This window comes from Bos grunniens, chromosome 6 (genome assembly GCF_055505025.1).
Source record: "Bos grunniens cultivar Pamir isolate PY7600 chromosome 6, Bosgru_T2T1.0, whole genome shotgun sequence".
Classification (NCBI taxonomy): Eukaryota; Metazoa; Chordata; class Mammalia; order Artiodactyla; family Bovidae; genus Bos; species Bos grunniens.
The window spans coordinates 30,456,770-30,528,858 of NC_141170.1; the positions used below are offsets into that span (position 1 = coordinate 30,456,770).

Consider the following 72,089-nt stretch of genomic DNA (forward strand, 5'->3'; position numbering starts at 1 on the left):
ATACCAGACTTTTAGGAATTCTATATAAGTTTTAGAATATATGTATCAGTGAAATTTACTTATACCCTAAGAAGATTTATCTTTAATCACTTGACAATGCTTCTCAAGGAATTTTACATACCAAATAAGCCTAATCTCTTCTCTGAGACTTCTAGGGATTTCTTTGAAGTATCCCAGAGTTAGCGGGAGGTCAAAAGAACTTAAGTTAGAATTTGATATTTGGGGAGTTAATAAAAAATATTTTAAAAATTTTTTAATGCTTGATCAAATAAGATCATTAATCACTGTGAAACAACACTTATTTACTTAACCAAATGACAAAAGATTTAAAAAACAAATACATATCAATTAAAGGCAAAGAAACTGACACATCTATTATCAAAATGTAATATTTCAAGAAAACTGTATTCTCTTAACGGAGAGAAGTAACATACACAGTCTTGTACCAGCCTACTTTTAATGAAAAAAATCCATTTACCTAATTAAATTTATTCTAATTCAAGCCTGACCATGTACAAAAGTCTTTTTAAAAAAATATAAATTTATTTATTTTAATTGGAGGCTAATTATTTTACAATATTGTATTGGTTTTGCCATACATCAACATGAATCCGCCACGGGTGTACACGTGTTCCTCATTCTGAACCCCCCCTCCCACTTCCCTCCCTATCCCATCCCTGTGGGTCATCCCAGTGCACCAGCCCCGAGCACCTTGTCTCATGCATCGAACCAGGACTGGCGATTCGTTTCACATATGATAATATACATGTTTCAATGCCATTCTCCCAAATCATCCCACCCTCGCCACAGAGTCCAAAAGACTGTTCTATACATCTGTGTCTCTTTTGCTGTCTCACATATACGGTTATCGTTACCATCTTTCTAAATTCCATATATATGTGTTAGAATACTGTATTGGTGTTTTTCTTTCTGGCTTACTTTACTCTGTATAATAGGCTCCAGTTTCATCCACCTCATTAGAACTGATTCAAATGTATTCTTTTTAATGGAGATTCCTTAAAAAACTGGAAATAGAATTGCCATATGACCCAGCAGTCCCACCACTGGGAATACACACCAAGGAAACCAGAATTGAAAGAGACGCGTGTACCCCAATGTTCATCGCAGCACTATTTATAATAGCCAGGACATGGAAGCAACCTAGATGTCCATCAGCAGACGAATGGATAAGTAAGCTGTGGTACATATATACAACGGAATATTACAAAAGTCTTTTTAATGGTTCCTTTTTTACAAATCTTTCACAACTTTCAGTATTCACATTAGTTTGGTCCCTTATTTTCCCTTCCAGAAACAAGGAGTTCTAGGACAAAATAATTCTTTCCACTTAACAAAATGAATTTCCATTCCTTATACTTTCTTTTATTTTTCTTGCATACTGAATTGTTTTCCTTATCTTTAGTAGTCTTAATTACCTATTATATTTTTAACTCTTTGAAATATAATTTTTATTATATATTAGAGAAAGTTGATTTACAATATGTTAGTTTCAGGTGTAAACCAAAGACATTAAGTTATACATATAACCATTCTTTTCAGATTCTTTTCCCATATAGGCTATTACAAAATATTTAGTAGAGTTCCTTGTGCTTTACAATAGGTCCTTGCTGACTATTTTATATACAGCAGTGTGTATATGTTAATCTCAACTCCTAATTTATCCCTCCCTCCCACCTTTCCCCTTTGATAACCTTAAGTTTGTTTTCTAAGTCTGTGAGTCTGTTTCTGTATTATAAGTTAGTTCATCTGTATCATTTTCTAGATTGCACAAATAAGTGACATGATATTTGGCTTTCTCTGACTCCTGTCACTTAGTATGATAATCTCTAGGTCCATCCATGTTCCTGCAAATGGCATAATCTCATTCTTTTTCATAACTGAATAATATTGCAATGTATATGTGTGCCACATCTTCTTTATCCATTCTTCTGTCAGTGGACACTTAGGTTGCTTCCCTGTCTTGGCTATTGTAAATAGTGCTGAAATGAACATTGGAGTGCAGTATCTTTTCAAATTATGGTTTTCTCCCAGATATATGCCAAGGGACTGCTGGCATATGATTGCTGGATCATATAGTAGTTCTCCTTTTAGTTTTTTAAAGAACATCTATGCTGCTTTCCATAATGGTTGTATCAATTTACATTCCCACCAACAGTGTAAGACAGTTCCTTTGCTCCATGCCCTCTTTAGCATTTATTGTTTGTAGATGTTCTGATGATAGCCATTCTGTCCAGATGAGGTGATACCTCATTATACTTTTGATTTGTTTTTCTCTAATAATTAGTGATGTTGAGCATCTTTTCATATGCTTTTGACCATCTCTATGTCTTCTTTTTTTTATTTCATTTTTTAAAATTTATTATTATTATTATTATTATTTTTTTACTTTACAATATCTGTATGTCTTCTTTGAGGAACTATCTATTTAGAAATTCTGCCCATTTTTTGATTTGGTTGTTTGTTTTTTGACATTGAGCTATAAGAGCTGTTTGTATACTTGGGATATTAATCCCTTGTCAATCACTTTGCAAATATTTTCTTCCATATGTGGCTTTTCTTTTCATTTTGTTTCTGATTTCCTTTGCTGGGAAAAAGTTTTTAAGTTTATTAATAAGGTTCTATTTGTTTATTTTTGGTTTTATTTTCACTTCTCTAGGAAATAGATCCAAAAAATATATTGCTGCAATTTATATCAAAGAGTGTTCTGCCTATATTTTCCTATTAGAGTTTTATAGTATCCAGTCTTATGCTTAGGTCTTTAATCCATTTTGAGTTTATTTTTGTGTATGGTATTGGAGAACATTCTAGTTTCCTTCTTTTACACATAGCTCTCTGGTTTTCCCAGCATCATTTATTGAAGAGACTGTCTTTTCTCCACTGTATACTTACCTCCTTTGTCATAGATTAATTGATCATATAAGTGTAGGTTCATTTCTGGGGGCTCTGTTCTCTTCCATTAACCTGTGTGGCTGTTTTTATGCCAGTACCACACTATTTTACTTACTGTAGCCTTGTGGAATAGTCTGAAGATAGAGAACCTGATTCCTCTAGCTCTGTTTTTCAGGATTGCTTTGCAAATCTATTTAGGGTCTTTTGTGTTTACATTAAAATTTTTAAAAAATTGTTCTAGTTCTGTGAAAATTGCCATTCATAATTTAATAGAGATGGCATTGAATCTGTAGATTTCTGTGGATAGCATACTCATTGTGACAATACTGATTCTTCCAATCCAAGAACATGGTATATCTTTCCATCTGTTTGTGTCATCTTCAATGTTTTTATTAGCATTTTATAGTTTTTAGAGAACAGATCTTTTGCTTGCTTAGATAGGTTTTTTACTAGGTATTTTATAATTTTTGATGTGATGGTAAATGGGAGCATTTCCTTAATTTATCTTTCTGACCTTCCATTGTTAGTGTATAGGAATGCAAGAGATTTCTGTGTATCAGTTTTGTATCCTGTAATTTACCAAATTCATTGATCAGTTCTAATAGTCTTCTGACAGCATCTTTAGGACTTTTATAGAGTATTATGTCACCTGAAAACAGTGACAATTTTACTTTTTCTTTGCCAATTGGATTCCTTGTATTTCTCTTTCTTATTTGATTGCCATGTCTAAGACTTCCAAAGCTATGCTGAAAAAAAGTGGTGAGAGTCGACCACTTTATCTTCTTCCTGACCTTAGAGGAAATGCTTTTAACGTTTCACCATTGAGAATGACATTAGCTATTGGTTTTTCATATATGAACTTTATTATGTTGAGGTAGGTTCCCTCTATGTCTACTTTCTGGAGAGCTTTTCTACATCTATTGGTATGATCATATGGTTTTTATTCTTTAATTTGTTAATATGGTACATCAAACTGATTGATTTGCAGATATTGAAAATCCTTGCATCTCTGGGGTAAATCCTGGTCCTTTAAAAGTATGTAAGCTTAGTTTTAACAATATTTTAAATTGTTTAAAATATTTAACAATTAAATTAACAATTTAGTATTTCAAAATATTATAGTTCTAACCCTTAAAACTCTAACCCTTAAACTGAGAAGGCAATGGCACCCCACTCCAGTACTCTTGCCTGGAGAGTCCCATGTACGGAGGAGCCTGGTGGGCTGCAGTCCATGGGGTCGCTAAGAGTCGGACACGACTGAACGACTTCACTTTCCCTTTTCACTTTCATGCATTGGAGAAGGAAATGGCAACCCACTCCAGTGTTCTTGCCTGGAGAATCCCAGGGACAGAGGAGCCTGGTAGGAGGCCATCTATGGGATCGCACAGAGTCAGACAGGACTGAAGCGACTTAGCAGCAGCAGCAGCAGCAACCCTTAAAAACCTTAATCTGTAGTGAAAACAGACAAGCAGCAATCAATTTTGAAATGTTTGTCACACCCATATTTTCTAATTAGAATATTCCATAACATCTAGAAACATGAAACCTCTAGAAAACATGTGAAAGTGCTGCACTCAATATGCCAGCAAGTTTGGAAAACTCAGCAGTGGCCACAGGACTGGAAAAGGTCAGTTTTCATTTCAATCCCAAAGAAAAGCAATGCCAAAGAATGCTCAAACTACCGCGCAATTGCACTCATCTCACACGCTAGTAAAGTAATGCTCAAAATTCTCCAAGCCAGGCTTCAGCAATATGTGAACCGTGAACTTCCTGATGTTCAAGCTGGTTTTAGAAAAGGCAGAGGAACCAGAGATCAAATTGCCAACATCTGCTGAATCATCAAAAAAGCAAGAGAGTTCTAGAAAAACATCTATTTCTGCTTTATTGACTATGTCAAAGCCTTTGACTGTGTGGATCACAATAAACTGTGGAAAATTCTGAAGGATATGGGAATACCAGACCACCTGACCTGACTCTTGAGAAACCTGTATGCAGGTCAGGAAGCAACAGTTAGTTAGGAGTGGACGTGGAATAACAGACTGGTTCCAAATAGGAAAAGGAATACGTCAAGGTTGTATATTGTCACTCTGCTTATTTAACTTATATTCAGAGTACATCATGAGAAACACTAGGCTGGAGGAAGCACAAGCTGGAATCAAGATTGCCGGGAGAAATATCAATAACCTCAGATATGCAGATGACACAACCCTTATGGCAGAAAGTGAAGAAGTACTAAAGAGCCTCTTGATGAAAGTGAAAGAGGAGAGTGAAAAAGTTGGCTTAAAGCTCAACATTCAGAAAACTAAGATCATGGCATCCAGTCCCATCACTTCATGGGAAATAGATGGGGAAACAGTGTCAGACTTTATTTTTGGGGGCTTCAAAATTACTGTAGATGGTGATTGCAGCCATGAAATTTAAAGACACTTACTCCTTGGAAGGAAAGTTATGACGAACCTAGACAGCATATTAAAAAGCGGAGACATTACTTTGCCAACAAAGGTCCTTCTAGTCAAGGCTATGGTTTTTCCAGTGGTCATGTACGGATGTGAGAGTTAGACTATAAAGAAAGCTGAGCGCTGAAGAATTGATGATTTTGAACCATGGTGTTGGAGAAGACTCTTGAGAGTCCCTTGACTTGCAAGGAGATCCAACCAGTCTATCCTAAAGGAGATCAGTCCTGGGTGTTCATTGGTAGGACTGATGTTGAAGCTGAAGTTCCAATACTTTGGCCACCGGATGCAAAGAGCTGACTCATCTGAAAAGACCCTGATGCTGGGAAAGATTAAGGGCAGGAGGAGAAGGGGATGACAGAGCATGAGATGGTTGGTTGGCATCACCAACTCAATGGACATGGGTTTGGGTGAACTCCAGGAGTTGGTGATGGACAGGAAGGCCTGGCATGCTGCAGTTCAAAGAGCCACAAAAAATCAGACACGACTGATCAACTGAACTGAAGTAGAAACATACCATTGCCTCATAGCAAAATTTCTTTTCTTAATATAGTATAAGATGTGTGTCTAATTAACCCAATATCTTTGGTTTCTCTCTTGGTGTGTTAGTCGCTCAATCCTGTTTGACTCTTTGCAAGTCCATGTATTGTAGCCTGCCAAGCTCCTCTGTCCAAGGAATTCTCCAGGCAAAAATACTGGAATGGGTAGCCATTCCCTTCTCCAGAGGATCTTCATGACCCAGGGATTGAACCTGGAACTCTTGTACTGCAAGCAGATACTTTACCATCTGAGCCACCAGGGAAACCCAAAGTACTTGAAATACAAAGCAATTTAAAAAATAATGTCATTTACATTAAAAACTTTGTGTCACTCACCTTCTCCTGGTAGACATGTAGAGACAGAAGAAAGCAGATATTATAAAAAGGTTAATGTTAATTCACATATATTCTCTAAATTCTCTTGGGGCTACTTATGCTTATATCCTCCTGTAACCATCTAATTTAAATTTTAAAAAAGACTGAAGAGATTTGGAGTCTTCAGGTAGGCGTTACTTCTGTCTTTGAGGAGAAGGAAGGTAGACTTATCCCAGGAGGTGAGAACTCTGTGATCTTTGTGGAAGAATTTCAAGTTCCAGGCTGGAAGAGAGAGTGATTGGCTCAGTTAGCAATTGCTGGTCCCCTCCTGTGTTCCAGGCAGCACCAAGCAAATGTAAAAGAATTCCAAGGTGAAGTTATATTGTTGCAGGAAAGAGTAGGGTGCCAGAGGAGGGTCATGTCCCTGGTCTTGGGAGAGTCCCTCGGACGGGACAGGCTACCAAGTGGGGGTCCTTGATTTCTTTCTTGGAAGGAAGACAAAAGTAGGTAATATTAGACCCATGTTGCAGTTAATGTTTCAGTATTTTATATTATTTGAAATTACCTGGATATTCAATGAATTTCCATCATTTAACTTCATTCAGCAAAATTCAAGTTAACCAAAAATCTGGAGAAACTATTTAGACAGACATACCCAAGACATAATTTTTCCTAAAGAGTTCACCTGAAAATTAATATCATTTACCTTTATTTTATAACGTATGGAAATCATACCAAGTTAATTCTCTTTTTCTTGCTGACAAGCTCTCCAACAAATATTTCTTTCTTTAATACTGACTCTTTTCTGCATCACATGAACTTGAAATTCATTCTGCCCAATTTACTTTTTAGAAATATTTAATTTGCAAGTGCTTACTTTTAAGTCAACTAAATAAAACTCTTTTTATAAATTTAATTTTGATAACATTATCTGGAGGTAGAGATGTGTCCTATATAATGTTTTAACTTGATTAATTGATCTGTTGCTGGTCTAATATCTCAGTGCAATTTTTTATAACCTTTTAGATATTTACCCTAGCTCTGTATATAAATGTAGAGTAGATTTGTTTGGGCCCCTTTCATGTTGGCCCATCTAATCTTAGGTAGTATTGTATCAAAACCTGTTGTTTTAATCCTATTAATGTCTGTTTCACTTATTCCATTTCTTTAATAAATATCTATAGATTTATCTTTTGGGAATGAGTCCCTTTAAATTTCTACCTTATTGGGAAGAAGTCTCAACTTTCTCTTCAGCTTTTTTTTTAATTCCGTGTTAATCAACCTAAGTAAGGTTAATTACCCTTAAACATGTATTAGCATTTGTAAGGCCCATTGAAGGGAAACAGAGACCACAAGTAAGCCTTCCAAAACCATTTTTTTGTTTGTTTGTTTGCTTATTTTAAACTAAGGGAGTTCCTAAGGTTTTCCCAGGTGGCACAGTGGTAAAGAGTCAGCCTGCCAATGCAGGAGATGTGGGTTCAATCCCTGGGTTGAGATTTAGGAAATGGCAACCCACTCCAGTATTCTTGCCTGGAAAATTCCATGGACAGAGGAGCCTGGTGGGCTACAGTCCATGGGGTTGTGAAGAGTCAGACACAACTGAGCAACTAAGCACACACAAGGGAGTTCCTAGCTTAACCATTATGCATATATTTTTCCCACCTTTGTTCCCCCCTCTATAAGTACCAATAAGCTGTTTATAATGAGAGCTCCCTAAAATTTTACCAATTTAGAAGTTCTTCTAACTGAAAAGATTCATCATCTGGGCATTAATAAGACATCTAAACAGTGACTCAATAAGATGCAAGAGGTATTCCCACAAGAGAGTGAGAATACCTGCCTCCTAAACAGGATCCACGAAGAAGGCAATGGCACCCCACTCCAGTACTCCTGCCTGGAAAATCCCATGGATGGAGGAGCCTGGTAGGCGGCAGTCCATGGGGTGGCTGAGGGTCGGACACGACTGAGCGACTTCACTTCACTTTTCACTTTCATGCATTGGAGAAGGAAATGGCAACCCACTCCAGTGTTCTTGCCTGGAGAATCCCAGGGACGGGGGAGCCTAGTGGGCTGCCGTCTATAGGGTCACACAGAGTCGGACATGACTGAAGTGACTTAGCAGTAGCAGCAGCAGCAAACAGGACCCAGAAAGGTTATTCTGAAAAATGGTCTAAGACAGTAAAGGCCATTGTTGCACAGGTTGACTCAATGAAGGTTAAGATGGCAAAAAGCCCCTGAGAATTGGCACAGACAAAAGACTGCTAAGAATATCAGTCTATTAGATTGACAGCAAAATGTACACCATGTGTATACCTTCCAAATGGCAGAGATCAAGTTGTCAACACACACACACACACACACACACACACACACCGTTCAGGTAAAGCATTTACATCTCAAAGGCACAGGGAGAGAAATGCAAGTTCCTCCTAGAACAACTTTTGTTTAAGGTCAGAATTCTTAAAAGGTGTTTTATCAAGTCAGCTTTCTCTAACTTAACTATGTACACAATTATTTACTGATATGGCAGGTGACTTTATCCACTATATGTATGATCTTTTACAAAAGTATGATTATTTTCAGAAATTCAAACCAGTTACAAAAGATTACAATTTACTAAAATAAAACCCCCTTACTCCCATCCCTCAGAGAAAATCATTGTTGATAAATATTTTGTTGAATATATAATGCACAGATGTATATATTTATATCTACAAATATTAAAACAAATCACACTGTGTATACAGCTATGTATATAATTTTACAAATAAATTTACCACATTGAGTGAAATTTTATTTTGCTGACATAGATTGACCCAATTCCATACTGATTAGATCTACATAGGTCTTTTAGCCGATTTTCACCAATACCAATACCAATAGTACTTGAATGGTTCTACTTGCATGTTTGTATATTTGTCTGATTTTCCTCTTCTCCTCATGCTGCTGCTGCTGCTAAGTTGCTTCAGTCGTGTCTGACTCTGTGCGACCCCAGAGACGGCAGCCCACCAGGCTCCCCCATTCTCCAGGCAAGAACACTGGAGTGGGTTGCCATTTCCTTCTCCAGTGCATGAAAGTGAAAAGTGAAAGTGAAGTCGCTGAGTCGTGTCCGACTCTTAGCGACCCCATGGACTGCAGCCCACCAGGCTCCTCCATCCATGGGATTTTTGAGGCAAGAGTACTAGAGTAGGGTGCCATTGCCTTCTCCGCTTCTCCTCATACCTACATGTAATTTTTTGTAAAACCAGCAGTTTCTAACTTCAAAATATATTTATTTTCACCATGTTTCATCATATTCACGTTCATTCTTGTCACCTGAAGTCCAAGCTGCTCTCCTACAGACCTCCCAACCATTCACCCACCTTTGTTTCCTTTCTTTAGTTTCACTTGCAGCACCAGGACCACAGAAGAGCCTGAGAGACCTCTGTCTTCTGTTCCTCAAAGTTTCTCTATCTCAGCACTATTGCCATTACAAACTGGATGATTCTTGGCTACTATTCCAAACCTTGTAGGATATTTGGCAGTATCCCTGGCTTCTATCCTCCAACACCAATACTGGGACACCCGTTGTGATACCATAACTTACTCCAGACATATTGTCTCTGATTGAAAACCACTACTAAGCGTACTCCTTCACATTCTGATAAAATGTCAGTTCTTTACTAACCTGCCTCGATTACATATCCCTTCATTCTGCCTTTGTTCATTCTGGTTTGGCACCCTGGCCTCCTTGCTTTTCTACATCAATCTCTCTTTCCCTTTGTACTTGCTTTTCCATCCATCTGTCTTAAATGCTGTCCCCCAGTCAATTCTTGATTACTTTCTCACTTCATTGGTGTCTGCTAAAATGTCATTAGAAGAGACTTCCCTGGTCACCCAGTATAAAGTATTCTTTAAATTTCAATCATTCTCTCTTTATCCCCACTTTTTAAAATGTAATTGTTCCTATCTGATATTTTTAAGTATAAATATCTGCTTTAAATTTATCTCTTTCATATGCATTAAAATCAAGGAAGAGGTAGACTCGCAATAGAACTAGATGGGTTTCCTTTGTAGCTCAGCGATAAAGAATCTGCCTGCAATGCAGGAGATCCCAGTTCAATTCCTGGGTAGGGAAGATCCCCTGGAGAAGGGATAGGCTACCTACACTATATTCTTGGGCTTCTCTGGTGGCTCAGCTAGTATAATAGTATTTAATATTGCTGAAAATGAATTGTCATGATGAACATGAGCTCAAGTTCAAAGGATTCAACCAAAAACTAAGATAAGAGATGTGTGTTGGGGAAAGAGAGAGAGAGGGCACACAAGAATATGTCAAAATTGGTAAACTGAGTGCATTTACATGAAATATATGGAGCTATTCTTTGTATCAGTCTTTCAGTTTCTCTGTAGATGTAAAAATTTAACAAAAAATTTTGGAGAGCAATAAGCTATCATTTAAATATTTATTTTTGTATGTCCTCCCATCTACTGTATAGTACATCTTTTTCTTTAAAAGTTACCTTGACAGAGGGATGGGATGGGGAGGAGGTGGGGTGGGGAGGGAGGTGGGAGGGAGGTTCAGGATGGGGAACACGTGTACACCCATGGCAGATTCATGTTGACGTATGGCAAAACCAATACAATATTGTAAAGTAATTAGCCTCCAATTAAAATAAATAAATTTATATTAAAAAATAAACAACTTGTAAATAAAAATAAATAAATAAAAGTTACCTTGACTCCTTTTCATTCTCTTCCAAAGACAGAACAATAGTCTTAACTTTTTTTAGTTTGACCCAATTCATATGACAACTGAACCAGAACAATTTGTAATTCTGATTACCTATGCATGTGATTAACAGAAGTACCTAAAGAAGCTCTATAGAGAATGTTCTTCTGAATTTTGAAGAAACAGAGACTCCATTTTTGAAGAGTGCACACAAGTGTTCAGGTATACTGGGACCTAGAGCAAAGCAGTAACTCCACTCAAACCTGGAACAGACCTACCTGCAGGTCTGGGGAAGTGAAGGTCCACTGTGGCTCACAGTTGGAGCAAGAAGATTAGTAGCAGACACCCCAGGGAATATTCATCAGAATGAGGTCTTCCAAGGATTGCCATTTTGGCACCAAGACTTAGCTCCACCCAGCAGTCTTCAGTGTTGGAATGCCTCAGGCCAAACAACCTACAGGGTGGGAACAAGCCATCAGCAGACAGACAAAGTCCTCCTATAAACACACCCCTTGCCATGACCCTGCCCACCAGAGGGAAAAGACCCAGGTCTACCCACCATGAGCAGGCACCCATCCCTCCCATTAGGAAGCCTGCACAATCCCCTGAACCAACCTCACCCACCAGGGGCAGACACCAGAATCAAGAAGAATTACAATCCTGCAAACTGGAGAAAGGTGATCACAGACTTAGAAAGTTAGGCAACATGAGATGACAGAGAAATATTAATATATGTCAGATGACAGAACAAGGTAAAACCCCAAAAGAACAACTAAAGGAAGAGGAGATACCTGAAAAAAATTCAGAGAAATTATAGTAAAGGTAGTCTAAGAAATGTTTAATAAAGAACTAGAATCTTTGAAGAACAAACAGATGAATTATAGAATAACTGAAATGAAAAATATACTAGAAGGTGTCAGTAGCAGAATAAATGAGGAAGAAGAATAAATAGGTGAGCTAGAAGGCAGAGTAGTAGAAATCACTGTTGCAGAGCAGAATACAGAATGAATGAAATGATGAGAGTCTAAGAGACTTCTGGTACAACATTAAATGCACCAACATTTGCATTATAGAGATCCCAGAAGGAGAAGAGAGAAAGAGCCTGAGAAAAAATTTCAAGAGCTAATAGACAAAAGCTTCCATAAAATGGGAAACACTCACTCAAGTTCAGGAAGCGTAGAGAGTCTCATATAGGATAAACCCAAGAAGAACACACAGAGAAACATATTAAACTGGTAAAAATTAAAGACAACGAGAAAATACTGAAAGCAAGAAAGGAAAAGTAACAGCATACAAGGAAATCCCCATAAGGTTATCAGTGTATTTTTAAACAGAAACTCTAAAGGGAGTGGCATGATATATTTAAAGTACTGAAAGGGAAAAACTGAAACCAAGAATATTCTACTCAGAAAGGCTCTTATTCATATTCAACAAAAAAAAATCAAAAGATTTTTAGACAAGCAAAAGCTAAGAGAATTCAGCACTAACAAACCAGCTTTACAACTAATGCTAAAGGAACTTCTCTAGACATAAATAAAAAGGCCATAACTAGAAATGAGAAAATTATGAATGCAAAAGCTCACTGGTAAAGGCAAACACACAGTATATGTAGAAAATCATCTATAAACAAGTATGATATCAAAACTAGCAATTAGAGGAGAGTACAAAAGCAGGATATTGGAAATACATTTGAAATTAAGAGACCAACAATTTAAAACAATCTTGTATAAAAGAGAATGCTATATCAAAACCTAATGGTAACTTCCCTGGTGGCTCAGAGGTTAAAGCGTCTGCCTGGAACGCAGGAGACCCGGGTTCGATCCCTGGGTCGGGAAGATCCCCTGGAGAAGGAAATGGCAACCCACTCCAGTATTCTTGCTTGGAGAATCCTCCTCCTTCCGTGGAGGGAGGAGCCTGGTGGGCTACAGTCCATGGGGTCGCAAAGAGTCGAACATGACTGAGCGACTTCACTCACTCACTCAATGGTAACTGCAAATGAAATCTACAGTAGATACACAAAAAGGACAAAGCAATTCAACTACACTAATGGTATTCATCAAATCACACAAGAAGAGAATAAAATATGAAGGATAGAAAAACAACCTACAAAAACAAATCAAAGACAATTAACAAGATGGTAATAAGAACATACATATTGATAATTACCTTAAATATGAATGGATTAAGTCTAAAAGACATAGACTGGCTGAATGGATACAAAACAAGACCTGGATATGCTGTCTTCAAGAGACCCACTTCAGATCTAGGGACAGACTGAAACTGAGAGGATGGAAAAAGGTATATCATGCAAACAGAAATCAAAAGAAATCTAGGGTAGCAATACTCATATAAGACAAAATAGACTTTAAAATAAAGTCTGTTACAAGAGACAGAGACAAACACTACCTAATGATCAAGAGATCAATCCAAGAAGAATGTATCACAATTTGTAAATACATATGTACCCAACAAAGGTGTACCTCAATATATAAGGCAAAAGAAGAAAGATTATTGCGACAGTATCACAATAATAGTTGGGGACTTTAACATCCCACTTTCATCATTAGACAGATTGTCCAGATAGAAGATCAATAAGGAAACATGTCTTAAATGATACATTGGATCAGATGGACTTAATTTATAGAACATTCCATCTGAAAAGAGCAGAATACACCTTCTTCTCAAGTATACATGGAACATTCTCCAGGAGAGGTTATGCTGGACATCAAAGCAACTCTTGGTAATATATGAAAATTGAAATCATATCAAGCATCTTCTCTGACTACAATGCTATGAGATTAGAAATCAACTACAAAAAAAAAAAAATCTGTAAAAAGTACAGACGCATGGAGGCTAAACAATATGTTCCTAAACAACCAATGGATCACTGATGAAAATAAAGAGGAATAAAAAAATACCTAGAGACAAATGAAAACAAAAAAGTGACAATCCAAAACCTATGGGACTCAGTAAAAGCAATGCTAAAAGGGAAGTTTAAAGCAATATCATCTTACCTTGGGGAACAAGGAAAATCTCAAAAAACTTAACATTATGCCTAAAGCAACTAGAGAAAGAAGGAAAAACAAAACCCAAAGCTAGCAGAAGGAACAAAATCATAAACATCAGAGCAGAAATAAATGAAATAGAGATCAAGTAAACAATAAAAAAAGAGCAATGAAACTAAAACCTGGTTCTTTGAATAGAAAAACAAACAAACAAAAAAAACAGTACAACTAGAAATGAAAAAGGAGAAATATAACTGGCAGCAGAGGAATACAAAGGATCATTAGATACTACTGCAAGCAACTATATGCCAACCTGGAGGACAACCTGGAAGAAATGGACAAATTCTTAGAAAAGTATAATCTTCCAAGACTGAACCAGAAAGAAGTAGAAACTATGAACAATGTATCACAAATACTGAAATTGAAACTGTGATTGAAAAACTCCCCCAAAACAAAAGTCCAGGTCCAGATGGCTTCATACAAGGATTCTGTTAAATGTGGTAAAGAATCCGCCTGCCAATGCAGGATATGAGGTTTCAGTCTCTAGGTTGGAAAGATCCCCTGGAGAAGGAAATGGCAACACATTCCAGTATTCTTGCCTGGAAAATCCCATGGACTGAAGAGCTTGGTGGGCTACAGTCCATGAGGTCGCAGAATCAGACATGACTTAGCAACAAAACAACAAAACAATTAAACACGTAGAGAAGAGTTAACAACTATATTTTTGAAACTATCTGAAGAAAATGCAGAGAAACTCATTCTATGAGGCCATAATACTTTGATACCAAAATCAGACAAAAATATTGCAAAAACAGAAAATTATAAGCCAATATTACTAGTGAACCCAAATGCAGAAATCCTCCACAAAATACTAGCAAACTGAATCTAACAATAAATTAAAAGGATCATTTACCATGATCAAGTAGGATTTATCCCAAGGATGCAATGATTTTAAAGCATCTGTAAATCAGTGTGATATACCACATTAACAAATTGAATCATATTATCATCTCAATAGATACAGAAAAAGCTTTTGACAATATTCAACACCCATTTATGATAACTCTCCAAGAAGTGGGCCTAGAGAGAACCTACCTGGTGTTGAGTTGATTAGTAGCTGACACTTCCTCCTTCTGGATCCACACAAAATATAGTTGTTTTTCCATTTTCTAATGCTTCATCACTGACCAAACCTTTCTGTACTTTATCTTTTATCGAGATAATTATGATACCATTGGTGAGTTTACACCCCCCTAACTCACCAGGAAATCATTTGGGATGATATTGTGTGTTTTCCTAACTCTGAGAGCTATTTAATTCCTTTTGTTCCTAAGATTCTCTTCTCAGCTTATTGTCTGTCAAGTGTCTCTGAAAATATCACTAGTTGAGAGACATTTAGGAGAAAATGAGAAGAAATACATAACATAAGCACCCATTTGAATTGATTGATTTAAATTGGCCATAAAAAGCTCTGATTAATTAATTTAATGAATGCAGTAAATGCCATGTCTATTTTTCTTCTTAATTCTCTAAATCTATTAACTGTGTAAAAAAGGAGAGTAGCAACTTTAAAGATATTTTCTCTGTGGAAGTTGCCTTTGAGTCCTTATCACAGGGACTATCTTCTCATCTATTTCTCTTTTTTCTGTTGGTAGTTCAGTAAAAAAATGTTTGTCAGCTACAGAAATTTTTTAAAAATTCTGCTTGCAGCAGCAAAATTGTTTATTTTAGCAGCAACATAACCTGATACTACTTCAGGGGAGATTAAGCACACTGGAAAACCTAAGTGTATTTCAGGCCCAAGCACAATCAATCCTTTTCTAAAAGCCATATAAAGCCAACATTTTTATGTGGGTAAAAAATGATGTAACATTTTCTACTTCCAAAAAATTTCTAAACTGTTTATAGAAACTGAATTACTGTCAGTATAAAGACTTCAAGAAGAAAGTGATCAACTCACTATCAATTTTTTTCCATTGCCTTTACTGTGTGAAGGTAAACTGGTTATTTCTGCCAAAATAACTAACAAGCTTAAATTAGTCACAGGGAAATGAAGAATATACAGGCTATGTTTTAAATCAGAAGAATTGGATTCAAATGTCTGGTGAATGACATTGATTATTAAATGATCTGAATCTCAGTTTCAGTTCAGTTCAGTCGCTCAGTCGTGTCCAACTCTTTGCGACCCCATGAATTGCAGCACGCCAGGCCTCCCCGTCCATCACCAACTCCCAGAGTTCACTCAGACTCACATCCAGTGATGCCATCCAGCCATCTCATCCTCTGTCGTCCCCTTCTCCTCCTGGCCCCAATCCCTCCCAGCATCAGAGTCTTTTCCAATGAGTCTACTCTTCGCATGAGGTGGCCAAAGTACTGGAGTTTCAGCTTTAGCATCATTCCTTCCAAAGAACACCCAGGACTGATTTCCTTTATAATGGACTGGGTGGATCTCCTTGCAGTCCAAGGGACTCTCAAGAGTCTTCTCCAACACCACAGTTCAAAAGCATCAATTCTTCGGCACTCTGCTTGCTTCACAGTCCAACTCTCACGTCCATACATGGCCACTGGAAAAACCATAGCCTTGACTAGACAGACCTTTGTTGGCTAAGTAATGTCTCTGCTTTTGAATATGCTATCTAGGTTGGTCATAACTTTCCTTCCAAGGAGTAAGCATCTTTTAATTTCATGGCTGCGATCACCATCTGCCGTGATTTTGGAGCCAAAAAAAAATAAATTCTGACACTGTTTCCACTGTTTCCCCATCTATTTGCCATGAAGTGATGGGACCAGATGCCATGATCTTAGTTTTCTGAATGTTGAGCTTTAAGCCAACTTTTCACTCTCATCTTTCATTTTCATCAAGAGGCTTTTGAGTTCCTTTTCACTTTCTGCCATAAGGGTGGTGTCATCTGCATATCTGAGGTTATTGATATTTCTCCTGGCAATCTTGATTCCAGCTTGTGCTTCTTCCAGCCCAGCGTTTCTCATGATGTACTCTGCATAGAAGTTAAATAAGCAGGGTGACAATATACAGCCTTGACGTACTCCTTTTCCTATTTGGAACCAGTCTGTTGTTCCATGTCCAGTTCTAACTGTTGCTTCCTGACCTGCATATAGGTTTCTCAAGAGGCAAGTCAGGTGGTCTGGTATTCCCATCTCTTTCAGAATTTCCCACAGTTTATGGTGATCCACACAGTCAAAGGCTTTGGCATAGTCAATAAAGCAGAAGTAGATGTTTTTCTGGAACTCTCTTGCTTTTTCTATAAAATGGGGGAAGGTTATTATAAGGTTAAAGACAATGTATAAGAATTAAATGTGATAGTCTTGGTGGCATGTAAGAATATTCAACATGATGCTTGTCTCATAGTCAACACTCACTAAAGGTTCATGTGCTCACACATATTTCTTCAAAGGTTTATTAATTTTTTCTACTTTCATGCATATTAGCAACTTGCTTGGATTTGGAACTTAGTAATAACTTCACAGCAATAGTGATTTTCATGGCTATGGCAGGACATATAATAGCAGTAGAAATTAGCTAATTTTCTGACTAGCAATGCAGAGCATTTAAAACTAATATCACTAATGAGATTAGTCAAAAGTGTAATTGAGTTTTTCCTTTTCCCTTTTTTAAAAAAGAATAAGTTCCCTTATCAAATGTTTGCTTATTATTACTGATATTTTAAGAATTGTATTATCTTTGGGGAGAAGAGGTATGAGGGGATGACTATTAATGATTCTTTCTGTCTCAAAATATGCTGTGTCACTGAATCAGTTAAGTTTATGATATGAACGGCATCTTGCGCTTCCTGACTCTTATGCTTTTGACAGTACCTATAAAAATTTCAGTTTCCTCAACCTCACAGAATATGGTAAGCATTATACACCTCATTTGTGTGTGTGTCTATATGTTCAGGTTCATGGTAAAATGCACCAAAATGTTTCATAATCAGAATTATGTAATCTGGATTTCCTAGAATCTCACTTTTAAATAAGTTTACATGGCTACTATAATAAATCTCACTCTATTTACAGTGAAATTTGACATGCAAATCAAACAATAAAACACATACTTATATTTGTTTATGTTATTTTTTTTAAAAACTACGAATGATTTTCACTCTTTCTTCAGGAAAGAAAGAAAAAAACTATAGGATTTATTTATATGTGAGACTGTGAGTTAACTATTGTTTTTGCCACTGTGTGCTGTGTATTGCATTCTCTCCAACTCCTCCAGAAAATGGAGGAGGAAAATATTGTTGGATTGCCTCTTTATTTCTCCCTATATATAATAAAGCAAATCATGAAAAATTTTTATAATAACAGGAAGAGAACAACAAGGGTACAAAGTTATAATGAAAATATGACCAAGAATAGAAATTAATTTGATAGCAATTTTTAGTTCTATTTCACATTAATTTTGATGTAAAGCAATTAGAGATTTCATATATATTTTAACATATATTTTTAAAATATATATTTTAACATATAATATCTCCATTATTAAAAATTTCTTAGACTCAGTGTTAAAATATTAAGTTTATAATACAAACTCAAATTACTAGGTCTAATATTAATGGCAAGAGGGATAGTATCTGGAAGCCTATTTTGACAAAAAGATGTTGGATTTAAAGTATTCCCCTTTCTGCTCAACTTAAGCTGTATATTGATAACGTCTCCTTATATAGGAATGCTCTAGTTTTTCCCATATCAAAAATCTCTTTCCTAACACAGTATCAACTTGATACTACTCAAGTTCAGAATTTACGACATTACTGATGAGCCTATCTGCAGGGCAGCAATAGAGACAGAGACAAAGAGAACAGACCCATGGACACAGCAGAAAGGGTGGCATGAATTAAGAGAGTAGCATTGAAACATATACATTACCATATGCAAAACAGGTAACCAGTGGGAATTTGCTCTGTGACAATAGGGAGTTCAGCCTGGTGCTCTGTGACGACCTAGAAGGGCAGGATGGGGTGGGAGGTGAGTGAAGGTTCACGAGGGAGGGTACATGCCTATACCTATGGCTGATTCATGTTGATGTATGGCAGAAACCAGCACAATATTGTAAAGCAATTATCCTCCAGTTAAAAATATTAAAAAAAAAAAGATTTATTACAAAGCTACAGTAATCAGAACAGCAGAGTTTTGGTGAAAGAATAGACAAATACATCAGTGAAACAGAATAGAGAACCCAGAAATAGACCCACATAAATACAGTCCACTCTTTTGATAAAGGAGGAAAGGCAAGACAATGAGGAAGACAGTCCATTCAACAAATGCTGTTGGAACAACTGGACATCCACATGCCAAAAAAAAAAGACAAATACCAAGCTTAAAGCTGTCACAAAAAATTAAAGTGTAGCAGAGATCTATATATAAACACAAAACTATCAAGCTTTTAGAAAATAACAGAAGAAAAAGTCTAGAAGAACTTAAGTATGGTGATAACTTTATAGACAAAGTATCAAAGGCACAATTTGTGAAAGAAATAATTAATATGCTATACTTTATTAAAATTAAATACACGTCACTCTGCAAAAGACAATGTCAAGAGAATAATAAGACAATCAATGTACTGCGGGAAAATATTTCTAAAAGACCAATTTGATAATGGCTTATCAAAAATACATAAGAATGCTTAAAACTCAACAATAAGAAAACAACTCATTTAAATCTTAAGGATAATTCAACAAAGAAAATATATAGATGAGAGATGACCATGTAAAAAGATGTTCCACATCATATATCATTAGGAATTTCAAGTTAAAACAATAATTAGATATCACTACACACCTATTTGGAGAAGGAAATGGCAACCCACTCCAGTGTTCTTGCCTGGAGAATCCCAGGGACAGGGGAGCCTGGTGGGCTCCCGTCTATGGGGTTGCATAGAGTCGGACACGACTGAAATGACTTAGCAGCAACACACCTATGAGAATGGGCAAAATCCAAAACATTGACATCAAATACTTTGAGGATGTGGTGCAACAGAAGTCTTATTCATTGCTAGTGGTAATGGCAAAATGATGATAGACACGTTGCAAGATACCTTGATATTTTCTTACAAAACTAAATACAATCTTACTATATGAACCAGCAATCATGCTCCTTGGTTTTTACCCAAAGGAATTAAAAGCTTGCTGCTGCTGCTAAGTCGCCTCAGTCGTGTCTGACTCTGTGTGACCCCATAGATGGCAGCCCACCAGGCTCCTGCGTCCATGGGATTCTCCAGGCAAGAGTACTGGAGTGGGCTGCCATTTCCTTCTCCAATGCATGAAAGTGAAAAGTCAAAGTGAAGTCACTCAGTCATGTCTGACTCTTAGCGACCCCATGGACTGCACCCTACCAGGCTCCTGCGTCCATGGGATTCTCCAGGCAAGAGTACTGGAGTGGGTTGCCATTGCCTTCTCCATTAAAAGCTTATATCTACACAAAAACCTGTATGGTGGTGTTTATAGCAGCTTAATTCAAATTGCCAAAACTTGGAAACAATACTTCAGTAGACGAATGGATAAATAAACTGTAGTACATCCAGACAATGGGATATTATTAAGCACTAAAAAGAAATGAACTATCAGGCCATGGGAGAAAGTTGTGTGGGTGTGTGCTCAGTCGTATCTGGCTCTTTGTGACCCCATGGCCTGTAACCTGCCAGGCTTCTCTTTCTATAGAATTTTCCAGGCAAGAATACAGGAGTGAGTTGCCATGCCCTCCTCTAGGGGATTTTCCCAACCCAGAAATAGAACTTGTGCCTCTTGTGTCTCCTGCATTGACAGACAGATTTTTTTGGCTTTTTTTTTTACCACTTCCCACCTGGGAAGCCTCGGAGGAAACTTAAATGCATATAATTAAATAAAAGAAGCCAATATGAAAAGACTCTGTAATACCTGATTCTAACTACATAACATTCTGGATAAGGCAAAACCACGGAGACAATAAAAAGATCAGTGATTTCCAGTCATTAGTGGTGAGAGAGGTAGAATTGATTGGAAACAGAGGATTTTTTAGGGCAGTGAAATTCTTCCATATGTTACTATAATGATGGTTACATGTCATTACACACTTGTCCGAACTCTGTGCAACATGGGACATGGTTCTTGAGATGGTCATGAGAACCCTCCTGCCCTGTCACTACAGCCAGTGTCAATTACCAGCCTTATTTCATTTGACGTATCAAAAGCATTCCTCTCCTTGAAAGACCTCTTCCCTTGGCACCCTCAATACCCTTGGCTTGCACTCTACTTCTAGGATTCCTTCTTGGACTTCTATTCCCTTGCCTGCCTCTTTCATTTACCTGTTCTCCAAACACCTCTTTTCTGCTCTCTTGTCAATATGCACAGCCTCCTGTCTGATTTAACAATCCCTAAAACTTCAATTTCCATCTTAATTATAATGAATCTCAAGGATATATTTTCAGAGTATATCACCATTTTTCCTAATGTATCATATTATTCTCATTTCTAGCGGCCTCATGACTCTTTCGGTGTCCTGTAGAATCCCAAATTTAGTGTGTCCAAATTTGAGCTTATCAGTTTCATCCAGGAAGAGAAACTCCTCTGTTTCCTGAATGAAGGACATTATATCTAAACCAACAACCTGTGTTTACCCTCTACTTCATTTTCTTACCACCAACATCCAATCTGATCCTGTGGATTCTTTCTCATAGGTATGACATGTTTGCTAATTACTCTTTTCTCCATATCCAAGATGTGGAGAAACCATCATCATCTTTAATCTGGAGCATGGAAATAGCCTCCTTACACTTCTGCTGCTGCCTGTAGCCAATTCTTCATGCTACCTCAGAGTGGTCACTCTAAAATTTGAATCCTGTGTGAGTCATGCCATTTCACAGTGTGGGGGGTGCATTTCAGTGGAAGACAGAATTTATTTATCACTCCTATGGTTGCCATGTAAAAGAATTATTCCAAGTCAACACTGAACTCAAGAGTTACAGTGTGGTTATCACTTACCCCAAAATGGATACAGTGAATTTCATTGTGACTTTGGAAGAATTACTGCTCATTGTGACTCAGATGCTTCCTTTCTAGTCCTCTTGAGGTTCATACTCCTATCAAACACAACTTTGATGTTTTGATAGACCAGAGGTGCATTTGATAGGAATCTCTACCCTTGCCCTCTACAAAGACTGTGATTTTCTAGCACAGCCTTGGGTCTGGGATTCTGAACAGGGAAGCATATTATGTCTGTGTGTATACCGAAGCACCATATGTCAGTCTAGCCATTCAGTAATAAGGGGGATAATTTATTTTTGATTTGTCTTAATCCATATTCTATATCTCAGGGAGTTCAGAGTTCCAGTGGGATAAGTTTAGCTATTTATTGGTCTCCTCAAGCTCCAACATCTGCTGTCTTAGTCAGTAAAATTAAGACACTGGCCATGAATGCATTGAGAGAAAATAACAGATTGGGATCCCTGACAGGGCCCTATTGTTTTCTGTGGTGATTTTAAGACAAGCTGGGAACTGGGCCCCTTTGCCGCAGTCTTGCAATGCTTGCACCTGGACACACCTCTCCTCAAGCAACAAAATATAAAGAAACTGCATGGGATTAAAAATCACTGCATGCATACTCAGTTAGGACAACTTCTGGACAAAAGACACAAAGAGACCAAAAAACCCAATGGCCACTTTGGAAAGGCCTAGAGCAAAACCAGGGGGTTGGGTGCAAAAGCTGGGTACTGCACATACCTCCTGCATGCAAACCACTTAAGCCACCCCTCAGGCCCAGCCCCTGGACATAACCATACCCTCACCCCATGTAAAGAATAAACTTGCCCCACCTTAGTAAGTGAGTGAGCAAAGGCATCTGTTGTTTGTTATCACTACCCCGTAAAAAAGCAGGGTCCCAACCAAACCCTTGCCTGAATTTCTTGTCTGGCCTATGATCAATTTTTATTGATTAAGAAGGCCAACAATCCTGGTGGGTAACAGTTTAACAAGTGGGACAGATTTTCACTTGCGCTGTTTGCAAAGGCTTATAGTTTCTGGTGCCTGTTTTTCACAGATGTGACCCTGGCTTTTATTTGTTGTGTCTTTATCAGGAAGCTTTAAATAGCCCACCGACAGCTGTTTTTCTGAGAACTGAACATGCTAGTCTTTGAAAAATAGGTCTATTGAAACTTTAGCAAATATGAGCCTTACTATGATATACCTTGGCAGCAGGTACAGACAAGCTGCTCAAATTCTCTTTGTAAATATTTTGAAAGTATATTCTGGTCTGAAGCAGGAGACAATAGAATGTCTAACCATATAGATTTCAGTGATTTAAGAGGTATTGCCTATCGCATAGCTTCACACTGGCTCTTGGCTTACTAATTAGAAAATTTCTGAACATGACTCTAGGATTCTGAGAGTGAAGTCCCTTGTTTTGAAAACAGCATGTAGTTTCCTTATAAATAGAGAAGCTAAGGAGGCAGTTTACAAAACCTTTCCTTAAAAGGACTTCTCTTTGACAGTTTTTAAAAACATGCTTCTGTTTTACTATCAGAATATTAGAATAAGAAAAGTGAAATAAAAAAATTAAAGGAGGAAAAAACTCTTCAGGAGAAAGGTTGAAATCTTAGGGGACAAATAAGACTAAAGGCAATGACGTTGTGGAATGCCAGGGTAAACCTGAGGCAAATATAACAGGGAAGAGGAAACGCACTAGAAAGAAGCAGGTGTTAAAGAAGCTTTTAGAAAAGGAGAATATTTCTTCCTACATCTAGATCAGTAATGAGTTTGAAGACTAAATAAATCTTAACAGAAGAAGCAAAATCTCTAAGAGCAGCAGCCTGGAACACCTCTCCCAGTGCAGTAAGAATCAAGAACACAATGGAAAGTGCGCTGTTAAAAGTTACAAGTAAAGCTCACAGTAATAGTTTTTGGAGAAACCACCCTTCAAAAACTGAGGCTGTTATAACAAGTGGTTAAGAAACATCAGGCAAATTTGTGAGTGGAAGACAAAACCAACATAACATTCTCAAAGTATTACTAGGTAAGTTTTCAAAGTAATACGATCATTGTAAGTAGAATTTATGTATTTAGTCTGAATCTCTTCCTTGAAATCTGGATTCTTATCAAAGGAACAGCTGACATTTCCCTTTGACATCAAATAGGCACCCCAAACTTAACACACCCTAAATAGAACATCTGATCATACGTGCCATACCTATGATCTCATCCTCAGTCTTCATTGCTTTTAGTTCATCAGAAGCAATAAATTTACAATAAATAAATTTAGACTTAGCTCTTTCTTTTATACCCCATATCCAATCTGAGAGCAGGACCTATCAACTATGTCTTTAAAAATGTGTCCAGAATCTAACCACTCTTCACCTAGATAACTACAGCTATTTTCCCTTACACCCACATAATTCATCCTCATAGAGTAGCCAGCATGTAACTTTCAAAACAGAATATCCTGTGCTCAAAACCCTCCAACTAGTACTGTAACTCTTGTATATATGTAGGAGGAAGTGTGAGTTTAGCAATATCTGCAAAAGATAAAACATCTTCGACCCAACTGTTCCACTTCTAGGTGTATTACGAACAACAAAAATGTGTACAGAAATGTGTAAGAATATCCAGAGCATCACTAATAGCCCTAAACAGGAAAAAGACACAAATATCCATCTATACTAGTATTAGAAAATTCTTCGGCACTCAGCTTTCTTTATAGTCCAATTCTCACATCCATATATGACCACTGGAAAAACTATAGCCTTGACTCGATGAACCTTTGTTGACAAAGTAATGTCTCTGCTTTTGAATATGCTGTCTAAGTTGGTCATAACTTTCCTTCCAAGGAGTAAGATTCTTTTAATTTCATGGCTGCAATCACCATCTGCAGTGATTTTGGAGCCCAAAAAATTAAAGTCTGACACTATTTCCACTGTTTCCCCATCTATTTCCCATGAAGTGGTGGGACCAGATGCCATGATCTTCTTTTTCTGAATGTTGAGCTTTAAGCCAACTTTTTCACTCTCCACTTTCACTTTCATCAAGAGACTTTTCAGTTCCTTTTCACTTTCTGCCATAAGGGTGGTGTCATCTGCATATCTGAGGTTATTGATATTTCTCCCGGCAATCTCAACTCCAGTTTGTGCTTCTTCCGGTCCAGTGTTTCTCATGATGTACTCTGCATATAAGTTAAATAAGCAGGGTGACAATATACAGCCTTGACGTACTCCTTTTCCTATTTGGAACCAATCTGTTGTTCCATGTCCAGTTCTAACTGTTGCTTCCTGACCTGCATACAGATTTCTCAAGAGGCAGGTCAGGTGGTCTGGTATTCCCATCTCTTTCAGAATTTTCCACAGTTTATTGTGATCCACACAGTCAAAGGCTTTGGCATAGTCAATAAAGCAGAAATAGATGTTTTTCTGGAACTCTCATGCTTTTTCCATGATCCAGCAGATGTTGGCAATTTGATCTCTGGTTCCTCTGCCTTTTCTAAAGCCAGCTTGAACATCAGGAAGTTCACGGTTCACGTATTGCTGGAGCCTGGCTTGGAGAATTTTGAGCATTACTTTACTAGTGTGTGAGATGAGTGCAATTGTGCGGTAGTTTGAGCATTCTTTGGCATTGCCTTTCTTTGGGATTGGAATGAAAACTGACCTTTTCCAGTCCTGTGGCCACTGCTGAGTTTTCCAAATTTGCTGGCATATTGAGTGCAGCACTTTCACAGCATCATCTTTCAGGATTTGAAATCGCTCCACTGGAATTCCATCACCTCCACTAGCTTTGTTCGTAGTGATGCTTTCTAAGGCCCACTTGACTTCACATTCCAGGATGTCTGGCTCTGGGTCAGTGATCACACCATCATGATTATCTGGGTCGTAGATTTTTTTTTTCCCCCTTGGGAACTGTTAAACTTGTGATACAAACTTAGCTTCTTGATGAGCTATGTCCCTCTTACTAAGTATACGCTCACTGGGCACAGAGTCCATTTACCAAGGTTGAACAGAAATTTCCTCATTTATTCCAAAATTCTCCTCACTTGCATATATTTAAAATCATCAACTAAAAATGCAACATAGTTGTTGTCATGATGCCAAGGAACAGAGGATGAAGTTAGATGGAAGAGTAAATACTCTTCAGGCATAATCAGTAAGCCATAACATATTATTTTAACCAGAAATAGTGGAAGCAATGAAAACATTGTAGTGGCTGAGTTTCATTATACATCAGTACTCATCTGCCATACAGAAGGGAACATGTGTATTTTGTAAGCTAAATAACTCTGAACTGTGATTGTAATAAACCCATAGTCTGTTGTCAGAGTGATATCACACAATTGCCAAGCACTATTTCCTTTTGTCTTTGACTTTTAAACATGTGGTTTTACCATATTCAGAACACACGACTACCCTAATGAACACGTTAACTTTAGCTGACAATTTGAAAGTCTAAGAATCCTCCTGCAATGCAGAAGACCTGGGTTAGATTCTTTGGAGGGAAAGATCTCCTGGAGAAGGAAATGGCAACCCACTCCAGTATTCTTGCTGGGAAATCCCATGGACAGAGGAGCCTGGTGGGCTACAGTCCATGGGGTCACAAAGAATCAGACACAGCTGAGAGACTAACACTTTGACTTTGAAAACTATGTAACAATAAAATAAAATCTGATTTTCCTCTAATCAGTCTGCAAATACATAAAACTTTACATTACAGACTTCAGTCATTAAGAGATTAGGAATTTTCATATTCTTATTTAAGCACTAATTTGCATATAGTGATAGTGGGCTGCCATTTCTTTATCCAGGGGATCTTCCCAACCCAGGGATCGAACCCGGTCTCCTGCATTGCAGACATGCATTTTACCATCTGCGCCACCAGGGAAGTCCAGTATGTTACACAGATACCTAATTTAGGTTACACTGATATGTTTATATACATTATTATTGATAAAAATTAATATCTTCATGATATTCTAATATTAAATGGTTTTATGACCACTGTTTGAAAGCTTATAGGAATGAGATGCTTGCTAGTTTTTCCACTCAGGTCATTGCATTCTCTGACAATTCTTATAATGAAAAAAATTCCTTAAATAGAAACTGTTTCTGGTAAACATCCACTTAGTGGCCTGACACCTGTTATCTATAAAACAGATGTTAAATCTCCTTTGTCTATCACAAATTTAATAAAGGCAAATAATTTAATCCCAACATTCTAAGACATCATTTAGTTTTCCAGAGTCCCTCTTAAATTGGAAGCATAACTAGATATAATTCTTCATGTGTATTCTCAACAATGCAGAGTTCAACAGAACTATTCTCATCATCCCTTGAGCCAAAATATAAACTTTAAAAAACTCTGCTACAATAATAAATGAATTTAGCAAAATTAAAGGATAAAAAATCAACACAATGATCAGTAGAGTTTCTATTACAGTAGTAACAAACAGACCAAAAAGGAAATTAAGAAAACAATACCATTTACAGTATCATTATAAAGAATGAAATACTTATGAATAAACCTAACCAAGGAGCTGAAAGACTTGTACATTCATTGACAAAAAAAGTTAAGAACAAAAATAATTCAACAGTCATCCTGTGATCACTGGTTGGACAATTTAATATTGTTAAAATGCCAATATACCCAAAGTGATCTATCCCTATTAAAATCCCAATGGCATTTTTTGCAGAAATAGAAAAATCCATTCTAAAATCCATATGGAATTTCAAGGGGCCATGAGTAACCAAAATAAGCTCTAAAAAGAACAAAGTTAGAGGTCTCACATTTCTTGGTTTCAAACAAAACAGTGTGATACTGGCATAAAAACAGACATACAGACTAATGGAATAGAATAGAGAGCCAAGAAAACAAATCCTTATGTCAGTTGATCTCTGGATAATGTGCCAAGATCATTAAATGGGAAAAAGAGTGTCTCCTCAACAAATGATGCTGGGAAACTGTATATCCACATGCCAAAGGATGAGATTGGACTCTTATTTTAGAATATGTACAAAGTTATCTCAAAATGGATTAAAGACCAAAATAAAAGACCCCAAAACATAAAACTCCTAGAAGAAAACATAAGAGAAAAGCTTCACAACACTAGATGTGGGAATTTATTGAATATGACTATAAAAGCACAAGAGACCAAAGCAAAAAATAGATAAATCAGACTACATCAAACTGTTTTTCTGTGCATCGGAGGACACAGTCAGTAGAGTGGAAGGCAATATATGGAGTGGGAGAAGATATTTGCAAATTATATATCTGATAAGGTGTTAATATCCAGAATAGAAAAGAACTACAACAATAACAAAAATAAATTGAGTAAAAAGTGGGCCAAGGACTTGAATAAACATTTCTCCATAGATGATATACAAAAGACAAACAAGCATATGAAAAGGTGCTCAACATCACTAGTAAGCAGAGAAGTGCATATCAGAACAATGAGATGTCACCAGATACCCATTAGGGTGACTACTGTCAAAACAGAAAATAAGAAACTCTGGTGGTAAGAATGTGGAGAATTTGGAACACTTGTGAACTTTTAGTGGAACTGTAAAATGACGAAGCTTCTATGGAAACAGTATAGAAGTTCCTTAAAAATCAAAACTGCCATATGATCCAACAGTCCCACTTCTCTCTGTATATATATCCAAAATAATTGAAAGCAGAGTCTGGAAAAGATAGCAGCATGCTCATAGCATTATTCATGGTAGCCAAGAAGTGCAAGCAACCCAAGTGTCCACTACAAAATGAATAAACAAAATGTAGTATATATCTATGCTGGAGTATTATTTAATATTAAGAGGAATAAAAATCTTTCCACATGCTACAACATAAATGAACTTAAGGGCATTATGCTAAGTGAAATAAGTCAGTGACAAAAAGAAATCCTGTATGATTCTACTTATATTAGGTACCTAAAGTACTCAAATTCATAGAAACAAAAAACAAAATGGTAGTTACCAGAGATTAAGAGAGAGGAAATGGGGAGTCATTGTTCAGTGGGTATAGAGTTTCACTTTGCAAGAGGAGAAAGAAAAGCTCTGGAAATTGGTTGTACAGCAACATGAATACACCCTACACTTCTGAACTGGACACTTATAAATGATTAAAATGGTAAAGTTTACTCATCATTATTCATTATTAATATTATTAATACTCACTTGTATTCATTATGAAATGCTACTCTATTATGCATGAAATTCTATGCAGTTTTCCAATACTGAATTTATACTTTTTATCCAGACTGGGTAAGGGCAGTACCTCCAATGCAAATTTTAAGGAGGTGCCAAAAAACTTAATAGTCAAGATAAATAATATTTTAATGCATTATTTTTAAAAATCAAAATTCCATGAGGAGCAAAATATCAAAATTTAAATACAGACTGGATCAGTAAAAGGGCCATGTCAAGCTATACTGGGGCCTAGGGCAAATGGAAAAATCAGTAATACTGATTCAGGGTTAAACCTTTTTATTCCCCACCCACTGTCAGAGGATCTTGCCATAATCTTATCAGTAAGACTGAATTCATCTGATCTAACCTCCATCGCATTTCCTCCTCTTTGAGCTGTCAGAATTTCACTTTTCCTTTACTCCTGTCTCTGAGATGTTCTCCCTGTTGGTATTTGGTATATTTGGACTCATCTTATTTCCACACTATGTTCCCTGATTATGTTTTTTTATTGATAGTACAACCACACTCCCAGATACTCAAGATTCAATCTGTTACTTTAACTCTACCTTCTCTGTCAACAGTTTTATCCATTAAATTGTAAATTCTAATTGTGGATTCTAACTCAGTCCCTCATTTCCATTTCTGCTGCCACTATCTTTATTTGACACAAGTTGTGTTTGCTACTACAATTTGTACCAGTTAAATATCATTGAGAGACTTCTCTGGTGGCTCAGACAGTAAAAAGCGTCTGCCTACAATGTGGGAGACCCAGGTTCACTCCCTGGGTCGGGAAGATCTCCTGGAGAAGGAAATGGCAACCCACTCCAGTATTCTTGCCTGGAAAATCCCATGGACGGAGGAACCTGGTAGGCTACAGTCCGTGGGGTCACAGAGTTGGACACGACTGACTGAGGGACTTCACTTTCACTTTCTTTCACTTTCTCAATACCACGGAAGCGTCTGTTTACTATGTCATGCCTTTGTGCAGTTCAAGCTCTGAAAGAAGCATTCTTTTTCTCTACACTTACGAACATTTTAGCCAGTTCCCAAGAGCCAGTTGTTTTCAGTGATAAATAAAGCTAGAAATAATCACAACGTCGATGGAATTTTTATATCAGTCAATTCAGTTTAGTTCCGTCACTCAGTCGTGTCCAACTCTTTGCGACCCCATGGACTGTGGCATGCTAGGCCTCACTGTCCATCACCAACTCCCGGATTTTACTCAAACTCATGTCCATTGAGTCAGTGATGCCATCCAACCATCATCCTCAGCTGGTAAAGAATCCGCCTGCAATGCGGGAGACCTGGGTTCGATCCCTGGGTTGGGAAGATCCCCTGTGAAAAGAAAAGCTACCCACTTCAGTATTTGGCCTGCTATCAGTCCCACGTGATTTAAATCCCTAGTTTTGATCTTATTAATGAAATGTCTCTCATCTGTTACAGTTGTTAGCTCCCAGAAAGTAAGTTCAGTGTATGTACTTTCAACACCAAGTGTGAAATTGTGTGAGTGTGCAATGATTGAATGAATAATTACTTTGAATCTCCTTATCTAGTAATTTCCCCATATTATACATTATATAAAACTAGCCACTTAAGTGCTGTTGGCCTGGAGGAGAAAGCAGAAGTTCATGAGCTGTCGCAAACAAAATGTCTCCCTAGGGAACTGAACGTTTTTTATTTGTTCACAGGTTAGGAAGTTAAAATGTTTAAAATGTTCAACATGTTCTCAGCCCTTAGGAAACCACTAGAGTGCGACCAAATACATTAACATTGTCATCCTGAAATAGAGTATATATTTTTCAAGCTTAGGATAACTATTATCTCAAATGTGCTTCTGAGAAGTCCAGATAATTTATACATTAATTAAACGCAATAATACTCTTACTGAAATTGTCATTTGGAAAGAATGGTACCACATAATACCCACCAGTATATCCACACAAAACGAAAATATCTTTACATTCTAAAGTAATAACTGGGCTTATATTACAGTTGATGAAATAGCTTTTCTAATTTACCAGATATTCCAGGGGGGGAAATTGCTCCTAAAAAAAGAGACATCCAAAAAATGGCTAACAGACTTCTGAATGCAGTTGTAAGGAACAGTCATTTGACAAGTGTTTATTGCATACCTACTCTGCTGAACACTTGGAAAGTATTAGCAAAAAGTATTAAAGAGCATCATTGATCTTTATTGGAACAAAACTAGAGAATAGAATTCTAGGAGAAAATAGAGAGTAAACCAAAGCATAGACGTGCTCTTGAACAGAGCATCACTATGAAGGAAAACAAGTGAATTTAGGAATTCACATACAATGGATCAATTCAGGTACTAGGTCACAATAGAAGTAAGCTGACAGATACTTAGGATTTCCACATTGTATATACATTTCTTCATTTAAAAGGAATTTACTCATGGATCTGAAATTTTGTGAAAAATTATAAAGCTTTAATTATTAAGATAATATGATATTGGCAGGCAGATGGCAAGGTGACAATGGAGTCACCTGTCTATTCTGGACAATAGAGTCCAGAAATTCGCATACATATTTATGGTCAATTGGATTTTTTTTAATTGAAGTACATTTTACAATATTAAATTAGTTTTAGGTATACAACATAGTGATGCAAATTTTTTATTGAGTATACATTTAAAATTATTATGAAATACAGTCTGTATTCCCTATGCTGTATGATATATCCTTGTAGCCTATTCATTTTAAATATCGTAGATATTAGTTTGCACCTCTCGGTAAACCTATAGGTTTAATCCCTTATATATTGCACATCCCCCTACAGTCTCTCTAATGGTACCACTAATTTGTTCTCTATATCTATGAGTCTGTTTCTGTTTTGTTGTATTCATTCATTTTACTTTTTAGATTCTATATATAAGTGATACCATACAGTATTTGTCTTTCTCTGTCTGATTTCACCCTCCAAGTACATCCATGCTCTTGCAAATAGCGAAGTTCTATTTTGTATGACCAAGTAGTGTTCCATTGTGTATATATCCCACTACTTCTTTATGCATTCATCTGTTGATGGACACTTAGGTCACTTCTATCTTGGCTACAGTGAATAATGCTGCCATGTGTTTGGTTTTTTTGTTTGGTTGGTTGTTATTTTTTTTACCAGTATCACACTGTGTTGATTACTGTAGCTTTCTAATACAGTCTGAGGCCAGGGAGGGTGATTTCTCTTGCTCTGTTCTTCCTTCTCAAGACTGTTTTGGCCATTCTGGGTCTTTTTGTTTCCATAACAATTTAAAACTTATTCTAGATCTGTGAAAGGTGCCCTTGATTTGCTTTATAGGAATTTGTATTGAACCTATAGATTGCCTTGGGTAGTAAGGCTGTTTTAGCCACATCAGTTCAGTTTAGCCACATGATTACCAAAGTTCAGGGTCACTTAATGCAAAACTCATGAATAAGGAAGACAGTATATTTACTTAAAAATATCTGTAAGTAGACCTGTGCAGTTCAAATCATATCATTCTAAGGTCAAATGTACATGTGAGAGTGACTTTAAGCAGTAGTAGAAGAGCTAACTGCCTGAGCAGACAGCCCAGACTCTACTTTGCTCCCTAGAGTTGCACCAGAGTCCTGCATTTAGCTCCTGTCTATAGTTATACGGGTAGGAGTTTTATATAGGTAAGTAGTCCCAATCCCCATCATTCCAATGACTCACTGAGGAAATTTATGCCCCTCATCCATGAAACTTTAGGTTCTGTAGGATTAGAGGTCCTAATCCCAAAGTGAGGTGCACTCTTGCCAGGAGATATAGTGAGGGTCTTTTTGAACTATAAGGTAAGGCTGTCTGGAAACCAGTAAGTGAGGAGTCAGAATCTAGATATGGATAATATACTCTGATCACTGAAAGGTCATAGGACTGCTTTTATCAAAGTAGGAGAATATAATTCAGGTGCTCCAGTTGGGATTCTCTTATGACTTCCTATCTCAATTATAACTGCGAATGAACACAAGCCTTAAATATGTATGACTTTACACTTTCCTTGTGGCACAGTGGATAAGAATGTGCCTGCCACTGCAGGGGATACAAGTTCCATTCCTGGTCCTGGAAGATTCTGCATGCACCACAACTCCTGAGCCCACACTCTTGAGCCTGTGAGCAGCAACTACTGAAGCCCCTGTACCCTAGATCCTGCATGCTGCAACTACTGAAGCCCACATGACTAGAGCCTATGCTGTGCAACAAGAGAAGCCACTGCAATGAGAAATTCATGCACCGCAACAAAGAGTAACCCCCACTTGCTCCAATTAGAGAAAACCCATGCAAAGCAATGAAGACCCAGCGCAGTAAAAAACAAAAATAAATAAATAATATTTTTTTTAAATGTATGGTTTCAAAGGGCTCAGATGCTTCAGGAATGACTGTTTGGATCACATCACTAGGTAAGTTAACAAGACATACAAAGGTAAAAGCGTAAGATGAGGAAGAATCAGATGCTAATGGAAGGAAAACTAGTATCAGGTCCAAAGCTAACTGCAATGACTGTATCCACAGTTAGTTCACTAAGGCTTCTAAGTTCACTCACTTTTCTAAATTTTCCCTCAAGAATAAAGATCCATGAAGATCTGCTCCATTTGAAAAGTGGAATTATGCTGCATAAGTTATGGACTATGCTAGCCATGGAGGTGTGCCACTCACACATCTTTTCAAGACAGCACTTTCTGTGATGAGCATAGTTATTCTCCAGCTGTAGCACCTTCCATATCCTCTCAGCTATAGATCACAAATTGCCTCTAGCCAGTAAGTATAAAACTGCCTTCATTCATTCCCCTTCTTTCAGTGATTCCAGTCTTGCATTACTTGATGACCAATGTCTGCAAATAGCTGTTTCATGTATTTTGCTCAGTTTTTCAGTTGTTTTACGTGGAAGAATAATTTCCATTCCAGTTATTGCTACTAGGTTGTAAACAGAAATCCAGTGAACTTTAAATAATGTATTTAATGTTTCCTCAAAAATCATTTATGCCTAATGCACTCAAATTATAGTACAGAGTGAAATACCCAATTAAGTCTAACTTTGGTTGCTTTGATTCAAAGGAAAAGGCAAAGAAACTCTAAAACATTTCTTATCCATAAGCTTAGAGTCAGATAAACATTATAATAAATTAGGACACACAAATCATTTTGTTATTGAAAGTTGTTTGGGTGTATCCTGTTATTTAGTTAATGTATCTGATAATATCCACAGGCTTAAAAGACACATAAATGCCTAAAATCATACATATATATTGCTACCTTTTAAAGATATATATTAGACTTTTTAAGACAACAACCTAATCAAATGGATATATAAGTCAACAAAATATGAGCCCCTGAAATTTTTTAGATGGATCACAATGGAACAAATGTTAAATGCAGCCCTAGGAAACTGCAATGTCATTGATCATTAATATTTATATGAGAAAAATTGCTTTGAAAGAAATCTAAATATCAACAATCTAAACACTATTTTTCAATGTTATGAGGTTTTCTGGTTTTAACTTTGTAAATATTTAATGGGGCTAATAACTAGACAAATTTTGTATGAAAACTCTAATAATATAAAGATTAAATAAACAAAATCCCAGAGTCTTTCCAGTGATTTTTCTAATTTGGCAAGTCTAGTTAGTAACCCAACTATAAGCTTTGATCCCTTGTCTAGTGGCCTTTCTACAATTATTATGCTGCCAAAAACATAAATAGCCAGTGTCATATATAACAAACATTCCCTTCTTGCCTTAATAGTTCTTATGACCAGTACTGTAACTTAAGGCATCTGTTTCTCATGACTTATCTCAAAGCAAATATTGTCTCAGCACAGTGTTAAGACATTAAACTTCCCCTTTCTCCTTACACCCAAGTTTTATTTCCAGTGACAGATTGTAATAAGCAAAGAGAATGTAGTTGAATTCTGGGAGAAAGGTCAGAAAAAATGAAGTTAAAGATAAACCCGTATCATAGTGTTGAAGTGAAGTGAAGTGAAAGTCGCTCAGTAGTGTCTGACTCTTTGCAACCCCATAGACTATACAGTCCATAGAATTCTCCAGTCCAGAATACTGGAGTGGGTAACTGGTCCCTTCTCCAGGGAATCTTCGCAACCCAGGGATTGAACCCAGGTCTCCCACATTGCAGGTGGATTCTGTCCTAGCTGAGCTACCAGAGAAGCCCAACTAAGGGATAATCTTGCTTCCCTGAGTGGCTCAGTGGTAAAGAATCTACTACCAATTGACTCAGTGCCAGGGTCCAGCCCTGGTGGATCCAGGGAATTCGAAGCGGGGACTGCGTCGGCGAGGATCAGGAAACAATTGCTTAATTAAACGTTAATTAAGGATATAAAGAGTAATAGAATAGGGATAACTCAGTGAGAAAATTTAGTGGAGAAAAGAGGCTGAATAATTCAGCCAGAAGGTGAGAGAAAGAATGACATGGGGAGACCAAGCTTCAGTGAACAAGGCCCGCACTTTATTTTCCAAAGTAGTTTTTATACCTTAAGTTATGCATGGAGGATAATGGGGGAAGGGGTAGAGTCATGCAGTAAGCCAGGCTTTCTTCCTGCAAACTTAACATATGCAAAAGTTTAGGTGATTTGCATCATCTTTTGGCCCGGAGGCCTGTTAACATTTTAAGAACCTTTCTTCAGAAAACTTATTTTTCTCTAAAGGTGATTAGTCAGGCGCCACCCTCCAAAAGCATTAGATAAAGTTGCATTCCTATAGGGCAAAGGTGTGGTGGGCTATAACAAGAAAAAGAATTAACTCAAGGGTCCAAGGTTACAAACATTAAAGCTACTACTTACACGAATTATATTAATCAATACACTGCCAGGGACACAGCAGGTAAGGGATATGGAAACTTAGCAGCAAACATCGGCCCAATAAGTGAAAAACCCTTCACCAATACAATTTCTAATCAATCTTTCAACTGCTCAAAGGAATCTGTATTCAGACAGTTTAGAACATCTCATGCCTCTCACGGTTGTGAACTAAAACACTCTTGTCACGCCCAGGACAGCCCCCCGTAAAGTCAGAGGTGTAGGTGAGAGCACAAAGGAGTAAAGTAGGCAGACTCTGGTTTTGGGGGTAGATGCTCGAGAATTTCCAGGGGGACTCCTGAGGCTCGATCCCGCCTTTGCGTATGCCGAGCCTCCTTCCTCATGAACTTTGCCACGGGTGGAGTTCCTCACGCTGGCTCCCAGCAACCCAGGGTTCAATCTCTGGGTCAGAAAGATCCTCTGGAGAAGGAAATGGCAACCCACTCCAATATTCTTGCCTGGAAAATCCCATGGACAGAAAAACCCATGGTGAGTTATAGTCCATGGGATTCTAGAATCAGACGTCTTAGTGACTAAACAACAACAAGAACAAAAGAATAATCTTGCTATTACAAGGTATGGATAGAAGGAATCCAAATTAAAAGCTTGCAATCAAAGGGCACTTTTACACAAATAATAATGATAATTGCATTTTTTAAATTGGCATTAAAACCTTCTGACACTGTTGTTGTTCAGTCACTAAGTTATGTCCGACTCTTTGCAACCCCATGAACTGCAACATGTCAGGCTTCCCTGTCCACTATCTAGGTTACACTAAACTAAATTTCATTTTGAATTTGACTTCATATTTAAAGCATTCTTATATTTGCCCATGATTAGATCCGTCGATATAGATGAAGACAGAAAGCTCAGTTCAATGAGCTCATTTATTCAGCCTATTTCCTTATAGTACTGTTGAAACAGCTCTTGAGCCATTCTGGATTAAAAATTACCTAAGATGATCAAATGATCTAGTGATGCAATATGTTTGTACAACAAATTTTATGAAGTCTATATACAAGTTTCTTGGGTTTAATATTAAATTTTCTGTATTTTTATCAACCTCTATGATTCCATTTTTCTTTACCTGACCAAAACAAGCAGGTAACAATGTGATTTTATCATAATTTTTAAATTATGGTTTCTTTGGAAGAAACAAGTATCAAACACATGTTAAAAAGAAAAAGCTATTCTGTCAGTGGAATTAAACTATGCTTCAGTTAATATTCCCAAATAATTTAGATATATCCTTTATTACAACTTGTCTATACTGTTATTTGAAAAATAATTTTCTCCCTCAATTAAAATACATAAATTTATATTTTAAAAAATAAATAAAATATAAACCACCTGAAAAATAAATTTCTTTACAAACATCAACTTCATATATTAAATGTGAAAGTAATATTTAATATAAAGATAAATTCAGGAGTAGGTTTTCTCAAAAGCTTTTGGTTTGGAGAACTATTCGTTGTGATTGCATTTAATATTTTTCTTATTTTAAAATAGAGGAAATACGTTTAATAAAATCTCAATAGGATATTTAGTTAAGGCCAAAATGTGATTCAGTTATAAACAATGAAAACTCAAATTGCTTTAAAATATGATCATTTGAAATAGCTTTTACTTCATATTCACGCAGGCGTGCTAAGTTGCTTCAATCATGTCCAACACTGTGTGACCCCATGGACCGTAGCCCTCCAGGTTCCTCTGTCCATGGGATTCTCTATGCAAGAATACTGGAGTGGGATGCTGTGGCCTCCTCCAGGGGTTCTTCCAGACCCAGGGATCAAACTTATGTCTCTTACATCTAATCTATACTCTTGGGAGAAGGACATTTTTTGGTGATTTTTACCTTCAGAAATCCCAACAGCTTCTCACAGTGAATAGACAGGTTGATCTTATGTGTCTGGCAAGGGGAGAAAAAATGTAATCATTTTTAAATATACCCAGGCCTTATTCATAATAAACCCCTCCTCTCTCGGAGGAGAGGGGTCACTGTAACATTATCTTCTAATTCCTGCAAGTTTTAGCACTCTTTCTCACTCTCTTTCTACCCACTCTGAGCTGTTAGTCTCAACTGTACTTTCAGGCAGACTGAAGATGAATTCCATTACACTTCTCTATGTACTCATGTCTGTGGCTCCCTCAACTCAGTTTATTTAATTTGTGAAATAAATTTTCATGTTTTCCACCTTTCAAAAATTGGTTAAAATTCCTTAAAAACTTAAAGGCTTTATCCCATTTTTACCATGGGTTTATTCTTCAATGTGTTTTCAAAATGGTTACATGAATATTTAGAATGAGACTGATTTTTATATTGGTATTTAACAAATGACTACCTAATTGCCTATATCTGCTTCCCTAAATAGTCATATGCTGTAAAAATAGTTTTCAAAGTCTCTTATTTTTCTTGTAATATTGAAAAGACAATATTTTCAAACTATAAAAACTTATGATAAAAGCAGAGACTCAAGTATTTTTATTAACTTTAATGGGAAGGTCTTTTTATTTTAATATATTCATAAGGCTAAATTTTACTTTGAAATGGTGCTTTTGTCATATAAAGTATCTGACTTCTATTCCAGATAACCAAGTGTTGTTGTTTTTTAACAAATGGATGCTTAATATTGTCTAACATTGTTAACTGGATCCAATATGTTTAAATATATTTTTCTACTTTTAAATATTTTTTTGATGTAAACTTATTTGCTTACATGTCCTAATTTCAAAGTGTTTTCATTCCCTATGTCATACAATTTTTGAATTTCAACATATTGCTGTTTTTATAGTCTCATTTTAAAAGAAACTCAATGTTCAAGAATAATACAAAGAATATCACCCAAATTCCACACTTGTTAACATTTACTGTATTTATTTTCTTTTTCTCTTTCCAATACGGTAATTTTCAAATTCCATTATTCCCTTTACACTATACTAGCTGATATTCTACCATTTGTTCAATTACTGATAGAAGAATAATTTCACAACTTTTATTTCACTCAATGGATTTGAATCCAGTACTATCAATCTTTACTTCAAAGCTAAATTTGCTCCAGCTTTGGCCAGTGTGAGTCTCTTTAAGCTGTCTTACCTGTCCTATGTAAAAGTCTCCAATTTTTGAGCACCCACTTATTGTGTGGCACAAACTACCCCAAATACAAAACAATGACAGATATGCCTAATTTTTTTTTTTTAATCTCTACATTCAAATCAAGAGAAACATCTCTTTGGACTAGACATACAGAGCAATAAATTAAGGCTGATGTCAAAGCCTTGATGGACTTGAACCAGAAAACCAGTAGAGGGAGATATGAGTTTGTACAGCATAATAGAGACTATCACAGCAGTTAAATTAGCTGTCACTCCATGAGTGTAAGGATTGTAGCAGAATTTCCCCACTCATACATATAATAAGTGAAGAATGTTTGATACCTACTCAAGGCTGAGTTGTATATCATCTAACAAAGGTAATGTCAATTAGGGCTGGGTGTAAAAGTCCACTGACTCAGTTCCTGGATCTAGAAGATAACTGTGGGATAGAAGTGCTGAGCCACTACTGTAAGACCTGCTTCCAGACCAGGACCTCAGAGGCTTGGGGAAAATAGCCACAGAACTGCCAGACAAGGAAGGGTGAACATAAAGTCAAATAGGTAAGCAGACAACTTCCCACTCAAGTGTGTGTGTGTGTGCTCAGTCGTGTCCAACTCTTTGTGACCCCATGGACTATAGCCCACCCAGATTCTCTGTCCATGGAATTTTCCAGGCAAGAATACCGGAGTGGGTTACCACTTCCTACTCCAGGGGACTCTTCCAGACCCGGGAATTGAACCCACATCTCTTGTGTCTCCTGCATTGGCAGTCAGGTTCCGCTCAAGACCAAACTACAATTCTAAATCATATAAAGAAATCCGATGACAAGGCTTTAAATATACTGGAGCTAATACATTTAAAATAATAGAAAAGTAAAAAGAACTTTAAAATAGGTATTCCAAAGATCCTCAGAGAGAGCAATGTGGAGTTTGGGGGTTTTGCTTCAAAAACCTGTTCTAAAGAAATGAAAATGTTGGCTAAATGGGATAAAAAAGAAAACCATAGCAGCATTGCTTGGCAAGAGCTCATCTGTGGGTTTCTTAGAATGTCTGTATGTCTCCTAGAGTGTTCATACAGAAGCAGGCAGTAAGGAATTTGATTCCCAGACGGGAAAGGGGAACAGAATGGTACGGCAGATCTGAGAAAGATCACTACTTGAAGCTGGAGCTATCAAGCTACCAGACTTGTGAAAGACAGTTGAAAAACCTCTGCAAATCTCTGGGGCTAGACTGGCAGAAAACAATCTCACTTCTAGGAACTGAGCCAAACCCCCTGCTGTCTCCACGACTGCCTTTGTAAGAGGCTTAGAGCCAGAACTCTAAGACATGATGGTCTGGCCTGATTATGTCCCCTAAAGATGAGTTTATTAATAAATGTCTTAATAGGATATTTTACTTAACATTTTTAGTTAATTGATTGATAAGGTAGCAATAAATCAGTAATGACACACAAACAAGGGCAAATGACCAGATGGCAGACACATAAGGTTTGCCATTGCATTCATTGGGAGAAAACTCAGGAAGGCAGGATCAGTAGCAGGCTTGCATGGCCCTCATTGCCTGTCACACGATGATGGCACAGAGCAACCTGACAGATATTAGACTCCAGCAGAGGGATCCTGATGATTTGGCCTCGGGGCTTCAAGCTAGCTCCTTAAAGAAGCCTTAATTATTCCTTTGATATAAATGCGGGGTGGATATAACAGCGATACAGTGGGAGAAGATGTGGATCTGGCTGTTCCTCCTGACATCCCGCATAAGCAGTTGAGAGGAAAATCAGCACACCCTTGGTATGATCAGAGGCTAGCATCCAAGACCAGCAGACAGAGCTCTATGTAATGGAAGCAAGTTGCTGGATTCAGCACGCTAGTGTTCATGGTTAGGCATGTACGAGTCTCCTTCTTGGCATTAACAGGGAGCTGGGCTCCATGTTTTGTGGTTAGCTGGAATCTGTTGCCTTAAGCAGTTGGCTTTACTTGGTTTATGAGAAGCTTTGCAAGAGACAAAGTCCTCTGTAGTTGGTCAGCTGAAGGGAATCAGTCTGGGAAAATCTCTCACTTCTTAGAAAGGATAGAGAAAATTTGAACAATACTATTTGTAAGTTTGATCTAATGAACAACTGTAAAATACTACTCCAAAGAATCAGAATATACATGGTATTTTTTAAAATGCGAGAAATGTTTTCTAAATGAACAAACTTTTACATGTTACACACAACTCATTTTCTGCTCAAGTGCAACTGACTTTAGAAGTCCTAACAAAATACTTTAAAAGCCATAGCTGCAGAAATTTTGAAAATATTCTTATAAAATTAAAAATAAAGTTAAATCATAATGAAAGAAGTGAATTTGAAATGAAAAGATGAAACAAATGGATCAGTGTGCCTAGTTGATAGCATAACGACAGAGAGAAATATCTCAAGTTAGTTTAAAACTGTGTATCTCCACTGTGATATATTTTGTGGACAATGAAATCTTCAAGAAAATCTTAAGTTGTGTTCAATAATCATATTGCTAAAAGCAAAAGTGGTACTATTTTCCTGAAAATATTGTGTGTGTGTGTTCCAACGTAGGAGCTTCTCCTAGACAAAGATGAGACAATTTAAATATCAAAAAGAATAAAACTGATATGACTATTCTGGAAAACTGCAATAGATACTGTGACTAAAATATATATAAATATATGTACATATGCATACATATCTATTATACTATTCACACACATATATATATACACACATATCCTATAAATCAGAAAATCCACTCATAGGTATGTCTCCAATAAGTACATATGCTCATTAAGACTTGTACAAGAATGTCCATAGAAACACTATTCTTATAACCAAAACCTGAGAATAACCCAAAACTCATCAAGATAGAATGGGTAAATAAAAAGTGGCTTAATCCATACAAGGAATATTATACAAAAATAAGGATGAACAAACTTTTTATGTAAAGTAACAGAGATGAAATTCACAAAATTAATGTAGAATAAAGGAAGTACAAAGGGTACATACTATATGCAGCCATTTATAATAATGTAAGAAATTCTCAAAAGTAAGCTATGGTGTTAGAAGGCAGGACAAGTTCCCCTGGAAATACTACTACCAAATGTAAGAGATTCTGCTTGAAATAACTAAATTATATACTTATGATTTGTAGACTTATATGCATATGTTATTTTTCAAAGTAGAGTTTACATTAAAAAAGAATCAGAACTTCCACTGCTAGGTGAAATGAGGCAGCTTGCAACAGAGCAGCTGCTGCTGCTAAGTCACTTCAGTCGTGTCCAACTCTGTGCGACCCCATAGACAGCAGCCAGCAGACTCCCCCATCCCTGGGATTCTCCAGGCAAGAACACTGGAGTGGGTTGCCATTTCCTTCTCCAATGCAGGAAAGTGAAAAGTGAAAGTGAAGTCGCTCAGTCGTGTCCGACTCTTCGCGACCCCATGGACTGCAGCCCACCAGGCTCCTCCATCCATGGGATTTTCCAGGCAAGAGTACTGGAGTGGGGTGCCATTGATCAGCTAGGGAAAAAAAGAATAGCTACAGTGAATTGTAGCACATCAGATATATTAAAATTCACAAGTTCAAAATGATCCATTTTTAAAGTTTATCATTCACCTTTGGGGATGATAAGGAATCAAATTATTATTCTAAAACTGATAAATAAAAGGAAAATATTAAGCATTTATGGTGTCTATCTTACAAATTGTAACAGGGTCACCAAATAATTGATAGAATTAGAATATAAAAGGTGCTAGAAGGCTAGAAGGAGTGCTAGAAAGTGCTAAAAGAAGTGTTATAATTAGACAACTACCATTTTGTAAGATCTAGTGAAATATGAGACCTATGTAATGATGGTCAGTGGCTGCTAAAAACCATTGAAAAGCAGATAAAGATGACTTTATGAAAATGACTGAATTCTTTGATCACTTTAATGTTTTCAAGAGACAATCACGCTTTATGTACTTTCTGATGTGACGAAACATGAAATACACACCATAGTTGATGTACTCTGAAGTAAATCAAATCTTATAAAGCCTCCAGAACTAATTACCAGTTTATTGGAAATATTAATACCAGACACAGATTTTGCAGTTAGCAAAATACAGAACATGGGGATTTACACTGGACAAATACCTATTTCTTTTTACAAATGTGTTGAAAGGAAGAAAAAGGGGAGAGAACAAATAGATTAAGAGATATGAGTCTCATCAACCAAACACAGTGTGTGAACTATGGTTGAATATTGATTTAAGCAAGGCAATTTGTAAGGGAAAATGTGAGACAATAAGGAAGATTCAGCACTATTTGATAATTTAAGGTACTTTGGTTAAACTTTTAGCTGTGATAATAACATTCTGATTGTTATTTAAAAAGAATCTGTATCTTTTGAATTTCAGACAGAAGTATTTAAGAATGAAGTGAGTTCAAATCTTATGTTTGCTTCAAAATAATCCAGTGAAAGTGAAAAACTAAGGGGTATTTGAACATGATTGACAAAGTTGATAATTACTGAATCTGGGTGATGGTCCATGGGGATTCACTATACTACTCTATTTCATGTATGTTACAAGTATGTGTGTTAGTCACTCAGTCATGTCTGACTTTGAGACCCCATGGACTATAGCAATATGTTACAAAGATACTGCTAAATAAAACCATGCCACTAAATAAATCTTAAGAGAACTATGATTTTTTAGAACTGAATGATAAAATAAATCATTTATAAACTAATGGCTTTAAAGCAACTAAAGCAACAAATTATTACTTTAAATTCATAAATTAGAAAAGGCTAAATAATTTGAAAGTAAATCTCTAAAATATATAAATTAAGAAACTATGGATAACAGCAGTTATTGGTGCAATAGAAAATAAAGGTGCAATGGATTCAATAAGCAATGGATTCAGTCCATTCAACAATACAATGGATTCAATGCCAAGATTCAATAAACACAAAAATTGAAACAATAAAATTGGCAAACATTAAAAAATTGATCAAAAACATTTTAATTGATGTAACACATAGCTAGAGTTGTTAGAACCAAGATAAAGATTCTAACATCAATGAATTAAAGAAAAGATATTAATAATTTAAATTCCCTTTCTGTTAAACAGTATAAGAAATACATCCTCTCCAATTGTTAACAAGATTGCAAGCAATCAAGAAGCTAAAATCTTAAAAGAGAATAGATTCAGAAAGGTAAACATGGCTTCAAACTTCATTTGTCCTGACAGTATTTGCATATCCAGAAGAAATTGCTATACAACTGAGCCAGATTTTAGTCAGTCTCAGGAGGATAGGGGAATCCATCAAAGTCCAGTATCAAGTTAAAAGGGAGATTTTGATAAACCATGAGCCACTTTAGATAACACTCTGAACACCAGAGGGTGATGATAATCTGAAAGTCAAACAGTCTCTTAAGGACTTTCAGTCCATTTGTAATTATTGTGTGGTCCAAGGAACCTCAAGCCTAAAATGTTATTTAAAGATGATATGATGGATATGAATATAAAGCCTCTTCAGTACCTGGCAATAGCCAATAAAAATCCTAAGTTTTACTGATTCTTCCAAAAAACGCAAAGTTTTACAAACAAAGATATATTGAAATGCAAGGAAACAAGACATGATAAGAAAATAACAGCATAGACATCAGAAAAGAAACCAGAGACAACAAAAAAAGAACCAGAGACATAAAAGTTTGGCAGGAAAGTATAAAAAGTGACGTAAAATTTTTTTAATTATATAAATAATAACACTGAGGAATATAGTGATTGAAATTAATTACTCAATGCAAGGTTTAACAACTAAAGAGAATTTTTGGCACTTGCACAGAAACAGATTTATAGATCAATGAATGGAACAGAATAGACAGCACAGAAATTATAAACCTACACTCATACCGTCAATTAATCTTTAACAAATAAAGCAAAAATATGCAATGGAGAAAAGACAGTCTCTTCAGCTAGTGGTACCGGGAAAGCTCAGTCAGATCAGATCAGATCAGTCGCTCAGTCGTGTCCAACTCTTTGCGACCCCATGAATCGCAGCACGCCAGGCCTCCCTGTCCATCACCAGCTCCCGGAGTTCACTCAGACTCACGTCCATCGAGTCAGTGATGCCATCCAGCCATCTCATCCTCTGTCGTCCCCTTCTCCTCCTGCCCCCAATCCCTCCCAGCATCAGAGTCTTTTCCAATGAGTCAAATCTTCGCATGAGGTGACCAAAGTACTGGAGTTTCAGCTTTAGCATCATTCCTTCCAAAGAAATCCCAGGGCTGATCTCCTTCAGAATGGACTGGTTGGATCTCCTTGCAGTCCAAGGGACTCTCAAGAGTCTTCTCCAACACCACAGTTCAAAGGCATCAATTCTTCGGTGCTCAGCCTTCTTCACAGTCCAACTCACATCCGTACATGACCACAGGAAAAACCATAGCCTTGACTAGACGGACCTTTGTTGGCAAAGTAATGTCTCTGCTTTTGAATATGCTATCTAGGTTGGTCATAACTTTCCTTCAAAGGAGTAAGCGTCTTTTAACTTCATGGCTGCAGTCACCATCTGTAGTGATTTTGGAGCCCAGAAAAATAAAGTCTGACACTGTTTCCACTGTTTCCCCATCTGTTTCCCATGAAGTGGTGGGACCGGATGCCATGATCTTCGTTTTCTGAATGTTGAGCTTGAAGCCAACTTTTTCACTCTCCACTTTCACTTTCATCAAGAGGCTTTTTAGTTCCTCTTCAACTTTCTGCCATAAGGTTGGTGTCATCTGCATATCTGAGGTTATTGATATTTCTCCCGGCAATCTTGATTCCAGCTTGTGTTTCTTCCAGTCCAGCGTTTCTCATGATGTCCATGATTATAAGTTAAATAAACAGGGGGGAAAGCTCAATAGACACATGTAAATCAATGAAATTAGAGTACTCCCTCACACCATATACAAAAATAAACTCAAGGTAGTTTAAAGACTTAAAAATATAAGATTTGACGCCATAAAACTCCTAGAAGATAACGTAAAACATTCTTGGACATAAATCATAGCAATATATTCTTAATCTTCCAAAGTAAAAGAAAAGCAAAACTAAACAAATGGGACCTAATCAAGCTTAAAGCTTTTGCACAGGAAAGGAAACTATCACCAAAATGAAAAGAGCTTCTAAGGAATGGGAGAAAATATGCAAATGATGCAATGATAAATGGTAATATCCAAAATATATATACAGCTCATACAACTTAATATCAAAAAGAAACAAACAACCCAATCAAAAAATAGGCAGAAGACCTAAATAGACACTTGTCCAAAGAACCTACAAATGGCCAATAGGCGCATGAAACAATGCTTGGCACCACTAATTATTAGAGAAATGCAAGTCAAAACTACAATGAGGTATCACCTCACACCTGTCAGGATGGCTATCATCAAAAAGTTTGTAAATAATAAATGCTGGAGAGGATGTGGAAAAAAGGGAATTCTTGTACACTGTTGGTGGGAATGTAAATTGGTGCCCCTACTATGAAGAACAGTATGGAGGTTCCTTAAAAACCTAAAAATAGAACTACTATATGACCCACCAATTCCACTCCTGGGTATATATCCAGAAAAAATGAAAACAGTAATGCAAAAAGATGCATGCACCCCAATGTTCATAGCAGCAATATTTTATAATAGCCAAGACAAGAAGCAACCTAAGTGTCCATAAACAGACCAATAAAGAAAATGTGATATTTAAATACAATGGAATGTTATTCAGCCATAAAAAAGAATGAAATATTGCCATCTGCAGCAACATGGATGGATACAGAGAATATCATACTAAGTCAAGTAAGTCAAAGAAAGACAAATATTACATGATATCACTTAAATATGGCATCTAAAAAATAATACAAATGATTCTCTATGCAAAACAGAAACAGACTCACAGACAGAACACACACACTAGTGGTTACTGAAGGGAAGAAGAAGGGAGCTGGGATAAATTAGAAGTATGGGTTAACAGATACAAACTACTACATATAAAACAGATAAACAACAAGGATTTACTGTATAGCACAGGGAGCTATATTCAATATCTTTTAACTACTTATAATGGAAAATAATTTGAAAAAAATATATATATATAACTGAATCACTTTTCTGTATAGCTGAAACTAACAAATATTATAAATTAACTATTCTTTAATATTTTAAGTGACAAATATTAAGAAAAATAATATAAATTGTAAGACTGAGAATATGATTGAAATTAATTACTCATGCAAGGCTAAACCAATACAATATTGTAAAGTTAAAAAATAAAAAAAATAAAATATAAAAAAATATAAAAAAACAACTGAAGAGAATTAGTGAACATGAAATTAAGAACTACAAAAATAGAAAATGCAAAAAGCTAAGTTAAAATGACATAAAATTAAACAGAAGTTCTATAATGTTTTAACTTAAATCCTACTTTAAAAAAGAAAAATAGAGCATATTTGGTAATAAAAATTTTGAAAAATATTTTAGAGTGGTGAAAAATGTCAGTACAGAATTCTAGAACTTGCAGCATAAATAACAAGAAATTTAAGCATAGAAGCATCACAGTGAAACTACAAGAAATCAAAGATGAAGCAGAAGAAAAAGCTGCAAGACTAACAGAAAAACTAATTTTAAAAAACTGTGACATATTGACAGTTGACTTCTCAACTGAAACAAAAGAAACCAGCAAATAGTGAAATTATATCATCAAATGTTCTGCAGCGAAACAAAATTCTAACAACCTAGAATTATATGAATTGCAAAAAATATCCTTTAATGACTAAGTAAAATAAACTTTTTTATAAGAAAATTTGGATTTGCCATCAGCAAACACAGTCTAGAGAAATTCACAAAGGATACCACAGCCAAGGGGAAAAAAATCAACTGGAAATTCAGAGATTCAGGAAAAAACAAAAAGCCTCCAACATTGTTGTATATGTGGCTAAACTAAAAGGACATGAACCTTAAACAGCGATGATGAATGACATATTTGAAAGTTTATAAAATACAGGTTGAAAATGTCATGCAAGTCAGTAGAGGAATAAATGTAATTAATGTGCTATGATCTTTTTGTTCTTTAATAAGACTAAAATTATTAATATTATATTTTAATAAGTAAAGGTGGCTTTTTTAAAAAAAGCTGTCTTAAAACTTAATATTCAGTAAACTAAGATCATGGCATCCAATCCCATCGCTTCATGGCAAATAGATGGGGAAAAAAATGGAAACAGTGGCAGATTTTATTTTCTTAGGCTCCAAAATACTGCAGATGGTGACTGCAGTCATGAAATTAAAAGACATTTGCATCTTGAAAGAAAACCTAGACCATGTATTAAAAAGCAGAGACATCACTTTGCAAACAAAAGTCCATATACTCAAAGCTATGGCTTTTCCAGTAGTCATGTATGGATGTCAGAGTTAGACCATAAAGAAGGCTGATCGCTAAAGAATTGGTTTTTCAACTATGGTGCTGGAGATCACTCTTGAGAGTCCCTTGGATAGCAAGGAGATTAAACCAGTCAATCCTAAAGGAAATCAACCCTGAACATTCATTGGAAGGACTGATACTGAAACTGAAGCTCCAATCTTTGGCCACCTGATGCAAAGAGCCAACTCATTGGAAAAGACCCTGCTGCTGGGAAATATCGAAGGTAGGAGGAGAAGTGGGTGACAGAGGATGAGATGGGTGGATGGATGGAATCACCAAATTAATGGACATGAGCTTAGGCAAATTCCAGAAGATAGTGAAGGACAGAAAAGCTTGGCCTTCTGCAGTCCAAGAGGTCACGAAGAGTCAGACAAGGCTGAATGACTGAACAACAAGTAGAGGATGTACCTTAGAATTTCTAGGTAAGCCTAATAATGAATAGAAAGAGGACATAATGTTCAAAAGAGTAATAGTGAAAAAATTGATAAATGGTAATATATATAAGTTATCAATACAATTGATAAATGGTAATATATACAATTTAAGATGGCAAGAGTGAACATCGACATTCTAGGAATCAGCGAACTAAAATGGACTGGAATGGGTGAATTTAACTCAGATGACCATTATATCTACTACTGTGGGCAGGAATCCCTCAGAAGAAATGGAGTAGGCATCATGGTCAACAAAAGAGTCCGAAATGCAGTACTTGGAAGCAATCTCAAAAATGACACAATGATCTCTGTTCGTTTCCAAGGCAAACCATTCAATATCACAGTAATCCAAGTGTATGCCCCAACCAGCAATGCTGAAGAAGATGAAGTTGAACGGTTCTATGAAGACCTACAAGACTTTTTAGAACTAACACCCCAAAAGATGTCCTTTTCATTATAGGGGACTGGAATGCAAAAGTAGGAAGTCAAGAAACACCTGGAGTAATAGGCAAATCTGGCCTTGGGATATGGAATGAAGCAGGGCAAAGACTAATAGAGTTTTGCCAAGAAAATGCACTGGTCATAGCAAATACTCTCTTCCAACAACACAAGAGAAGACTCCACACGGACATCACCAGATGGTCAACACTGAAATCAGATTGATTATATTATTTGCAGCCAAAGATGGAGAAGCTCTATACAGTCAACAAAAAGAAGACCAGGAGGTGACTGTGGCTCAGATCATGAACTCCTTATTTCCAATTTCAGACTTAAATTTAAGAAAGTAAGGAAAACCACTAGACCATTCAGGTATGACCTAAATAAAATCCCTTAAGATTATACAGTGGAACTGATAAATAGATTTAAGGGACTAGATCTCATAGATAGAGTGCGTGATGAACTATGGATGGAGGTTTGTGACATTGCATAGGAGACAGGGATCAAGACCATCTCCATGGAAAAGAAATGCAAAAAAAGCAAAATGGCTGTCTGGGGAGGCCTTACAAATAGCTGTGAAAAGAAGAGAAGTGAAAAGCAAAGGAGAAAAGGAAAGATATAAGCATCTGAATGCAGAGTTCCAAAGAATAGCAAGAGGAGATAAGAAAGCCTTCCTTAGTGATCAATGCAAAGAAATAGAGGAAAACAACAGAATGGGAAAGACTAGAGATCTCTTCAAGAAAATTAGTGATACCAAGGGAACATTTCATGCAAAGATGGGCTCAATAAAGGACAGAAATGGTATGGACCTAACAGAAGCAGAAGATATTAAGAAGAGATGGCAAGAATACACAGAAGAACTGTACAAAAAAGATCTTCATGACCCAGATAATCACAATGGTGTGATCACTCACCTAGAGCCAGATATCCAGGAATGTGAAGTCAAGTGGGCCTTAGAAAGCATCACTACAAACAAAGCTAGTGGAGGTGATAGAATTCTAGTTGAGCTATTTCAAATCCTGAAAGATAATGCTGTGAAAGTGTTGTACTCAATACGCCAGCAAATTTGGAAAACTCAGCAGTGGCCACAGGACTGGAAAAGGTCAGTTTTCATTCCAATCCCAAAGAAAGGCAATGCCAAAGAATGCTCAAACTACTGAACAATTGCACTCATCTCACATGCTAGTAAAGTAATGCTCAAAATTCTCCAAGCCAGGCTTCAGCAATACGTGAACCGTGAACTTCCAGATGTTCAAGCTGGTTTTAGAAAAGGCAGAGGAACCAAAGATCAAATTGCCAATATCCGCTCGATCATCGAGAAAGCAAGAGAATTCCAGAAAAACATCTATTTCTGCTTTATTGACTATGCCAAAGCCTTCGACTGTGTGGATTACAATAAACTGTAGAAAATTCTGAAAGAGATGGGAATACCAGACCACCTGACCTGCCTCTTGAGAAACCTGTATGCAGGTCAGGAAGCAACAGTTAGAACTGGACATGGAACAACAGACTGGTTCCAAATAGGAAAAGGAGTACATCAAGGCTGTATATTATCACCCTGCTTATTTAACTTCTATGCAGAGTATATCATGAGAAACGCTGGGCTGGAAGAAGCACAAGCTGGAATCAAGATTGCCGGGAGAAATATCAATAACCTCAGATATGCAGATGACACCACTCTTGTGGCAGAAAGTGAAGAGGAACTAAAAAGACTCTTGATGAAAGTGAAAGTGGAGAGTGAAAAAGTTGACTTAAAGCTCAACATTCAGAAAACAAAGATCATGGCATCTGGTCCCATCACTTCATGGCAAATAGATGGGGAAACAGTGGAAACAGTGGCAGACTTTATTTTTTTGGGCTCCAAAATCACTGCAGATGGTGACTGCAGCCATGAAATTAAAAGATGCTTACTCCTTGGAAGAAAAGTTATGACCAACTTAGACAGCATATTCTAAAGCAGAGACATTACTTTGCCAACAAAGGTCCGTCTAGTCAAGGCTGTGGTTTTTCCAGTGGTCATGTATGGATGTGAGAGTTGGACTGTGAAGAAAGCTGAGCGCCGAAGAATTGATGCCTTTGAACTGTGGTGTTGGAGAAGACTCTTGAGAGTCCCTTGGACTGCAAGGAGATCCAACCAGTTCATTCTAAAGGAGTTCATCCCTGGGATTTCTTTGGAAGGAATGATGCTAAAGCTGAAACTCCAGTACTTTGGCCACCTCATGCGAAGAGTTCACTCATTGGAAAAGACTCTGATGCTGGGAGGGATTGGGGGCAAGAGGAGAAGGGGATGACAGAGGATGAGATGGCTAGATAGCATCATCGACTCGATGGACGTGAGTTTGAGTGATCTTCGGGAGTTGGTGATAGACAGGGAGGCCTGGCGTGCTGCGATTCATTGGGTCGCAAAGAGTCAGACATGACTGCGTGACTGAACTGAACTGAACTGCAGGATAAATGTTAGTATGAGAGATGTCTGAAGGAAGCAGTCTCATCTAAAAGCTGAAAAATAAGAAATATGAACATGTAGCAGTGGGCAGGAATCAGAGAAACACAGTACACCTCTGTGAACAAAACAGGCAGGGAGAAAGCAATTATAAGGGCTTTGACCTAGAAAAGTATTCTCTGCAATAAATAAGGAGCTTGTGGTGTTTATCCTTATAGTTAATATTTTTCTCAATGTTTTGATTATGTATTCCCTTAAGGCAAGCTTTCTTGAGCTAGGTATTCAGAATATAGTACATAGAACTCAAAATGATTTGTAGAATAGCCAGAGACCAGAAGAATTGAAGACTGTTAGTAAAAAAGTCAAGATCTGGATATTCAACTAACATATGGAATTAAGTGGGCAAAGAGATAAATAGGGGGAAAAAATCATGATATTAGAAAATGGTAGCCACAATTTATATTTTATTATTTTGTTTGGTTTCTTCAATAATTGATAAAATCTCATTTCTCATTCTAATTTTCTACCTCTCAAGGGAAAGCAAATCAGGTATCACAATCAATTTGACTTTTTTTTAATACCTTTAAAATGCAGCAAAGGATTCAGTTAACAGTGGTGGGTAAAATCTATTTTTACTCCACTCCATTATGAAATCAAACGGAATCAATGCAAAGACTGAAAAACAGAAAAAAAAATTTTTCCATTGCAAAAGTCAAGAATCTTGAATTGAATTGTGATGAATATTTGGCAAATAAAATAGAAATCTTTTCTTTAAATATAAGCCCGCAGCATTTCCTTAAGCTTAACTCTGGCGATCCATGTTGATGCGTCTATATTGAATAATTTAACTTTGCAATATATTGTCTATAATCTCAAATTTCATTTTTTTAAGTGGAGCAACAAATTGATGACACTTATAAAAAAACCTGAGTTCAGAATCCCCTTAATTTCTTTGGCTTCTTACACCTAATTTAGAGTAATTGTCAGTGATTTCCCCCTTATCACTTCTTCCAAAAACATTCAATTGAGTTTCAATAAACAACCTTTTTAAATATTATTTTACATAGGATTTTAACTAAATTACCAGATAAATAAAAATATAAGCTACATAAACAGATCTGCATACAAACACACTGACTTTAGTGAACACACAAAGCAGCTTAGGAGAGCAGGAGAGCAAAGAGACACTAGAACAGTACCCTTTAGCCATTAGCCCTAAAATCAGACCAGCCTAGATCATGAAGTCACTACATGGAAAAGAGCTACACTGAGTTATCACATTTTGTGTAGGCACCAAGTAAATTTATATTATATCAAGCCATTGAGAGGTTGGAATTATATGCTAATTCAGCATAACCTAATTATTATACCAATCCTGAAAACTCTTATGTCTGCCATATATTAGAGTTTTCATCTACTCTTGCAGCTAACTCTGTCATGTTTCGAGCTTTGTCCAATGAGAGTCAAGATGATTCTGTAGGAGTATTCTGAAAAAAAAAAAAAAATTTCACTTTCCTCATTAAAAGGACAAATGCAATTGACTCTGTATTTTACTTACTTGACTGTAAACATCTTATGATCATAGATGACAATATGAGGACAGAAGGTCCACATGCTAAGGATGATAAAGAAGAAAAAAACAGCTTGGATTTGTTGAGTAGTTTCATTGATACCAATACCGCAAGCAATTATCTACCTACTGCTGGATTTCTTGTTATGTGCAGAAAGGATATTTTTTGAACAGACTATTTGATAAGTTAAAGTTGAGTAATATATATTATAATATATAAATATACATGTCATGTCTTCTTTATCCATTCCTCTATTGATGGTACATATGTTGCTTCCATATCTTAGCTATTGTAAATAATGCTACAATCAACAGAGGTCCATGTGTCTTTTCTTTTTTATTGGAATATAATTGTTTACAATGTTACATTAGTTTCTGTAGTATATCGTCATAATTCAGCCATATGTATACATATATCTGCTCCCTCTTGAGTCTCCCTCCCACCTTCACCCCCATTGCATCCATCTAGGTCATGACAGAGCACCAAGCTGAGCTTCCTGTGCTATACAACAGTATCCTGTTAGCTATCTGTTTTACACATGGTAGTGTATTCATGTCAGTGCTAATCTCTCAATCCATACCCCACTTTCCTCCCCACGCTGTGTCCACAAGTCTAAACCATAACTCAAAAAGACACAAGAACCCCGATGTTCACTGAAGCATTAATTACAATAATGAGGACATGGAAGCAGCCCAGATGTCCACTGACAGATAAGTGGATAAAGAAGATGGAATATACACAATGGAGTATTACTCAGCCTTAAAAAGGAACAAATGTGAGTCAGTTTTAGTGAGGTGGATGAACCTGGAGCCTGTCATATAGAGCGAAGTAAGTCAGAGAGAGGAAAACAAATATCGTATATTAACACCTATGGATGAAATCTAGAAAAATGGTACTGATGAACCTATTTGCAGGGAAGGAATAGAGGTATAGACATATATCTTTTCTAATTAGGGTTTTTGTTTTTTTAGGTAAATATCCAGGAATGGAATTGCAGGGTCATATGGTAGATGGACAGGGAGGCCTGGTGTGCTGTAAATTCATGGGGTCGCAAAGAGTCGGACACGACTGAGCGACTGAACTGAACTGAACTGAATACTTTTTTCTATAGTGGCTGTACCAAATTGCATTCCCACCCACAGTGTGTGAGAGTCCCCTTTGCTCCACAACTGCATCAACATTTGTTATATGCTGTCATTTTTTATAACAGTTCTGACAGGTGTGAGGTGATATATGAGCGCGCTCTTTGATTAGTGTGCTCTTTGATTGTGCTATATGATTAGTGCCACTGAGCATCTTTTCATGTGCCTGCTGGCTAAATATATGTCTTCTTTGGAGAAATGTTTGTCACATTCTCTGTCCATTTTTCAGTCAGGTTGTTTGTTTTTTAGATGTTGAGTCATGGGAATTCTTCGTATATTTTGGATTTTAGCCCCTTACTGGATATATCATTTGCAAATATCTTCTCCTATGAAGCACCCAGCCTTTTCATTTTGATAGTTTCCTCTCTGTGCAAAAGCTTTTTAGTTCAATATAGTCCCATTTATTTATTTTTGCTTTTGTTTCCCTTGCTGGAGGAGATATGTTAATCAGAGAGTCTGTTTGAGTTTAAAACATTCCTAACAGATAGGAATCTAAACCCATCCTACTTAAGTCTGATCAGCTTACAAGGAAATAATAAGCTGTGTCAGAGTGTAAAGTATCTGTGTCCTTAAGCACACTGTTTTCATTTATACATAGCAAGTGTTTTGATTTACCTTTTAGCGCAAGCTCCTTATAATTTTGAAACTGGTAACAGCCAATAGCAGGCTGGCTACTTAAAGTAGCACAGTTCCAGTTACTCTGAATAAAATTTTTAAATACTTTTTTTGTAATCTGTGCTCTATTTCTATTCAAGCTGGTAGCATAATTTTAAGGCATAATGAACAATTTACTATTGAAAATCCTGGATTTTTTTTCTGATAGATTTGACAAGTTTCACTGTCTTTAACTGCAATTTCTGTGACACATAACCCTTGTGTACACAATAACTTTTCATTTCTCTGCATCAGAGAATAATTTTAAAGATATTTCAAGTACAAATTAAGGTGTCACATTTAAGAAAAATATGACAGAAATTTAATACAAGTATCTAAAATGACGGTTCGTATTACATAAGCAATGACAACTATGTCACAATGAACCCCTCTGCCAAGTGTCTGAAGACTTTTCTTTAATATAAAACAAAGGATGTGTCTTTATATTAGAAACTTAAAAATGGAAAAGAAAATGTGTCCTAAAGCTGACACAATATGTTTTTTTAACAGTTTTGCCCATATAATTCAGTGAATAAAGGAAATGTCATGATTTTAGATTCTTAGTTTCCTTGTTTAATCACAGTCCTTTAAGTGTATATTACAATCATAGTTGTAAAGTTAAATGTGAATATGTAAATATAAAACATTGGCCATATCACCAGAACTCCTAGAATCTGAACATCTATGTAGATAAAAGAATTGCTCTGATAAAGTGCTGTCCCAAAATGGGATTTGAGAATAGTGCAAGAATGTGATGTAATCCTAGAGTCACACAATTTTCCCCAAATAAGAAAATAATTATTTATAATTGATTTCAAAATAAGAGTATCAGCTCTATGTTACTGACAGAAATGTGTACGTCTTAAACTAGGCTAAAAAAGACCAATTTCTTTAATTTCTAATCTATTGCAAGAACACCTTAGTAAAACACAATAAAAACAGATTTCTAGAAAAAGTGATCACAAGCTTTTATATCACAGCAAAGTCAAGTTTCCATAAAAGTTTCCAAATGCTATGGTCAGTTTCTGCACTTATCTTGCCATGTACTAGGAACAAATAATCAGTAGGTTGACACCACCCTCAACACTGAGCTCTGGTTTGTTACTGTTGTTGACCAAAGACCATTAATGATTCTTCCAGATTTTTTGTCATTATTGTCATATTTGTGTTCTATGTTTCTTGAAAATAAAAATATATAATAGGCAATGATTCTTTGGGAATCTGTGAGGTAAACTGTATGTTTATTTCATCTCAAAAAGCTGTACCACAAACAACACAATAAAAAGGCAACCAATAGAATGAAAGTATTTTCAAACCACATATCTAATAAAGGGTTAGTAGCCAAGATAAATAAGGAACTTCAACATTTCAATAGTTAAAATTAATAAACTAATTTTGAAAATGGGCACAGGACTTGGATGGACACTTCTACAAAAAAGGCATGCAAATAGCCTACATACACCAGAAAAGATATTTATCACTAATCAGCAGAGGGATGCAAATCAAAACCACAATGAGATATTACCTGATACAAATTTGGGTAGCCAGAATCAAAAGAATTAAATAAGTAAATTTAATATAGCAAATATTTGGAGAAATTGAGACTCTTGTGCATTGTTGGTGGGAATGCAAATAGTGCAATTGTTATGGAAAATAGTATGAAGTTTCTTCAAAAATTAAAGAATTATTATATGAGTCAGCAACCTTACTTCTGTATATTTGTACAATAGAATTTAAATCAGGCTCTCAAACAGATATTTGCCCTCTTGTGTTTATTGAAGCATTATTTACAGTAGTCAAGACATAGAAGCAACTAAATGTCCATTGACAGATGAATGGATAGAGAAAATGTGGTATATACATAAAACGGAAAATTTTTCAGCCTTATAAAGAAAGGAAATTGTGTCATATTCAACAGTGTGGATGAAACTTTAGAACATTATGTTACTTGAAATAAGCCAGTCCCAGAAAGACAAATATGATATAATCCACTTATACACTTATATTAGGTAATTAAGTAGTCAAATGTATAGAAGTAAAAAGTACAATGCTGGATGCTAAGAGTTGGGAGAGGGGGAAGTTAAGAGTTGCTGTTGAATGCATATAGAATTTCAGTTATGCAAGATGAAAAAGTTCTAGAGAGATCTGCTTTACTACATTGTGATTATAGATTATAATGTACTGTACATTTAAAAATTTGTTAGGCAGGTGTATCTTGTATTATTCGTTATAACACATTCTAAAAAATAAAACCAATATCAATGATACAAAACAAGATTCAGAATAGAGGGATAAGAAGGAACTTTGACCTTAAACTCTCTATTCAAATCTTTGAATTGATATTTATCCTTAATAAACAAATACAAAGAAAAAAGGATAAAAAGAACATTGAAAAATCCTTTGAAAAATATACTTCCTATATTTAGGAACATGAAGAAATTATGAGCATAATATAGAAATGAAAAAAATTATAAATACACAAAAAGAATTTCTAGAAAGAAAAAATCTCTGAAATAAGAAATATATGGGGTTAACAACATATTGGGGTAAAAATGTCACCCCACTCAAGTATTCTTGCCTGGAAAATTCCCTGGGCAGAGAAGCTAGGCAGGCTACGTACAGTCCATGGATCCTCAAAGAGTCGTACACAACTGAGCAACTGAATACAATATGTTGATATTAGAAAAGAAAAAGAAAAAGAAAAATCACTGAACTTGAATATGTAATAACAGAAACCACTCAAAAATGTAGCAGAATGAGAAAAAGAAAAATGAGCAGAGTTTACTGACACGTTTGACAATATTAAATAGAATAATGTACATATAAATGGGATCCCAGGAGGAGAGACAGTGGATGGACAGGATAAATATTTTAAAAATTTCAAAAAAGTTCCAAACTTTATGAAAAGGATAAACCCACAGGCCAAAAACTGGTCAAACTACATAAAGGATAAATGTAAATCATATTAGGGCATGTGACAGATTGCTGGAGGAAATTAAAAATGCAAACATCTCAAAAGCAGTCAAACATATTCAGTTTTCAATTCAGTCCTCAGTCATGTCTGACTGTTTGCGATCCCATGAACTGCAGCACACCAGGCCTCCTTATCCATCACCAACTGCCAGAGTCTACCCAAACCCATGTCCATTGAGTCGGTGATGCCATCCAACCATCTCATCCTCTGTTGTCCCCTTCTCTTCCTGCCCTCAATCTCTCCCAGCATCTTTTCAAATGAGTCAGTTCCTCACATCAGGTGGCCAAAGTATTGGAGTTTCAGCTTCAGCATCAGTCCTTCCAACGAACACTCAGGACTGATTTCCTTTAAGATGGAACTGGTTGGATCTCCTTGCAGTCCAAGGGACTCTCAAGAGTCTTCGAGACAGCAAAAGAGACACTGATGTATGGAACAATCTTATGGACTCTGTGGGAGAGGGAGAGGGTGGGAAGATTTGGGAGAATGGCATTGAAACATGTAAAATATCATGTATGAAATGAGATGCCAGTCCAGGTTCAATGCACGATACTGGATGCTTGGGGCTAGTGCACGGGGACGACCCAGAGGGATGGTATGGGGAGGGATGAGGGAGGAGGGTTCAGGATGGGGAGCACATGTATACCTGTGATGGATTCATTTTGATATTTGGAAAAACTAATACAATTATGTAAAGTTTAAAAATAAAATAAAATTTTAAAAAAATATAATGGGGAAGGAAGGAAGATGGGGAAAAAAAAAAAAGAGTCTTCTCTAACACCACAGTTCAAAAGCATCAATTCTTAGGCGCTCAGCTTTTTTTTATAGTCCAACTCTCACATCCATACATGACTACTGGAAAAACCATAGCCTTGACTAGACAGACCTTTTTTGACAAAGTAATGTCTCTGCTTTTTAATATGCTATCTAGGTTGGTCATAACTTTCCTTCCAAGGAGTAAGCGTCTTTTAATTTCATGGCTGCAATCACCATCTGCAGTGATTTTGGAGTACCCAAAATAAAGTCTGACACTGTTTCCATTTTTTCCCCATCTATTTGCCATGAAGTGGCAGGACTGGATGCCATGATCTTTGTTTTCTGAATGTTGAGCTTTAAGCCAACTTTTTCACTCTCCACTTTCATCAAGAGGCTTTTTAGTTCTTCACTTTCTGCTATAAGGATAGTGTCATCTGCATATCTGAGGTTATTGAGATTTCTCCTGGCAATCTTGATTCCAGCTTGTGCTTCTTCCAGACCAGCGTTTCTCATGATGTACTCTGCATATAAGTTAAATAAGCAGGGTGACAATATACAGCCTTGACATACTCCTTTTCTTATTTGGAACCAGTCTGTTGTTTCATGTCCCATTCTAACTGTTGCTTCCTGACCTGCATACAGGTTTCTCAAGAGTCAGGTCAGGTGGTCTGGTATTCCCATCTCTTTCAGAATTTTCCACAGTTATTGTGATCCACACAGTAAAAGGCTTTGACATAGTCAATAAAGCAGAAATAGATGTTTTTCTGAAACTCTCTTGCTTTTTTGATGATCCAGGTACAGAGAAACAAATATAAGGATGACAGTAGAATTTCTCATCTTATTTTTATGAACAATACTATCAACTAGCTGGATCTGATTAACAATCAAAGAACTGTCAAACCAACAAGAGCAGAACAGGCATTATTTTCAACTACATACAAAACATTTACTATGATAACACATATTCTAAGCCATAAAATAATTCAATATATCTCAAAGTACTGAAATCATAAACAGCAGAATTAAACTAGAAATCCAAATTTTAGAAAAGGTATTCAGAAAAGCCCTCAATATTTATCAATTAAACACACTTCTAAATAACCCACAAGTCCATGAGGAAATCAAAGGTAAGCAGACTTGATTTTATTTCTAACAAAAGTTGGCAGATGCTCCAAAATCAGTGTTCAGAGAGAAAAATGATTGCATTAGTGCTTTTATTATTAGAAAAGAAGAAAGACTGAAAAAAAATCAATGATTAACACTTCTATCTTTAAAATTTTGAGAAAGGAAAACAAATTAAAACCAAAGTAAGCAGAAGAAAGGAAGTAAGAGCAGTAACTGATTACATTTAAAAGACAGTAAAAATAGAGAAACTCAATGAAATCAAATACTGGCTTATACAGATCAATAAAATCCATATATTTCTAATCAGAGGGATAAAGGAAAAGAGAAGACAAAAATCAGCAATATCAGTTAGAGAGGGGACAACACTATATATCCACAGGCATGAAACATTTAACAAGAAATTATTATGAAAAACTTAATGCCAATAATTTTGACAATTAGATGTAATGGAAAAAATCTCTTTAAAGACATAAACTACCCAAGCTTAAACAAGAAGATACAGATAACTTGAATAATTCTATATCTGTAAAAGGAATTCAAGTTCTATTTAGAAACATCCCCACAAAGAAAACTTCAGATGACTTCACTCATGAATTACACAAAATACTTAAGAAAAAAGTGATACCAATTCTACAAAAACTCTTCCAGAAAATTAAGAGGAACTAACACTTCCTAACTCATTCTGCAAGGCCACTTTAGTAATTAGACAAAGTAATTACAGGAAAACTATAGAACAGCATCTATTATAAATGCAAAAATATTTAATAATAAAGAGTAATATATTCAAATGCCTCTATGGGTGTTATCTGAGGAATGGTTTAACTGAAAATCAATGCAGTTTGCCATATAAACAAATTTTTAAAGAAAACAATATGATCATCTTAATAGAAGAATAAAAAGCATTTGACAAAATCCATTACACATTCTTGGATTTAAAAACTCTTCAGCATACTAGGAATCCAAAGGAAGTTTCTCAACTTGAAAAATTGCCATCACTTAATGTTAATAGTTCATGTCATTGACTGAATGTTTGTCCCTAATATGAGGAACAAGGCAAGTTCTATTCAACATTATACTGGAAGATCTCCCCAATGCAATTAGCCAAGACAAAGGAGAGGGAAAAAAGATACTCATTTTGGAAAGAAAATAGTAAAAAAGCTCTTTAAAGACAACATGATTGTATATATACAAAATCCAATGGAATCTATAAAAAAGCTCTTAAATTTAATGAGGGCTTCCTTGGTGGCTCAGCGATAAAGAACCTGCTTCCCAATGTGGGAGACATGGGTTAGATGCCTAGGCTGGGAAAAACCCCTGGAGAAGGAAATGGCAGCCACTCCAGTATTTTTGCCTAGGAAACCCCATGGACTGAGGAACTTTGTCGGCTACCATCCATGGGGTTGCAAGAGTCGGACATGACTTAGCAACTAAAATGTATAATATATGTACACTGAAAACTACAAAACATTGTTAAAAAAGATATTTAAAAGTACTGAAATGTAAAAATATGCTGTGTTCATGAGTGGATAATGTGAAAATGTCAATTGTCCCTAAATTTATCTATAGAGTCAACTAAATCCTAATTAAAAATCCTAGCAAGCACTATTTTTGGTAGACAATAAATTGATTCTAAAATTCATATAGAAATGAAAAGAGCCTAACACAACCAAAACAACTGAGCAAAGAACAAATTTGGAAAACTAATACTATCTAATTTGAAAACTTTATGACTCTATAGCGGAGAAGGCAATGGCACCCCACTCCAGTAGTCTTGCCTGGAAAATCCCATGGACGGAGGAGCCTGGTAGGCTGCAGTCCTTGGTATCGCTAAGAGTCGGGGATGACTGAGAGACTTCATTTTCACTTTTCACTTTCATGCATTGGAGAAGGAAATGGCAACCCACTCCAGTATTCTTGCCTGGAGAATCCCAGGGACAGAGGAGCCTAGTGGGCTGCCGTCTATGGGGTCGCACAGAGTCGGACACGACTGAAGTGACTTAGCAGCATGACTCTATAGTAATCGAGAAATGTGATATTAATATAAAGACAAGTATATCAATGAAAACAAGATAAACAAACCCACAAATAAATGATCAACTGATTTTTGACAAAAAGTGAGAAGTAAATTCTGTGGAGGAATAATGTTCTTTCTAACAAACGGTTTTAAAAAATTAAATGTCTATAAATTGCTTTGGGTAGTATACTCATTTTCACTATATTGATTCTTCCAATCCATGAACATGGTATATTTCTCCATCTATTAGTGTCCTCTTTGATTTCTTTCACCAGTGTTTTATAGTTTTCTATATATAGGTCTTTAGTTTCTTTAGGTAGATATATTCCTAAGTATTTTATTCTTTCCGTTGCAATTTATAGATTCAATGCAATCCCTATCAAGCTACCAACAGTATTCTTCACAGAGCTAGAACAAATAATTTCACAATTTGTATGGAAATACAAAAAACCTCGAATAGCCAAAGCGATCTTGAGAAAGAAGAATGGAACTGGAGGAATCAACCTACCTGACTTCAGGCTCTACTACAAAGCCACAGTTATCAAGACAGTATGGTACTGGCACAAAGACAGAAATATTGATCAATGGAATAAAATAGAAAGCCCAGAGATAAATCCACGCACATATGGACACCTTATCTTTGACAAAGGAGGCAAGAATATACAATGGATTAAAGACAATCTCTTTAACAAGTGGTGCTGGGAAATCTGGTCAACCACTTGTAAAAGAATGAAACTGGACCACTTTCTAACACCATACACAAAAATAAACTCAAAATGGATTAAAGATCTAAACGTAAGACCAGAAACTATAAAACTCCTAGAGGAGAACATAGGCAAAACACTCTCCGACATACATCACAGCAGGATCCTCTATGACCCACCTCCCAGAATATTGGAAATAAAAGCAAAAATAAACAAATGGGACCTAATTAACCTTAAAAGCTTCTGCACATCAAAGGAAACTATTAGCAAGGTGAAAAGACAGCCTTCAGAATGGGAGAAAATAATAGCAAATGAAGCAACCGACAAACAACTAATCTCAAAAATATACAAGCAACTCCTACAGCTCAACTCCAGAAAAATAAACGACCCAATGAAAAAATGGGCCAAAGAACTAAATAGACATTTCTCCAAAGAAGACATACAGATGGCTAACAAACACATGAAAAGATGCTCAACATCACTCATTATCAGAGAAATGCAAATCAAAACCACTATGAGGTACCATTTCACACCAGTCAGAATGGCTGCGATCCAAAAGTCTACAAATAATAAATGCTGGAGAGGGTGTGGAGAAAAGGGAACCCTCTTACACTGTTGGTGGGAATGCAACCTAGTACAGCCACTATGGAGAACAGTGTGGAGATTCCTTAAAAAACTGGAAATAGAACTGCCTTATGATCCAGCAATCCCACTGCTAGGCATACACACTGAGGAAACCAGAAGGGAAAGAGACATGTGTACCCCAATGTTCATCGCAGCACTGTTTATAATAGCCAGGACATGGAAGCAACCTAGATGCCCATCAGCAGATGAATGGATAAGAAAGCTGTGGTACATATACACAATGGAGTATTACTCAGCCATTAAAAAGAATACATTTGAATCAGTTCTAATGAGGTGGATGAAACTGGAGCCTATTATACAGAGTGAAGTAAGCCAGAAGGAAAAACATAAATACAGTATACTAACGCATATATATGGAATTTAGAAAGATGGTAACAATAACTCTGTATACGAGACAGCAAAAGAGACACTGATGTATAGAACAGTCTTATGGACTCTGTGGGAGAGGGAGAGGGTGGGAAGATTTGGGAGAATGGCATTGAAACATGTAAAATATCATGTAGGAAACGAGTTGCCAGTCCAGGTTCGATGCACGATGCTGGATGCTTGGGGCTGGTGCACTGGACGGCCCAGAGGGATGGTATGGGGAGGGAGGAGGGAGGAGGGTTCGGGATGGGGAACACATGTATACCTGTGGCGGATTCATTTTGATATTTGGCAAAACTAATACAATTATGTAAAGTTTAAAAATAAAATAAAATTAGAAAAAAAAAAAAAAAAAAAAAAAAAAAAAATTAAATGTCATTGTATTAAAAAAGGACTTTGATACTCAGCACCAAATACAAATAGTAACCCCAAATGGATCATAGATCTAAAAGCAGAAATGAAACATTTAAAAACTGTCTTAAGAAAACATAGGAGAAAACTTTTTACTTTGGATTGCAAAAAAATTCTTAGATACATCGAAAGCATGACCCATAAAAGAAAAAAAAATAGTAAGTTTTATTAGTTTATAAAACTACTTGATTAATATAATTAAAGTTAAATTTTATTTTAAATCTGCTCTGTTTAAGTTTCCTTCTATGAAACTATGCATCAGAGCACAGAGGAGGCAAAGTACATAAGTAAATATTTAATCTCTTTTCTACAATATCAATGTCTAAAGTTCACAAATGATGAAACAACTTTGCTGTTGCATATTTGGTAATCAGTAAACTCATAAAAGCCTAGGCTCAATGTAATTATTTTACTGTTAACGAAGAATCTCCTAATTAACTCATCTTTTATCTCATATACCATTCCCATGAACTTCACGGGAAATGTAGAAGAACATCTGCACTAATCTCAAATGCTTTCATATTCACATGCTTTTTACATTCTACATTTATTATGAAAATTAATTCTATGGTCAAGGCCACTGAGTTGTACCTTCTACTCTGTTAGATCAGACTCAGATTGTGTTTTTTGTTAGTTCTGCCCTTGGAGTGGTAAGAATGCAAATATTCTGCAGTCTTCTTATTTTTTTCCCATAAGGTCTTCCTAATTTGTCCATGTTCCTTAAACTCACTAACTCCACACACTCTAATTCTACCAAGTATTCTACACACTCTAATTCTTTTCTGATTTTGCCATATCTTCTCCTAGCATTTTGATTGAGACTACAGTGAATGTACTGCTTAAATTCCAGACATAAACATATTTAGACTCTTAAATGTTCTAATTCATAAGCATTCCTTAATTTATGTAGATCATCTTTCTCTCAATTATAGGATATTGATATTTTTAAGACATTGTAATAGTGTTGATTTCTAAAGGTTTGTTGCTGGTATGTTAAAGTACAATGGATTTTTTGCATGTTGACCTGTATCAAATTATCTTTGTTAGATTCATTCTAAGAATGCACATATAATAATTCACATGCTCATGTTTCTACAGGACTTCGCTCTGGCTCCCTGCTTTTATGTGGCTTCCCAGGTGACACAGTGGTGAAACAGTCTGCCTGCCAATGCAGGAAATGCAGGAGATGCAAGAGACACAAGTTCAATCCCTGGGTTGGGAAGATCCCCTGGAGAAGGAGATGGCAACCCACTCTAATATCCTTGCCTGGAAAACCCCATGGACAGAGAACCTGATGGGCTACAGTCCATAGGGTTGCAAAAGAGTCAGACACAACTGAGTACAGACACCCACAACTCCCTGCAGCTCAGATGGTAAAGAATTTGCCTGCAGTGCAGAAGACCTGGGTTCAATCCCTGGGTCAGGAAGATCCCCTGGAGAAGGGAATAGCAATCCACTCCAGTATTCTTGCCTGGAGAATCCCATGGACAGAGGAGTCTGGTGGGCTACAGTCCATGGGGTCACAAACAGTTAGACACAACTGAGCTACTAAACTACTACTACAAAATTATATCTTTGGATATTAAGTTTTATTTTGTCCTTTTTGTGTATTATTCCTTTTAATTCCCTGACTTATTGCATTGGTTAGATCTTCAGTGCAATTATTTAACAGAAAGGGTGATGGAAAGCATTCTACTCCCATTTTTTTTTAATTGAAGTATATTTGATTACAGTATTATATTAGTTTCAGTATGTGACATAGTGATTCAATTTTATAAGTTGTACACCATTTAAAGACATTACAAAATAATATCTATATTTCCCTGTACATACAGTACATTCTGGTTACTTATTTTGTACCTGGTAGTTTGTATCTCATAATCCCATACTCTTATTTGATATCCTCTATCTACTTTCTTCCCAGTTGCTGCTGCTGCTGCTAAGTCGCTTCAGTCCTATCCGACTCTGTGCAACCCCATAGAGGGCAGCCCAATAGGCTCCACCATCCCTGGGATTCTCCAGACAAGAACACTGGAGTGGGTTGCCGTTTCCTTCTCCAATGCATGAAAGTGAAAAGTGAAAGTGAAGTCACTCATTCGTGTCCGACTCTTAGCGACCCTGTGGACTGCAGCCTACCAGGCTCCTCCATCCATGGGATTTTCCAGGCAAGAGTACTGGAGTGGGGTGCCGTTGCCTTCTCCCCCATACTAATCATTAATTTGTTCTCTGTGAGTTTGTTTCTGTTTTGTTATTTGCATACAATTATTTTTTTAGATTCCACATGTAATTGATAACATTACTATTTGTCTTTCTCTGTCTGACTTATTTCACTAAGCATAATATCCTCTACATCCATCCACATTGTTGTAAATAGCAGAATATCATTCCATTCTTTTTATGGCTGAGTAATAGTCCACTGTATATATTATATACATGTGTATATATAATAAATACATTATTTTTTAAAATAAAGTTAAAACACAAAAATAATAGGAAAATTGATAGTGAAATTGAGTGTTAAGTTTTCCTACATATGTCTCCATTTTTCTCCTCATCCCAACTTTAATAAAATTTAACTAGTGGGGTGAATGTGGAGTAGAGGAAGCCCCTCAGACATAGATTCAAAAGCAAACAAATGATCAATGAAGATAATAAAAATTCACTTCCAGTTAAATATTAATCACCATTACACACAATGAATGTTTGAAAGAAAAGTATTTTCCTCTATTTCAAGTACCCAGAAGGCATTTATAATTGAAATTTCAATTGATATGAGCTCAGGAGAAACATTAAGCTTAATAAATACAATTAATTCATAGTAAAAATTGAGAACAACTAAAAAGAAATTGATTTGGGAGAATGGCATTGAAACATGTATAATATCATATATGAAACAAGTCGCCAGTCCAGGTTCAATGCATGATACTGGATGCTTGGGGCTGGTGCACTGGGACAACCCAGAGGGATGGTATGGGGAGGGAGGAGGGAGGAGGGTTCAGGATGGAGAACACATGTATACCTGTGGTGGATTCATTTCATTCAATATTGGCAAAACCAATACAATATTGTAAAGTTTAAAAATAAAATAAAATTTAAAAAAAATAAAATAAAAAGAAATTGAACTAATATCTTACATTTGAATGGAAATTGCATGTTATCCACTGACTGCTGCTTAATGAGTAATTAACACTCTTATATTAAAATCTGGATTTACAGATTTTTTCCTTTAATTACTAATTGAACTATAAATAGTAGGGATTTTCATTGACTCAAATGCCCATTCTGTAGGATGACTTTGGAAATTGTGTGTAACATATGAGCTTGTAATGTAACAATGTAAGATATGAGCTTGCTAAAAAGAGTCTTATTCTGATATACAGAAACACAATGTACTAATTTCCTAGAAAATCATGTACAGTTGACCCCTTGAACAAACTTGGGGTTAAGGGTGCCCATCCTCCACACAGTTGAAAAATCAAAGTATAGCTTCACTGTTAGCCCTCCCAGTCTGTGGTTCCAGTCTGTGGACTGTGTGGATCCCATGGTCCACATCCATGGATTCAAGCAACCTTGGATTAAGTAGTACTGGAGTAGTTGTTTGTTGAAAGCAATCTGCACAGAAGCGGACCTGTGCAGTTCAAACCCATGTTATTCAAAAGTCAACTATACCTTCTTAAATGTTTAGGAAAAATATTTTGTTCTTTCCACACTCAGCTAGCTTTATTCAGCTTTCAAACTTTAACATGAAATTCTGCACCCCTGAAAAGATTCCCAAATATCCATCCAATGAAATAAAAATTTACATTTTAAGGCAAAACAAGAAAAATTTAAACAGAAAACTTTTTCTCTGCCCACTGGCCTCCTCTCTCCCCTCTAGCGTGCATTGAGTATCTGCATTATGAGTTAACCAGACTTCTTCAATGGCAGAAATACCTACTCAACCATAAAGATCGCTTTTTTTCTTCTGGCTACAGGCATGTAGCTCCTTAGAAGAGAACATCCCTTTATCCCTTTCTCAATCCTCTAAGAGGTCATGATAACTCACTGCTAGTCCTTTGCATTTAAATGTCTTTGGTGAGCTTTATATGTAATGCCAATATATCATTTCCCTTAAAAACAGTGTTTGGTACACAACACATTAGTCAGATGACCTTAAGAGATGCTGGGCCACACCTAAAGGAAGTTCTCAGCTTCAATACTGAGATTTTATTAATGTTACTAGGTATAGTTCTTATATTCTATTTTATGATTATTGTTTCTCACATTAAATCACATAAATTCTCACATTAAATCTCACATTATCTGTGACTGAGCCTCAGATAAAATTAATGATGGTTTGAAAAACTGACCAAATTTATAATTCTGTAAGATAAGTGATTGTAACAGTGAAACTCTAGATATGGGAAGAAGCAACAAGAGGGAACTGTTTCCTGGAGCATAACAGACTAGAAATACAGTCAGTCTAAAGGTTTTTGACTACTGTTAACAGCCCTGTAATAGAACACTGAGTGGCCTATCAATGAAATCTTCACCTGACCTGGTGGGACAGACTGGCCATGAAAGGCTTCCCAAACCCTGGTCAAAATTAAGACCAAAAGGTGAGGGATTGTAAAACAATGTTGCCCACATCCAATTATACAAGAATCAAGTCACTAGCCACTGCGGTCACTGACCTCCAGTAACCTTGAAGGGAATTCAGGGTGAAGGTCTGGATGAGGCACTCTGTGCTCTGAGGAACACTGGCAGAGCAGACATTTTCAGGAGAAACGTCTGTCAGACCCTTCAGACAGACATTTTCAGGAGAAATTTTTTGTGAACTTGGACTCTTGCATCTTTCCGTACTTAGAAAAGCACTATAGACACTAACTAAGTGTCTGTTCCTCATGATTAGAAGCAATCTTCCACTGAAATGTGTGCGTGATTGCACTCACCCCCTTTATCAGAACACAGGCCTCCCCCTTCACCTCTGCACAGCAGTTCTCAGCACTCTCTGAGAGACTGTCTGCCAGGCTGTAATCCTTAGTCTGGCTCAAAGAAAGCTTTCTATTTCATTCTCAGATTGACTATTGATTAATTTTTATCATCAACACATGTAAACTTTTGGTGAAACTGTAGCAAAAGCCAGTTAAATGAGTAAGATAGATTTTAGCCAGTTAAATTCTTTCCATTAATTATTGTGTTGTGTATTTGTGTGTGTGTGTGTGTATGAGAAATGAGAGGGAATTTGAGTTTACTTATGAGACTGGACGGAGAAGGCAATGGCACCCCACTCCAGTACTCTTGCCTGGAAAATCCCGTGGATGGAGGAGCCTGGTGGGCTGCAGTCCATGGGGTTGCTAAGAGTCGGACACGACTGAGCGACTTCACTTCACTTTTCACTTTCATACATTGGAGAAGGAAATGGCAACCCACTCCAGTGTTCTTGCCTGGAGAATCCCAGGGACGGGGGAGCCTGGTGGGCTGCCATCTATGGGGTCGCACAGAGTCGGACACGACTGAAGCGACTTAGCAGCAGCAGCAGCATGGGACTGGAATTTTTAATACTGTTTGGAAGTGCATGGACTTTTCTACATATAGTCTCCATGATGACATCAAACAGATTTGGATTCAAGTCCTCTGGCTGTTTACCTTACAAGCTACAAAAAGTTACTTAACTTCTTAAAGTCCTACAAGAGAGAAGATAGTTAATCTGTTTCACTGATTTGAAAATATTAAAATACATAACATAGCTATCATGGTACCAAAAACAGACTAAGTTCACAATAAATATTATCTATGTATTACTAACAAAAATAATTTTTTATTAATACGCTGTAAAATGTTCTTGGTGGCGTCTATCAAGGCAGAGATGATGTGCTATTTCAATCTGTTAATATTTACCTTGATTAAAGAATAATACTTAGAAGTTGCAAGTTTCTTTTTCAGAGACGATGATTTCCAATATATGGCATTAGCTTTTTTTTTTTTCAGGTACATAAGTAATAAAATTAAGTTTTAGTTGTTTTTTTCCAATTTATCTCTGGTGAATAAGGATGTCTACAACATTTCTGTCTTTTAAACCATATTTATTAAGTGACTGCACAAATGACTTATAAAGTCATTTTTAAGACACTCAAGCAAATTTATAAATATACCTGCTATATCCATTGCATGCAGAGAAAGATCTAAAAAAGACTCCATTACTGACCAGAAAAAAATCTTGTTCTTAAATAGAATAGAATGTTCAAAAGTGGTTTAGAATTTCTGAAGAAAGGCTACGTTTTTCATTTTGGTCATAAACCCATTGTTATTGCCTCTTTTATTGCATTTGCTCACCAGAAATGTGCTTTTCTTCCCCTTGAACTAGTTTCTGGAAATTAAATTGAGTTAGCTTTATATCACTGTACCAAAGCTTCTAGGATCAGAGCCTCTTGGGTAAGTTTGTTGATTAAATCAAATCAGAAATCGTCTTGTTACTGTGTGCTGACATTGATTCTGACTTGATAGCAATTATCTGTAATAATTTTTGTCAGTAAGCTATTCTTGGAAGAATCAGAAATTGAAATTGAATAGATTTTATATTGCTTACATTATGAGATCAACCTCAGCTTCGCTCAGCTTTTATTCCTATTTTAAAAATAAGTAAAATTTAGGTGTTATCCAATCCCTAAACAAATTACTGAGCATTTGTACTGACATAGTATTAGGCTCTGTAACTGCAAAAATTAATAAAGCTACAATCCTTGTCTTCAAGTTACTCTTAGCTTCACAGAGTGGATTGAACAAGAAGAGGAAAGTGATCATAGTATTTTTCCAATGCAAACCATATTGTAAACATATAAATAAAGTTTCTTTCTGAATCCCAGCAGAGAAAAAGATTAAAAGGATAAGAAAAAAATAAAAACTAAAAAAAATGCTCCATGCTAAGAGCTATGATAAGCGTTTTAAATACAGTATTTCAGTTAAAACGATGGCAACATTGACAGACATCATCATCCTTATTTAATAAAGAAGTTTTCTCATTTAATAAGTGAGGAAACTAAGACTTAGAATTAAGTAGCTTGTCCAAGATCATGAACCTAGTAAATGGACATTGGGAATTTGAATTTCAGGTATGGTGTAGTAATGGGAGAAGAAAAAAAAATAGGTCACAAGTTTTGCAGTCATGTGTGGGGACAGAAGAGGAGCGGAAATAAACACCAACATATTCCCCCAAACACACTAGTCACCTCATCCTCTGTGTCAAGTACCAAGACTTCTGAACTGCAACTTCTAGTTTCTCTCTTCATTAGACCATGAGTGACTGTCATGCCCATTTTTTGTTTCTTTGCCTTGAATTTCTGCTCAGCTAATGGCTACTGAATGGTTATATTCCAAATAGTTAAGTGTTTATCTCATATAAGGAATATCTTCTGATATTTCAAAGCAACCACTTTTAAAGTGGTCAATGACAGTTTTAGAAAGTCAATTTCTGGGTCACGATTTTATTTTACCATAGTATTTAACTGCATAATTGAAATGCAGCAGAGAAGTACTGAATTCTCCAGTAAAAGTAAGTGAAATATCTTGCTGCAATATGACAGGAATTAGGTTCATTTGTTTAATTTTATATATAATTTTATATACATTGTTTAATTTTATATATATTTGTTTAATTATATATATATACAAATGTATATATTTATAAATATATAACAACAAATATATACAAATATAACATTTGTATATAATATATACACAAATATATTATAAACAAATATATATATTTATAAATATATAAAATTAAACAAATATATATATAATTAAACAATATATATATAATTATATATAAAATTAAACAAATGAACTTGATTGCTGTCATATTCCAGCAAGATATTTCACTTCCTTTTATTGGAGAATTCAGTACTTCTCTGCTGCACCAAAGGAACATTTCATGCAAAGATGGGCTCGATAAAGGACAGAAATGGTATGGACCTAACAGAAGCAGAAGATAT

General features: G+C 36.2%; 1 long non-coding RNA gene across 1 annotated transcript; it reads right to left on the reverse strand.

Annotated features, from left to right (window-relative positions):
- Positions 1-493: 493 nt before the first annotated feature.
- LOC147370497 (uncharacterized) lies at positions 494-12,223 on the reverse strand. The gene is made up of 4 exons (XR_015165325.1): positions 12,090-12,223; positions 11,207-11,382; positions 6,239-6,499; positions 494-4,359 (listed from the first exon to the last, which is right to left on the reverse strand). It is a non-coding gene; the product is annotated as an uncharacterized LOC147370497 (long non-coding RNA).
- Positions 12,224-72,089: the final 59,866 nt, after the last annotated feature.